The sequence below is a fragment of the Zonotrichia leucophrys genome, chromosome 9 (genome assembly GCF_028769735.1).
Source record: "Zonotrichia leucophrys gambelii isolate GWCS_2022_RI chromosome 9, RI_Zleu_2.0, whole genome shotgun sequence".
Taxonomy (NCBI): domain Eukaryota; kingdom Metazoa; phylum Chordata; class Aves; order Passeriformes; family Passerellidae; genus Zonotrichia; species Zonotrichia leucophrys.
Genome location: NC_088179.1, coordinates 12,646,929 through 12,719,017, shown reverse-complemented (window position 1 = coordinate 12,719,017; position 72,089 = coordinate 12,646,929). Strand labels below are relative to the sequence as shown.

Genomic DNA, 72,089 nt, shown 5'->3' with positions numbered 1-72,089 from the left:
ACTTCATGCAAACTTTAAGAAAACCATGTTTTTTATGCCATAGGCATGAACAAAAGCTCACTGAAGCTTCATTTATGGCAAACTATTTGTTTATTGAAAATGAAGATATTCTGTTGATTTTGAAAGAGAGCACAATGCTGCAATAACTTGGGAGAGTAGCTTGCTCTCTCACTTTCATGCTCATTAGACAAGTGGAGTGTTTCTTGTGTGAGTGTAATAACCTGACTGGAGATGACAGATTCTTATTCTTCTGATATTCACATTCTCCGGTCTCTGAGGGGTCACCTGAAGTACTCAGGAAATATGATTGCTTCAGCAGAGAGGGAGACTTCCATAAATGTGAGGAAAGGAAAGACATTTATTGTAGTTACCTATTAAATAGTTCTCTGTTGTGCATAAGATAAAGCTTTGTAAATGTAGAGAATGCATAATTTCAATACAAAATGTCCTAATTATTTTGGCATCATCAAGGTGTGTTTTATGAAGGTGGATATTGTTCCAGCTCTAAACTGTCGTTGGTTTAATTCCAGGAGACACACAGTCTGTGTCTTTTTGAATTTCAGTGTTACTTTTTCCTTTTCATAGCCAACTTTTTTTCTCTTTCTGAAATGTGTAGCTTGGAAACGAGGTCCTTTTAATGAAGCTTTTGAGTCTCACAAAATATGATTAATCTGATTAGTGGTTCAGACTCTTTTTATGCTTACATTAACTAACACAAAGAGCCCCCCTACAGGTTAAAGTTTAAATGTGGATTACCAGATAAAGCTAGTCCTGACGAGGTTTCTATGGTGCAAGGAAAAATTGAATTTGCCTTTCACCTCATTTCAGCCTTTGTCATCCTGGTTTTTGCCCTTCTCCCTCATTCACAGTGAGGATATTAATTTTGCAGTAAAATCTTTAAGCAATTATGCGGATAGCTTGGAAAAAGCAACATACAAACACACTATGAAAAGCTTAACTGAAAAATGGACCCCAGATATTCATTAAAACCAGATGGTAACATTCCTAGCAGCATAACTTTGGATGTTTGGACTAAATTTGTGTTAATGTGTTACAACCAGACAACAAACATGAACCAGTGTCATGACTGTATGTACGCTTGTATGGTGCTTTATATTTACCAAGTAGTGAGTTACGGTACCTACTCTGTGAATGTCCTCTTTGATAAACAGCTAAGAAAGGCTATCCTTTCACACACAAACATATCCATCTTTAGATAGCATTCCTCCATGGGAGGCTTGCCTTCAATTTAACAGATAATGAACTTCTTCAGATGAATCAGAAAATTGATAGTGAAATGAAGTTTAGTACTTTGCAGTGCAGCGTCTACCAATACAAGGATGTTTATAGTTTCAAAATGTGGTTTATTAAAAATACTCATTTTTAGAAAAATTTCTCATCAGTCTAGTAACCCTAGCTAATTTTTATCCCTAATCACGTTATTTTGCAGATTATTTGTGTTATTGCTCTTCCAGAAATGGCTATAAGAATTGGAGACAAACAGCACCTGCAAATAGCACTTAATTAAAAGCATGATTGTGTACAGGGGCTTTCTATATATTTCTCTGTCAACAATGAAGATGGAAAGGTGTTTTTTCTTTTCTTATATGGCATGCTCCATATGATCCAATAAAACACAACCAACATAGCACACCAGCCAGAGTAGACTACAGTTTCCCCTCAGTGCACACACATAATTCCCATTACTGCTAATGGGAGATGCATGTCCCCACACAGAGGCAAGAGGGATCTTATATGTACATGTCATACATATGAAAATATCTGGCATGAAAAGAGTTGTCTGGTCCTGACAAATTGCCAGGAGGCTTTTTTTTTTTCCTCCTGTTAATTATAGTAATTATTTATCATGCATTAAAATAGTGCCCTAAATTTGCATGGCACTATGTGCAACACAAATAAGCTGCATTCATTGCTGAAAGGAACCTACAATGGAAGGCTGACAAACGTGCACAATGTGAGGCACCGGTGCATCATCTGGAGTTGCAGGAGGTAGTGATCCCCTTCCCAGAGATGGGGATTTCAGAGGCTGGAAGGGCCTGTCTTGGGACAGGGGGCAGTGTGAGCCCAGCTGAAGGGCCCTCATTGCCACAAGCGAGGTGAGGGCTTGTGCACAGCGCAGGGAATGGGGAGGGAATGCCTGCCCTGCCGGGAGCCGTGGCTGCCGTTAGCGAGGGGATCAGAGCGGGCGCTGTGCCTGCGGTGCAGGGGGAAGGTGAGCTCAGCAGCACTGAAAGGCAGGCTCCAAGAGAAAAAGCAGCAGTATGCAAGGTAAAAGATGAAAGAGCTTTGGCTAAACCAGATCGAAAGGCAGACAAGTCCGATTAAGGGCAGCTTAGCCAGGAGCCAGAGAAAAAGGTGTTTTCTGTGACAGAGACAGGGACACTACTGATTCACTGCTTGTGTCAGTCCTTGCTTGTAACTTTGGCCTTTTCTTACTGTTGGTTTTGTCTAAACTCAAGGAAATCTAGTTTTTATCCTGTTTGTAAATATGCTTTATGCAATCACATATCTCCGTGTATATTTTATGTCTGTGTCAGTGTGTCCTAAGGGAAATGAATCTGCTGACCAGTTGCTATAGGTTTTGTGGAAATTGGTAGCAAGGGAAGATGTACATAATTTCTGTTGAGGGAAAGGTGACAGGAGTCCTTGAAGAACAGAGAATGTTCCACCTAGAGCAACACTTTCCATTGGAGACTTGCACCCCCTGAGGTCCCAGGGAATCTAACTATGAGCACAAAGCCAGGGGAGAACAGCATCTTTCCTTCTGCCGCTCATGGAAGTACTTGTATTGTAATTGAAATTTAATCTGAGTTCATGAAATGTTTATGAACCTGGAACAATTGTATAAAGTTTCAGTCAGTTGCACTGCAATTTTATTTGCATATTTGTTTTTGGAAAGGAACATGGGCCTCCAAATACTGCAAAGAAGAATTTCTTTTCCTTTTTTTTTGAATTTTGAGTTGGTCTAAGGTAGAGTACTGGAACCTCTTGAGTAACCCCCAGATTAAGAGGAGCTTCTTTGGACTCCGTTTTCTCAAAAGAAATAGCTACAAGCTTTCAGCCCTTGTGCTATCTTTGAATCAGCTGAAAAATAACTGATGGCAATAAGCAGTGGCAGGCCTCCCAAACTGTCAGCTGAGGGCTTGGTTATGTATTCTTTCCCCCAGAAGGATTACCCAGGAGAGTGCAAAGGGGAGCACAAATGTCTGAGCGCTGCTCTAGAGACGCTGGAACGTGTTTAACTCAGCAGAAGCTGAAGGCAGTTAGAATGTTACACAGTTGTTTCCATAAGGGGAAAAAAAAAGTCAGAGAAATACTATCTGAGGACTTTAGATTATGTGGCTTCTTGAGCTACTCCGGAGGTGCAGGTAGTTTAGAAAAATCTCTTGACCTTTACAGGCTTCCTCCGCCATGATGGTTCAACGTAGCAGTGTAAAATGATCGGTAGTTTACAGCCTGCCTTCCCTGGGGTGAAGCTGATTTACAACATGCTTTGTATGTAATTTGGCTGTAGAGAGACAGTTTTACACCCAGCTTCTGCGTTTTGGCTATGATGAGAACTGTAAAAATGCTGTGATCCTGGAATGTGCGTGTTCTTAAATTGTTTCTTCTTGGAGATGCAGAGCTTGCTGAGACTGGTGGTGGACTGAGGTTACCCACTGACCTAATATCTAGACCTAGACTGATTAGATAATCTTCTGAATGAATGCATATTTATTTTCCTGATTCAATGGAGTTATTGTGCCTGAGCCAGTCCTGACTTCCCCTCAATGGAAAGACTGGGCAGTTGCTTCCCTTCCTCCTCCTTCTCCTCCTTCTCCTTCCTTGAGGTCACTAATGCTTCAATTTAATCATGCATTGAGTGATCCTGAAGTAGCAGGCCACGCAGAGATCTTAATTATTTTCTGGAAAGCAGAGAGACACACATCCATATTGATGTGCATCAGCAAACCAACAGGTTTGGTGCCAGTGCTGGGAGTCCTCCCTCCCCAGCTCAGCCAGAGCAGTGGTGCTGTTGCTGCTGGGCTCCCTCTGCTTGTGCTCTGCCCTCTTGTCCCATGGCCCTCTGCTGCTCACACAGCTCGGGCAGCTGCTCACCCCCCCTGATGGCAGCACTGTCATGTTCTGGGCACTGAAGCCATGTGGTAGCTCCTGACAGCCACCTGTATCCTCTCCCCCTGTAGAACACAGTGCTGGTGCTGAGCTGACCACTTGTATTTTGGACCATTTGGTTCTCAGGGCTGGATAACATTGGGGGTAAAGTCCCACATCTCATGAGCTCAGGGCTCCAGGCAGGGGTTTGGTATTGCATGGGCTGAGTAAAGAACAGCTTGATTTGTCAGAGGGCTTGGAATAAAACACCTTCCACCATGGACCAAGAAGGCTGAATTGCTTCTCCTTTCTTCACACACACCTTCTATTCATCTAAACTTCTGAATTTCTGCCCAGAGAATTGACATGCTAGAGTCCTCTTGGACTACCCCTAAGAATCCCAGATGGCAACAGAAATTGCAGTGCATGTTATTACTGTTTAAATTTTAATATCTGTTTAAAAAAAAGGTAATGGCAAGGGTCTGCTTATTAACAGGTATTGTCAGAACAGCAAAAAGCTATCGTACTCATTTTGGAAAATAGCTCTAGCATAACATTGATGCTAATATAAGTATACTTTCAAAAGCCTAAGTTTACTACCCTATATATTAATGAAATTATTGCCTTAAAGCATAATAGGCATTTGAAGAGTAATTTATGTACTTGAAATAGAACAGAAACTGCCATATCAGCTATTTTTTCCTTTCTGTTTCACACACATATATATATTTTGCATGTGTAATGACAAAAAAATTGTATCTATACATGGAGAATGCATGAGTCTGTCTCACTGTTGCAGACAAGAAAACTGTCTGTAGGTTCATTCATCCTTTCCTGATTCTTAATTGAATAGAAAAGTCAGCTTGGCCTTTACAAAAATAATTTGCAATATAATTGTTTTTGGAGGGGATTTTTAAAATGATTTTGGAAACAAGCTGTTTAAACCTCTTTGAATCTGTCATAGTCAGTCAGGATAATTGATGTTGATATTACTTCTAATATTTTCAGTAATGTTTTATAGAAAAATGGACACATATTTTATAATTGTGACTGCATATATTTATAATTGAAGAGGTGGGGAGCAGAATTTGAACTTCTCTTCTGGTATTAGAAGTGAAAAAAATTAACTCAGCTGTGGGAAAGTTTGTCCAAACAAGCTTTACTGCTGGCAAGTAAGTGTATCTTTCCTTCCCCTCCCCCAAACTGTTGATTTTATTTTTTTCCCTGTCTTGGTTTCTTTTTCTTGTTATCAGGTTGTATATTCACATTTCTCAAGTGATGTTTCTTATTAAATTACAGTCACGTGTTGTATCAAATCATTAAATCTCTTAAATTGGAGTCCAGTTTTCTTGCATAAGAAAAATCTCTTTAGATTCTTTAGGACAAAAAGCATCATGTATTTGAGTTCTCCGAAAGCATTTAATAAAGCATGAAAAGATATGACATCAATCCCACTAAAACACAAGGGCAAATGAATGATGTTACTGTAAATCTTTACATCAATCATGCCCAGGACTTTCGAAACAATATAGTTTTGTTTGCATTTCAGAAGTGACAAACAACTCTTCTGACTGGCTTAACATAGTCACTTTCCATTAGTCAAGACCAGAAGCAAGTCAGAATTAAAATGTGGCCCTTGGTTGCCAGGCAGCCGAGTTGTCTTGACATGGTGGTTAGTTTCCTTTTCATCCAGTGACAACAGTGAAATGAAAGAAGTTTTGAAAAACTTGATAATGGTTTTCAAAGGAGGAGGATAATTGGTGGGGCTAGCTTGTGCGGCTCTGTGTGGAAACTTTCGTCTGTGCTAAGGGAAGACTGTCACTAAAAATTTAAACTCTTGTACACAAACTTGACCTGGAATCTTCTCCAGGTTTTCACTGGTTCATTTGTAGAACACTTCTCTCAGCCCAAGGGGTGCTGGGATGAAAGCGTTAGGACAGATGGGTAAAGCCCCAAAGGAAGAAAAGAATCAATAGTTGTGATTTAATCCATCAGTGAAAGGGAGGAATTAAGTAAAATCCTTAAAATGGGGAATTTGTAAAAGATCTTTTGATAGTACCTATAGCTGAAAATAATTTATCATCTGATTGCTGTTGAAAGTTAATGGCATTTGGACTTAGAAAAGCATATTTTTGACTCATTCTGCCAGATACTAACCAATTTTCCTGCTGTTATTTTTGATACTCTCTAGACAATAGATAATTTAATTCAAACAAATTTTCCCAAGATGACAAAAACCTAAAGCATAACAGGGTGATCGCAAGATAAGCTTTTGCTGCTGATGTTAATAATGCAAAAGCTAATGGGACATTAATATTAATAATAATATAAGTTGATATGAAGTAATATTTGTGTTAAACTGTTATAAAAGTCAAATGTATGCATAGCTGTCCATATCATTCATTTGTTAAAAGAAAAAGGCGGGGGGGGGGGGGAAGCTCAGCAAAATGCACCCATAATGAAAGAAGGGACCAATTAGGGTTGGATTAACATTCATGGTTATTTACAGTTGTTTTTGTACTTGTTCTTGTGCTCTGACTTCCTAAAATTTCACAACCCAAAGATTTAGAAAAATGGGGTTGTTTAGACGCGAGGTGCAATGAAGTGGCTGCAGCCATTGTGCAGACACCACCTCTCTCATTATACCCTCTCAATCAACACTCGGCACACAGGAAACCGCAATAAAGCCCATCTGCCACGGTTAATCTGCAGGCAAACCCACACCCATGTCTGTGCCCGTTACTCTCCAGCCTTATTATTCTCAGATCCAAAGCTTCATAAGGGATCAGCCAAAGTCCATTAAAGTAAATAATAGCTAGAAATGACAGGCTTAGCAAGGATTGGGAGGAAGTTGAAGACCAATCTGAGCTGTGAGCTCTGATTAATAGAGAAAAGCATTAGGAGAAAAGGGGAGAAAAATGACCTCAGCCTGCTCCAAAGAATTCCTGAACCTTGGTTGTTAGGGCAAGTGCTACCATCTGAGACGTTAGTGATCCTTGAATTTCCTTCACTTTGATGCAGCTCAAATGGGAAAATTTTGAAGGTTCAGCAAGGCCCCAGACCTCAGCTGGAAAGCCGTCTGGAGTCAACCCTGTCAAAATTCTCTTGTGGAAAAGAAAGCCTTTATTAGCTAGATTGCAACAAAAAACCCACAGCCTCTAATAAGAAGAGAATGCATGCTATAGATTGCATATACATCAATTATTAGAGGGCATTTAATTGTTCTCATCTGTATCCAAATGTGTGCAAAAGTTCTTTTAAAATACCAGTCACAGTGTATTTAAAAAAAACCAAAAAGGCACGAAACCAAAAAACAAAACCAAACAGCACCTCAGACTGTTTTCTCTTCATTCCACTTAATTTTTAATAGAAGTTGCCAAGTGAGGAGATACTCTGCTTGGGAGGACTGGTACACAAACTTGATGCTTGTGAGGATGTTGCATGTAATGTTTGCTCTCCATTATCTCAGCTGTGTGCTGTACATGAACAGAATATATAGAAACCAGCATCAAGTCAACCCTGCACAAGGGTTTCTTTTTCTAATCCTAAAGAAAATCACTGCTCTAAACACAGAAACTTGGGCACTCTTAAGAAATATTTTCTGCTGTTTCTTTACATATATTATCTACCTCTTTTCCAGCTACATCCTTGGAATATGTTTTATTTTGATTACTGGGAAGAATGAACAGATGCTTATTATTCATAATAATGTTTGTTTTTACTGCTTTTTAAAAATCCATTGTGCAGTTAAGAAAGTGTATGTGCCACTGCACTTTTGCAACTTTAGCTGAGCAAAGTGCTGACAACAAGGACTTTGTAAGTGATTTTAGATCCAGCTAAGGAGTAGTGTTGAACTGATTGATCTCAGCAACCCAAGCAGAACTATTCAGAAGCATCTGGTACAGCTGTACAGGTGTTTCTGTGTCCCTGATGATTTTTTGGGGGAAGATATTAATGATCTGAATGAGGGCTTCTTGTCAGGGCAGCTCTTATGATGATACATTCCTTCTAAAAGTTTATGTTACAGTATGTGGTTTTCATAAACAAGATGAAGAGGATGCTGCTTAAAATGATGATGCTGCTGTGAAATTGCTGATAACTTGGCTAAAGCCCTGCTCGTGTGCACGTGATGCAATTTTCATATTTTAATCCTAAACAGAACTAAAAATGACAATTATGAAAAGACAAAATAGATACCACCAACAGCTGTAATTGCTATCTACACTGCTCAAGTATGAGCAAAAGACACCGTAAATCAATATTAAGATCTCTACATATGCAGGTATCACAAGGACATCATATAACATCATTATAAGAAAATCCTAATAAAATTTGGACAGTTATTCCAAAGAATACAGGATGAACATGCAGTGTGTGTGCGCAGCTAACTAGTTCTCTGCAGTTGCAGTTGCAGCTGATGTCATAAGTGAAAAGAAACATCTGCCTTTATAAAAGAGTGTCTTTCTGTAGGAAAAAACACAAACATATTTTAGGACAAAATATTTTTTTAATTGATGAATACTAGTGATGGTTTCAACATTTTTCTGTTGGTTATATAGGAACTATAAGATTGGAAGGATGAAGTGGCACTGGCATTCTCTTCAAGTACATAAGATACAATGCCTTTGTTTTTTTTGTCCTGAAATATAGGTATGTGTTTCATTTGCAACACTAGGCCTCACTGCTGAAACTGTCTTCTCAGATAACTCCATATTAAAAAAATTAAAAATATTTCCATGATCAAGAAATTGAACGTGATTTCAGTGGAGTGGAAGCAAATAATATTACGATGCAGCTTATGCATAGGGTTTTGTAGTAATTAAAATACAATGAAATATGAAAATGTTGAATGTGAGCAAGATCTGTACACCACTAAATATTCAAGACACTAAGATTAAAAAAAAAGCAGTAAGCAAAGTGTGCATGAACAGAAAAAGCAAGCTAAATGCTGTGTGTAGTGGCTTCCTATTAAAAGGAACAAATAACCTACTTTTCTTCCTTGATTTATTCTAAATCCAGTACTGTGGTATTGCATCAAAAGCCTGCACGTAAACCCTGACTTTAGCTACAACCTTTTAGTGGTTTTATACCACTGTCAGCTTCTCTGCTTAATGTAAAGCTGAGTTAGCCTATCATCTGTCTCTTGTCATTCATGTGATGTTGTCGGAGATGTTTTCTCCTGACCATACTCAGAGCTAATAAACATTTTCTGTACTCATCTTCCCACAGCATTGAAAGCAAGAGTCACATAGTCCATCATGGGTACCTTGGTGAGTTTTCTGTACTTTGCTCCACTGACACAAACGTATTTGCACATTTATTTCTTCTCTTGTTTCCAAGGACAAGACTGGCTAATATTAATGATATGCACAGTAACTTCCTCTCAGAGCTCAGCCTCACAGTGGAGATACATTTGGTTTTGAATATAGTTCTTGTCCAAGGGACCAGGAGGAGCTGAACTGCTTACAATGATGTTTGCTGTTTGCTTAATGAAGGTACTAATAACACTACAAATCTGAGCAGGTTTTGGAATTCATTAGTTTGCACAGGAATAGAAATAATCATCTCTCAGCAACATTTGATCAAATCAATCAAAGGAGCTGTAGCCAAACACCTTTCTGTCTTTGAGGATTAAAAAACCACAGGAAAACAGATTGTGGCATTGAATCCATATTGGTCCATATTGTTTATTACACAGGAACTTCAGTTTACAGTTTCCTCTTATATTGTTGGTTAGCCTCCCTTGGATATTTTCTTGCTGGCTGTACTCTTAAATCTATCTGCAGCTCACAGATATTCCTATACATTTTGTTCATTTCACCCTAAGCTCCTTATTCCTTACTAGAAAGAATATTTTTAATGACAGATTTAGTGTAGGCTTGATGCTTATAAACATGAATTTGTGAATGCAGAAACAGATTTGCCTGATTTCAAAATATAAAGACAGTTACAACTCTTCTGTCATTTTCTATTAAATTCCCCAAAAGGCAGTGAGTTTTTTCTCTGTAGATCACCAGGAGACTGTATTTTCTATAGCCCACTCTGCAGAATGATGTCACCTCATATTTTGTTTAACACCTGGCATGTTGCACAGTCCCATATACGTTACACTGGACAGCTTTAATGAGTGATTGCCTGGGTGTGTTTCAGTGTGCTACAAAGGTACAAACTGCAGTTCTGGTTAAATTTTACTTATTTTAGTGAATTTCTGCAGAAAAAAATCCTTACTACGCTGGTAAGATGACAAGGTTGTATATTTTTAATAGAAACTGCAGTGAACAGAAATGGCAATCTATCCATTCTGATCAAAAGCTAACGACTGTAAAATTTTCTGGTCAACCTTTGGCATAATTTGGGGAAGTTAGGGCCAATTCACTCGCCATGAGGCATCTCTGGCCTTTAGGTCCCCTAGCATTTTTGACACCCATCACCTCAGGGAGCCAGTTCTCACTTTACCCTATTTACTGACTGCAAAAGCCCCATTTCTCATTCTGTTACACTGCAAGGGGTAAGTGCGAAGCCCTCCTCTTCCTCTTTTGCTCCCATTCATCCTTACATCCAACAGCAGACAGCTTGTGCAGGGCACTATTGCTAGAACCATCAGGAGCCTTTGCATCTGCTGCCTTCCTGAAATAGAAGGAAAATATAAATATTTGGCCCCGAGATAATTTATTTATATGGGAACAGAAATTCATTTCAGAGAATCCATGTCAAGGACTCCCATGAGTCTTTTAGACACCCCAGGATTACCTCCAAGAGAGCAGGGACTTCATTTCAACTGTAAACACGTTTGCAGCTCACCACAAACATGTCAATAATGGTAACAAATGGCCCCACTATGTGTCGTACATCGAGAGCCAGGGGAAGCGCGTGCGAAAGCTATTTTTAGAGATCAGGCAGGAAGACTCATTTTACTTCATGAGTAACACAAAGATTAAAACAACTGATTTTTAAAAAATTGTTCCCAGTTTGGGAGGTGATGTAACAAAAATTTTTTGGGAGTAAAGGGGGAGAAAAAGGAGCAATGAAGTGCTGTTTATCCTGCCATTATCTTACCAGCCTGTGTTTCTTTGGACAGTAATCACGGGACCCAGATGCTAAGGGTAAGTGATATTTTCCCACAAGCAGTTTCTGGCTCGTTGGCAGCTTTTGTAGGCAGTTGTGTTGGCAGCCTTGGAGCTGCCTCTGGCTCTGTTTTGTGGCTTTGCTCTTGATGGGCTGCCTGGGCTGCCCTGTGCTGCTGGATGCCATTTCCCTCTGTCAGCCCATGGGCTTTGGGCAGCTTTGCACTGCACAAATCCCCTGTGAAACGGATAAATGGGCTCTTCTAGGGCAGAGAGGGAATCTGTTCCCTGGCTGCTGTAGACATTAGGTGAATTACTGCTTCAGGTACCTGGGGAAACTTTGGCCATTTTGCAATTTTTGGTTTCCCTAAGCTGAAATATTCATCACAAAGGCAGAGGCAGGTACAGCCCCAGGTACTAGTCTTAGTCCTCGCCCCCTCCACCCCTGCTTTTTTTTTTAACTCTTTTATCTCTACTACTCTATCTGTGGTTTGTGCAAACACTTTGACTGTCCTCTCTTTATGACATATTAACAACAACACACCATCAGAAAGTCAACACAGTATCTCAAATATAACTATAAGATCAAAAAAAGATGAGTTCTGTACTTCACACAGAAATGGCAGATTATTTTTCTCCCACTTTACCTGTATTTCAACAGTGCTTTAAAATATAAAGAAGATGTATAAAATACAGTTTTAAGTAATTCTGCATATTCTGTATTGAACATGTGAATACATCTAAAAATCTCTTCAAACATTATTTCTTCTATTAGATACATATGTTGCTATGCAGCCAATATAAAATATTTCTTTTTAAAATGTTTCATTGAACAAAATTCGAAGAATTATATTTATAAAACATACTCATAAGTAAGACTTGGGCTTTTTATTCAATCAGCTAATAGTATTATATATTTTTTGCATTGTTTCCCAGTTTTTGCCTAGCTGATTTGAAAAAAAAATACATTTCTTGAGTGGTGATTAATTTCTCCTTTGTGGATTTCTAACTCCCAGTTTATTAATTCTGGATTGTATGTTATAATTAGTAAATTGCATATTTGTGAATTATTATAATAAAAAATGCAGCAAATTCGATTGCATTCTACTGCAGCTTCACCTGCAAAAGCAGATCTGTTGAGATTTTTCCCCCTGGGTGCTTCTATGCACTTTCTATTGTGCTAGTGCCCAAAAAGCTGTCAGATCACTTGTTAGATTTGACTGGAATTGTGTATCATTTTGAGATCACTTTTGTTCACAGAATTTCCTGGAAATTCATATACTGAAAATGTTTATTAATTGGTATTTCATATGCTGTTTGTTTGGATTTTTAAACAGTAATAATGAACTCAGTAGAAATAAGAAAACAAAAACCCTCTCAACCAATTTGTGTGAGCTGTTTTACACTTTGATGTCACCAAATCTGTGTAATTCTATCTCTACCAGGAAATTACCACATGCCAGAGATTCCTTGATGAAATGCTGACAGTTCATATTCCTAAAAATGTATGATTCTTAAAATTTATTTTTATTAGACTGTCATCTAAGACCACTGTGGATATCTTGGTCATTGTGAACTGATTGGCAATAATTTTATCCAACATTAATTCTGTGAGTATCTAAAGGAAAAATTGCTCCTCGTGCAATGGGGTGGTCTGGAGTTAAATTTGCCATTTTTTTCTCTGTTTTAATTCAAATGCAAGTAAAGGATATTCTCAATCTAGGCATATTTGCAATATGTTTTTCCTCCAATCCAGTTTTATCAATTTGCTTTCAGGACACTGTGACTTGTGGCAAAATCTTTGTGATGAGAAGTCCTTGCTGGGTTCCTGCTGTTTGAAGGTTTGTGCCTGTTACCTAGAGTTTGCAGAACTGCACTGCACTGCACTGCACTGTTTGCAGACAAATAGACTGTAAGCTATTTGTCCTGTAGTTTCTAAAAGTTAGGCATGAAATGCTGTGAGACCAGTGGAAATTGTCATTTCAAATGTTTCCAGCTTTTCTGCATAGGTGAGCTTACACTACAAAAAACCAAACCAAAACATGAAACAAACAAACCAAAACAAGAAACAAACGGCAAAGAAACAAATAAACCACAAAGAAACAAACAAACAAAAATAAATCCCAAACAAACAACTCCACCAAACCAAACAAATAAAACCCACTAAAAGCAGCAAAGTCTAAAGTTAGCCCTGCGCTGTGGGCACAGTTGTTGGACATACCCCTGAACTATTCCTGGAACAGCACTTTCCAAACAGAATCCCTTTCTTTAAGGAAATACCTGAAGGATAACATTAGTGTTTCACACTGTCCGTCCCCACGGCCGCTGGCTGCAGTTCTTTCCTCACTAACCCGGTTTAACTAACGGGGTTTGCTCGTGTTCCTCCCTGCAGCGCTGCGGTTCCCCGGCGCGGCCGAGGCCCGGGCCTGGCGCGGTGCCGGCGCGGCCGGGCCGGGGCGAGCGGCGCTCGGGGCCGCGGGCCCAGGAGGGGGCACTGTGGGCACTGCGGGCACTGGCGGCCCAGGAGGGGTCACTGCGGGCACTGTGGGCACCGCCCGGGCGAGCTCCAGCAGCCGGGCCCCGAACCGGCTGCCGTGACCGTCGGGGGGAGCTGCCCTGGGCTACACCTCCCTCCCTGCCCTTCCCGGCAAAGGTAACCGCCGGTAAATCAGCTGGTGCCTTGTACCCTGTTTTGGACCAATAGAAATTATACAAAATGATAGATATTCGGTGCTGGGTCCTGTGAGAAATACAAACTAATCCAGGATTGTTAAAATATTTTTTTCATTTTTCCCTCTTCTTTAGGTGTTTGTAAAAATTGTATTGGGTCAGGGAGGAATTGTCCTGCTATAACTTTTTCTTTCATTTTAATACTTTTCAAGTTGAAGGGCAGATGAATTTATTTAAATGTTAAGCATTTTGTAAATGTTTATTATAAATGTAAATTTTACTAGATAATACTCTAAAATATTTTATATTTATTAAATTGTCTTCTATTGAGGAAAAAAGTGTACTTACAGATCACACAGGGGTTGAAAATTTAACTGTAAGTATAATATAAATAACCTGTATTAATTCCTAAGAATTCCTAAGCATTTACTAGAGACTGTAGACTTAAAAAGAAAATAATAGTATTAGGAGATGCCATGGTGTGTATTCTACACAGAAAAAAATAATCTTAGTCAGTTAGCCTAAGATTTTGGAGCAGCCTACCACAATCCAAGGTAAGTAGGTTCCCTTGTAATTGTTTTTTCCATCAATATTTTGCAGTTTGTTTTTATAATCAGTGTCTTCTTTAACTTTGGAATTCATTTCACCAGATCTGTCAGTTTGCCCATTCTCCATGTGTTTTGATGTTTAGAAGTTTCCTATCTTCACAGCAATAACTTGCAACCTAGTAAATTGCATTCTCTGCCTAGTAGGTACTTTTTTATTCCCATGGTTTGTGGTTGGTGAGTAGAATTTAAAAAAAATTAAAGGAAGAAAGTCAATTTAGTTTTAAGTGTCTTCAAACTCACACAGCATATTTTTGTTTAAAGGATACAGCAGAAACTTTTATTTTCCAAACAAAAATTGCTGAGATTAGCACAAAGCACACTGACCATTGCCTGAAACATTAAATTTTACCCAAAAGGGGTTTTTAAAAGTTCTTTGTCTTTATCCTGTCACTGTGGAAAGCCCACAGAAGCAGGGATCCTCTATCATTCAATAAGTTCCTTTTCTTGTGCTCCTGATTTCATTTCTCTGAGCTTTGATGTATATTTTACTCCAGTTGTGAGGAATGCATATATAAAATGCCACATGCATATGAGAATTTCAAGTGTAAATGGATTTAAGTCCCAACTTTAAGGAGAGCCCTGTCCACAAAGAAAAATGATTACCCATTAATTTTTAGACCTATAATCTTAAAATGTTTCAAAATGTCATGGAGGCAAACACATCACAGCCAGGATAAACCTTTCTAGTCTTCTTACTTTTTTAAAACAGCAAAGTTATACCTTACATGATAGCTTCAAAAAAGCACAATTATCCTGTGTTTTGCGCCATATATTTATCAGTAATCCATTCTGTGTGCAACTTTAAGATAAAAGCTTTGCAGCTACTCCACTGCTCGCTTTTCCAAGTCACTCAAAAATGGAAAAATTGCAGCTGGAGAGGCTGGCCAGTAGAGGCCTCTCTAGATTTGCCTTATGATTAAGAACTCTGCCTGGAATCAGTCGCAGTGAGCAAAAGTACTTGAAAAGATTCTGTGGCGTGGAGGGGGAAAGATCACTTTTTAATGCCCTTTTAAGTTGTAAGATGTTGATTAATGTTGCCCTTTACATTAATGATGATTCAAGTAAAAGAAAACAAATTTAAAATGGATAAATTCTATTGAGGATGCATTAATTAAACAGAGACCTTGCCATATGCTGTGGCTGGAGTGCTTGCTGGCCTTTCTGTTGTTGTTACCTGTGTAAAATCCACCCCATCCTCTACATGAATGCCCAAGCTGAATAGCCATTTGAATGCAAGCTTTAGTTTGATTCGCCATACAAGGGGTACTGTGTCACTGTGTTTTCTTTCTAGGAGTCACTAAGTGATTTCTATATCTGTTGTCATGGTGATATAGCAAAGCAGGGGAAAATGGGGGCAACTCCAGGCTTTCTCTACACCCTCTGCACTAAGAACTAAGATGTTGTTAGCAGGCCTATAAAACATTGGGCTTTATCTGGGCCTTCTTTTTGTTCTCTGATTGTCAATAAAACTCATTTTAAGGGTAACAAGGACATCTAAATGTCATCTGTCACAGTGTTAGAGAGATTAAGTTTGTTTAGGAACTTGTGCTGGACAAAAGGCCACTATTTGTTCGGCAGATACAAAGCGGTGTTGGCCATCAGGAATTGTGATTTAGAAGGAGGCTGCGTGGAGCATCCAGGAAAGATCAGCTCAGTTGCAGGTGATAGTAAGAGGCTCCTTGACATGACAGCATTTAAAACACCACCAAAACAAATACAGTTTTGAGTTAGGAGCGGGTTTATTAGGGTTTTGTTCTCTTGGGCTGGTTTTTTTTTGTAACTCTTCAGCTTTGTAGACTACATGTTACTGGAGTAGCTGCGTAGACCTGAGGGAAGAAAACAGCCATTGACAGAGGATGGCCTGTTTAAAAACATGACACACACACCTGATAGTCCTTGAATGAATTAGAAAAGAAGAGAGAAAGGAGGTTTTTCATGGAAAATCCAACAATAATAGGTGCTGCATTAACTCCGCATTTACTTAATAATGAGGCTAAATGGAAAGTACAGATTAATGAAGACATTGGTGTTATTAAAATCAAATCCTGCGGTTCATATGCTTTTCTTAATAATGAACATTGTGGCTATTGGAGAGGAAGAACAGGATTTTTTCTATTAATTTGGCACACATCCCAGATCTTATTCAACCAGAACCTATCCTGTGCAAAATGCAACCGATGGCCTTTATGTTCCACAGTCTTGCTGTTTAATATTTTTGTTAATCCAAAAAAAAGGCTTTTCTTTTTTCAAATTAAAGAAAAGAAAAGGGTGATCTTTGAGCCTAGACAATAATTAAATAGCACAGACCAGCCATGTTGATTTTAGCAGAAAGGTTGGTTGAAAAATGACCTTAGAAGGAAGATGTAATGGTGTTTATTGCACTACAACTGCATTTGATTCTGACATTTGTGTTTTGGTAGTAATACAATGTATAATGCTGATTGAGATATTTTGTGGCTTGTTGTGTATTTAGTGAGATCTAAAAGACAATATTCAGGACCTGTATCTTGACAGGTAAAAATATTTTAGTCTCATTTGGTAAGGTTGATGTAATTCCAACACCAAAAAAGCTGGATTTGACATGCAGCTGAACAATGGAGTTGGCAGAGTTGAGTGCTCATTTTGCCATATGCTCAGTGTGAGACATTTGTTTGACGTGGAAGGAAGCTGCATAACCTGGAAGTGGGGTTTGTGCATCATGTCAGTATCCACTCCTTACTCAAGTGTTTCCCATTATTGACCCAGCCATGTTTCCTGAGGGTCTCAGAGAGAATGGAGAAGGCCAACAGCGTGGCATGTGAGAGGAGAGACAAGCCATGGAAAGTGGTCCTGGTCCTCTCAGGTAGGCCAGAAGTGATTCCAGAATGTTGCTTTTCCATGAATTAGGTCTTTCCCTCTAACAGTTACCCCAAATAAAGGCATCAGCTTGGTTCTGCATATGGATGAGAATAACTTTGGCTGAAGAAGTATGAGCTCCCAGAGCATGCTCTGTTAGCTTCTGTTTTCCTCATATCACAGGCTGCATTCATAGAGAAATTAAATGCAAACACCACATTAAATCCCTTAGGAGTAAACCTTGTCATATACGGGAAGTAAATCCCCTGCTCTGGATAAGTGACAGTAAAAATTTGATATGTGCAGCTATATAGTGAAACTCAGTGTAACATTTTCAGCCTTTGAACACTGTTTAAAACAGCCCAACCTCTAAAAGCTGTGTTGAGGTTGTGGCTGTGAAGAACAGGAGCCACCCTCACTATTTACCCATCCCTGCCGCAGAGGGCAGGCGGAGGTTGCCCGATGGCAGAAGAACAGCGTTGCTCTGTTGTCTCTTTCTATATCACTGTGTCCAGGGAATGTAAAATTGTGGCAGGGAGCCTCTCTACCACCTACAGCTCTCTCCTGTGAAAGAGGCTTTCCCATCCAAGCAATTTACATGGTTTTCTGACGTCTCTGTGACCAGGCTCTTGCAAATTACTTATTACCAGGAGGCCAGAACCCAGGCTTTAGTGTTCAGTATTGGAATCAGTTGGCAGGAAAAAAAAAACATATTGCAAGGATGTTGTGAGAAAAAAAAAAAGAGTGTTTTTTCCTTTGCAGACTTTTTTATGATCGTGACCTGCCAGTTTTCTGTTTTCTATTATTTTCGGTATGTAGTCTGCTGTTCATTCTGCTCCTCTCCACATTTTGCATTGAGCTACAAGACCAGAGTTGGTCCAGAAGTCAGGAGATCTTGTCCCTCTCCTCCCTACTCTATTTGCAATGAAGGACATTGAAAGAGTTTTTTTTTTCACTAGGGCAGTTCTAGGGTTTTTGAAATGCTCATGAGACCTTGTTGGACCCTTGTGCAAAGGGCAGTTTGATGATATGAAATGCCTTCTTACTGTGGAGCAAGCTAAGACAAAGGAATGAGTGACACATAAGACTCAGGTATTTCATCCGTGCCTAGTTATTCTATGTTTAAATTTAGTTTATACATTTTGTTTCTCTGCCTCTGCAGTGACAATTCCATGTAAGCTGTCACCTCGACATCACTGGGACAAGTGCTGTTCAGTGACAGAAAGGGCTGCAGAATTGGGCCTCATTTAGGAAGTGTTTTAGGGCCATCAAAAGCCTAGCCCCTACTCTGGCTTCAAAGAAGTTATTGCTAAGTATTATTAGAATGTTCAAACTGGGACACTCATACCAGTGCTGGGAGCAGAAAGTGCTCCAGCTTCAGTTGGTGTTTTGCGCCAGCGGGATCTCCGGAGCAAGCTGGAGGCCTTTGAGCTCCCCTCGTGCTGCTGGAGATAAGTGGGCAAAGGTGCCTGGGAGTCTTCAGGTACACAAATCTGCTCCATCAGGGTCTGGGTGCAGATTCCTTCCCTGCACTGAGAAACACCCTATGTTCTGTAATGCACTTTTTTGGTGTGAAGTAAAGCACAGACAAGTCAGTCCTGTCGCTTGGTGGGTGCCTTCAGCATCCGCTGACATGAGCAGGAGCAGAGGGTGTTTGCCCACAGTGGGCAAGCTCAGACCTTTAGTGTTAAGTAGTGAAATTGCCTGTTTGTGCAGCAATAACTTGATTGTTATGGGAATATTTTAGATGTTAGTATAGCAACTGCTTAGAAATTGAAAGGGGAATAATAAAATTACTTTGTGTTCTTACCTGACACAGATTTTAAATATGGTCATACTTGGTAAGATTATTTTTTTGGTAGTGCTTGTTTCAATGTTATTCCTGCATGTGGTTTGAATAGTGAAAGAGAAATGAATTAAATGTCTACACTGAAAGTGTGTCACCTTCTGTTGGAATAGCAGGGAGTCAGAATATATTTTATTTTTATTAGTATTATGACTAATGATTATATGGGGGATGTGACTGTTCAAATTCCCTTAGTAATGAGTTTCATGTTACATTTGCAGAACAAGTGCAATGAAAGAAATTATTGCCATGTAAAGTTAATTCTTAAAAATAATATGAAAAAATTAGCAAGACAGAAAAAAAATGAGTTTTACTATAGTTTTATAACTGCTCAGTTACTGTGAATTGCTAAGATTTGTAAAGATCTTTGAAGATGAAAAGCTCTGTGTAATATTATTATACTGGCTTTGAGAAAGTAAAAGGGAAAAACCCAGTTCATCCTGTTATAATCCTTTTAGAAATTTTAACAAATCCAATGGCTTTCAAGTAGTGGAAATATTTCAGAAAGTGTTACCACCACTACTGCTGTTGCTCCAGGCTATGTTATCATATACCATAGCGTGCATGGAAGCAAAGCTTAACTAAGGTCATTCTAATGAATTTTGAACAGTTACATGGACCTAATTTGGCTTTCTGTCCTGTATGAAAGGCAACCTCTTCATGCTACAGCACCCAGCAGAAACCCCTGAGTCGTCTTATCATCCTCATCTGCATTTTTCATCATTTGAAAGAGCTGCAAGTAACGCTCAGCCTATGAACTCAGCTCATGTGTGTTCTTTTTCCATTTTCAGCATAGGGGGCAGACAATAGGTTTTTTCAATCTCCAAAGAACTGAAAATGTATTTTATTCTGCCACTTCTGGCTCCAGTTTTATTCTTTCACTTTTGTTACCAGGTTTGAGTTCTTGGGTACTAAAGGACAGCATTTGGCCAAATTCCTTTGGTGTCAGCTCTCTCCTCCATGCCCAGGAGAGTTGCAAGGCTCCAGCATCATTCCAGGGAGCTGTTTCCCTGCTGTTGATATAAAAGACAGGTTGAAATCCTGAACTCATGGGTTCCCATCTGCACTGCATGTGCTCCGTTGGGAGCTGGTCCATTGGGCCATGAGTCCACTCAGTGCTCCTTCCAGCCCTACGTCCTTTCTCCAACAGGTGCTGTGGAGGAAACAGTTTTAGTGACAAACACAGTAAAACAGCCCAGGAACCAAGTCAGAGTGCCTGAAATTAGGGGAAGTCTCAGAGATTTAATGCTCTTTACTAAGTATTATTTCCCATTCTCTCCAATCACGGTGGATATTCTTTCCTTTTTTAATGTTCAGCTGTGGTAAATTCTTGCTCTCAAAGACATCTAGTGTTGGTGAGTGCCAAAGTAGTTGGAAATGAGAATTTCCATTTTGCAAATATAAAAAACAAAAATTGAAAGAAAAAATTCTCAAGAATTCCCATTCCCATTGTTACTGCAAAATATTAATTGTTGATCACTGAGATAATTTGCTTCAATAGCATTTGATTGTTTCTTTTTACCATTTCTCTCATATAGGATACAATGAAAGACACTGAATCAACACACTGAAGCTTAAATGTAATATATTACTTTCTTTGGAAAGTGCTTGTTATATTTATAACATTTGTAAGTATTGTTATTGATACTTTATTTCAAATGCTCCTATTTTTACTACAGTGCACCATACAACAGAAAACTGAAAAATATTTTATTCAGCTCTCTACCATAGTTCAATTAGGGAATGAAGATAATAAGTTTCTTTTTATCATTTTTGCATTTGCCATCTTTTCATTTCAGTAAATCCCTTGTTGTAAGGTGAAGTTTCTAACCTTTTCCAGCTATTCCATTTTCATACTTGGATCATGTCCTTCTTATGTGTCTCTTTTCTAATGTTAATAACCCTGTGCTTTTAACTTTTCTTCAGGTGAGAGTTGGTTTGAGTTTTTTTAAAATTCTTGACTATTCATAATTATAGAATTTTTTTATCAGGTTCCAATTTACTTTTGCATCACACTTTTTGCTCAGAAGGGATTAGAAATAATGATATATTTCTGAAAGAGCTTTGTTATTGATAAAGGAATTTAGTGATATTTTAACTTTTTTCAAATGATCTTGCTGGTTTTTTTTTCACTGCAATTCAATACTATCACTGATAATGCTTATGTCATTTGTTTTTCTGAATAGAAAATGAAAACATTTTAAGAATCACTAGAAGAAAAAAAAAAGGCTGAAAACATTTTACTCAGTTTTCTATGGAAAAACCCCATATATTTGCATGTTAAAATGTATTTATTATCATGGTAGCTCTTCACCCACCTGACTTACATCTCTCCAGGGGTGAATGATAGTCATCTTTGGCTGCTCATGGTTTGTCTAATGAAACCAGGTGTGCTCTGCATTGCTTTTGATTCTGCAGCAAGAGTAGCACACCGCTGTAATTTTGCTCAAATCCCCAGCACCAATATGCTTAAATTGCTTTGCATTCGTGTACTGGCTTTTTACATTTCACCTACCTGCATATTCTTCAAAGTGTACTGAACATTGCCAAGCTGCTGAGATGCTTAATGGATTCTTACCTAAGTGCCTCTGTCTCCTCCACAGTCTCATAGGACGTTGAAGGACTGAAGGCAGGGTGTTTGAAGGCATCTGAGTGGTTCTGCTTGGAGTGGTTCTGCTTAGCTTTAGACACCCAGCATTATCAGGAGGCTCATCTCTCTGGGTTTGCCCTCCTCCATAAGGAATGCTCAAGTGCTGCCAGTTTGTAGAGAGACAATATTGCAAATTCCTGTGAGTAAATCTCAGTGCTATGGGTATGAGCAGGTATAAATTCTCAGTCTTGGTTTGTTTCACAGAGTAATAATTTCAGTGAACTTTATCAGATATGTAGCACAAATATTGCAGGATGTTTTGGCTGCCTTGTCTGTATGACATAAAATTGAGATGCAAGATCAAGACATATTCACCTCAAGGCAGAGAAGTTGTTTCCAAGTACCAAGCATGAGTGGATACTTGATTATTTTGGTTCTTGCAGCCCTTGCTTACTCTATGTTTTTAATCCAAATTACTCAATATGGCAGTTTTTTAATTTTCATCTTCCAACAGCTACCTAAGTCAGCCTGATTTTTGCCTAAACATTCCATGGCTTTTTCTGTGTGATCCCTTTTCTCTATATAATGAACCCAAAGGGTCTGATCCTAGACTTCCCCTCTCCAGTGGCAGTTCAGGAACTTGCTTGAGATTAAATACAATGTCAGTCCAGTGTCTTAAAAGCCTACTGTTTATTACGAAGTCCTCAGATCTGTCCAAAGAATTACATGGCAGCACATACCCTCAACTCTAAATGGCAACAAATGTTGAGCAAGAAAGATTTCAGAGAGCTGAATTATCTCGTTAAATTAACTGGAACATTTTAATTTTTACTAGAGTTGAGTGAGCTTGAGTAAATATGACGAATTGGACCCTCACTTCATTTAGCAGACATCAAACACACACAGAACGTTGCCCAATTTAATTTAGCCCTGCCAAGCTGGGAAAATGCTTGTAAAACATCAGTGAAGAAGAAAAGGGCTAAAATTTACTCTTGGTTGAGATTGCATGCATAAATTCCCTACACATAAACTGGTGTTGTATATGGATGTATGTATATATACCATAAACCTTCCCTCAGGGAAAATCCTCCAAACACCTGCAACCAGAATTTGTGCTATCATGAGTTATTCCCAGTAAAGTCAATAATAACCTTCCCTTTTGGTCTAAATGGAATATGTAACTCCTGTCTTGCACCCCAAGGTTTATCTCCTTTTCCTCTGCTGTCTCTTATCAAACACATACCAGCACTGTTGTTTGTTCAGTCATGCTCTGTAGAGTGGTTGGGTTTTTTTTTGCTTTATCCCCTGAGCTTAATGGGCACATTTTGTGAAGAGTGAGCCAACCAGGTAAATAGCTGCTACTATGGAGCTTAAGAGCTACAGCTCTCAAATTAGGAGGTGCTTTTTGTCAAATAGGCCACTGTAGCTCTAATATTAGCAACAAAACAAGGGCTTTTCAGACAAGAAAAAAAATCTTTTGTCTGACTCTGTATCACACTTAACTCTGTTGCCTTGTCAAATATGTCAATGTTCATATTATACAGCAGCATTCATCTGTGGATGCAAAAGTGCTTTGCAAATATTACCTCTCGAATACTTTTAATTTATATTTAACAACCAGGTTTGTGAGATGGTACTCTAAAAGAATCAGAGTGAACTATTTTAAAAGTTAGTATAAATAAATTATAGTGATTTATTTGCTTTCCTGTTGCTCTATAGAAAGTTGTTGGCTTGAGCTCCAGGGCAAAGCTACCTAAGCCTACTTCAAACAGCTTTTTTTCTCCTTTTGTTTTAACACCATGTCCACACATCTCTACATGCTTCTTGAATTCTGGTTTCAGCTTCTCTCTTGCTGTAATTGGCAATCATCTTCTGGTAGAGCACCAGGAATGAGGTACACAGGAGACAGAATGCAGCCCTGAGTAGACGTGTTACTATCTCCAATGCATCCAACACACAAAAATAACTGTCTTTTTTTCCAGCTCTTAAACAAAATTGTATTACTTTTTTGCATGCTTCAGAAGCATTAGCTAGAAACATTACTGAAGGAGTTCCTTGCCTTCAGGCTATGCAACTTGTCCCAGTGTTTTAAGGCATTTTTACTGATTTTTTAAGCAAATTTGCTTTGAGCACAGTCTTTCATCCTGTGTTTTCTGACAACAAGGCTGCAAGCCTGTTTGCAGAAAGCAAATGTCACAGACACATGTTAAGAGTTTTAAACTGGTCTGTGAAACACTGCAATAGGATGGCTTTTACTACTACACATCTGAAACCACAACAATAGTGAGTCCTTACCTGCTTACTGAAAACACCCTGGATATTGAGCATTCCTTATCTCAATTTTTCAGCTAGCTTATTAGTTTAAAATTATTAGGTTTTGTGAGTAGTCCATGTGCTCGTTATGTCTATAAGAAATACAGACATAGTTAGTTAGTTTTATGTTAAAAGTTTTATGTTAGTTTTATGTTAAAAGAATGCATTGAGGCAAAGGGAAGTGGAGAGAAGTTGCAGACAGGCTGTCTTTGGTGCTCTGCTGCCCTATTGGTCTGTCCTAGGTCTTGAGTATCAGAGCTGGTACATACTCACAACACTGCTTTGAGTTTTCTGACAACTGCAGGTGATTTTTCCCTTTGAAAACCAGGATTTTGGTACCCAGAGTTGGGTTCCCAGACTGAAAAATTTTAAGTCTCAAGTCTTTGTTTTCATCAGAGATATGCACAGACAGTGACTGAGTGAGTGAAATGACATTTGGACTGTCTATCAAGGAATGGCTGAGCAATACGATGTTGTTGCTGTGGAGCACATTTATTCTTGATGCCAGTTTGGTGAGGATGCTCTCTGCCTGCTGAGGAATGCAGGGGTGCTGCTCATCCTTGGAGCACAAGGCTACTTAGGGCTGGTTTGTTTGCAGGTCTGTTTTAGGGTAATAATTCTGCAGACAGCTGTGTTGTGTAAGAAAGCTTCCATTCAGGTACACAGGGCTAAAATAATTAGATGTTCTCCTAGGGCAGAGACAAACATTGTCCTTCTCTTTTTTGAAAGCAGATGAACTTGCTAGGCCCACCCTAATGCTCTGGGGTTGTCTCCTGCCTGATGGACTGCCACCAAAGCTCTAAAGCCCTCTCACACAAAGGCACCACGGGACTCCCACCCTCGACATGAGCGCTCTGCCTGCCTCTGGCGCTGCCTGTCAGACCCGCTTCAGCTGGAATCAAGGTAAAGAATCAGCAGCACTAAATACTGCAGGACAAAGGCATAAACCAGCTTTGTAACCCTGGGCAACCTGGGTGTTTGCTGACTGACAGTGTGAATGACAGCCCAGTTGTCGCTCTGAAATACCGTCTTCTAATCATTCCAGATGTCACCCGACAAGATGATGGCTACTAAAAAGGGAATAATTTGGGAAAAGTCATAAAGCCTATTATCTCCTGCTGAAACAATTTCTCTTTGCCATTTCTGAAGTCTCTGCAAAATAGATCCAGAATATCCCATATGTAGCGTGCCAGTGGTTTATTAGGAGAGGGTGTCCACTTAGAACTGCACTGGGTACCCCATAACATTCCTGGAGAAAGCCACCCCTGAGCTGTGCCACTTCTTCATGTCTTGGCAGGTGACTCCAATCTGGCCATACAGTGGAGCTGAAATATTTCACCTGTTCCAAAACACGACAGGCAGCAAAAGGCTATCATAGTACACACAGCCTGACAAATCAGAGAGAGGATGGAGATGATCACAAAGCAGCAGAGTGCAGTTTCTGGGTAGAATTCTTATCATTATCTTTTCTCCTTAACAAATAAAGAAACATCTGAAAATATTGTTAGGGCCTTTTCATTTCACTTAATTTATTCAATTGCATTTTTATTTCAGTGTAAAGACAGGACTTCATTCTGAACTTCAGGCTGAATGAAGGGCTGCACATGAAGGAAATGTAACAAAAAAAAGAAAATTTCTTTTGAGAAGGGCAGCAAAACATAGCGGATGAAATGGAGGAGTGAGAGAGGACAGAAAAGACAGAAAATTATAGTATCTGAATCCTAAGCTTTAAATTTTAAAAGTATAGCTTCAACTGCTGAAGTTAGAATATATTTTGTCATCCATATAAAACTAAAAATGAACCCCTAGATTGTTTCATTACAGCAGGGTGTTTTAAGGGCAGAAACTGCAACTGGAAAACTTTAATCAATTATTCTGTCAATTCCATCCAAAATCTAGTGGAGGAGATTGCAGACTGAGCCAGAAAATTCTGTATATCATTCATGTAAAATGTCTCAATGAAATACACTGAAAAGTTGTGCAAAACTTTTGTAAAGACAGAAGTATGTTTAGGGCAACTATAAAAAACCTCTCTCCTGTCAGCTGCATTGGGCCTTATTCTGCCACTGTCACTCACACTGGCTGATAACTGACTCTAATCAATTGCAATGAAAGTAGTGGAATAATTTATGTAGTAAGGAGTTAAATTTGCATGAATTTAGGCAGAAGATTGTAGTAATTTGTCTTAATGAATAATTTCATATTGCTTGCTATCTGCCTGAGAAATTCTGTAGTGGTCAGGATGGTCACAGGGAAGCATAGAAAAAACCTAGCTTTTCTTACTGGCATTTATACTGGTGTGTCATGCAAATACAGTTTCTTCTTAACTTATTAGCTCCCCTTGCAAAATATTTAATTTTATCATATGGTAGTTGTGAAGTTTTAGCTTGTCCTAAGAGCAGCTTGAGTATAGCACCAAAGGCTTGAACTTCCAAACAGTGACTTGAATGGTTTTGTGTAACGAGTTGTGGTAAAAGATAATTCTGAATTCCCCACCCCCCCCACCATGCCACTTACATAACATTGCTTTCTGTGATATTTTTGCCATGAATTATCTTTGTCATGGAGCAACCCAGAACAACATCACAAAATATATTTATTTCAGATTTTGTAGAAAGTGATCTTGAGTCTCTCTTGAAAGTTTATCAAATTAGGTATTGGTTGTCAGTATCTGTGAATCTTAATTTTAGCATGGTTGTGTCTCACTATCTCTGTGTACTCATATGTGGGTTTGGGGTTTTTTTTGCACGTTCTGGATTCCTTTTAAATCTATAGAGTAGATATATTTTTATACAAATCTATGTGTTGTTCATTATTAGGATCCCCCTTTCTAACTGAAATACATTTTTTTTAATATAACTACTCCATGTCTTGCAAAGTTTAGCCAACTGACACAACAGTGTTCTGGTAACCAGTAACTCTTTTTTCAAGCTAAAGTTGACATACGTGCTCAAACTGTAGGAATTTAAAATCAAGGGGCTGTAAATGCTGCCCTTGCTTGGTAATCAATTCCTAATTGTTGCAGTGATTCCACGGTGGCAGGCAAAGTTAGGAGCCAGTAGGAAATAGAAATGTACAAGTGTACATCCATCTGTGCATCTCTGTGCCCATAAACACTTGTAGATTCGCTTGAATTGCAGACAATTCAAGTGAATCTACCTAGTTGTGTATATTATAGAAAAGGACTTTGATTTTCTACAAAACTGTACATGAATTTTATGTTTGTAAATAGTTTTTTCATGTAAAAAATAAAAATCCACTGAAAAATACTGGAAAACTGCTTCAAATTAATTCTTTAAATATACCAGACATAACCTGTCATTTGACAATGTTGGAGGGCAGGTTTTTTTGTTTCAGAACCTTCAATAATTTTCTGTTCTGATGACATTTTCTCTAGAATTTTGTTGTCAGTTAAAAACCTGAAAGGCACTCAAGACTTCAGTTTGTAAAATGACTTGGGCTGGAACTTAGAACAGTGTTTGCACAGTCCCTCTGAACCAATGGGTCTTATGGAGCTCTGATGTGGATGCAAAGTGTGAAAGGAAACACCAGGCCTGTAAGAAGTAATAGTGAACAGCAGATACTGAAAAAATGTCTGTGAGGAACCAAAGGCAGTCAGTTATTAAATTTATTACTGGATACTGCTAGCAGCAATTTTTTAAAAATCAACCAACTTCTCTTCCCTCTGGTATTTCAGCTATCCATTTCATATTGTTCCATTCTTTAAATTGTATCCCTAATACCACAGCTCCAGGGAAGCTCAAAAAACTTGAGGGCTGAGTTGTATTTGTTACCAATTTTCTTTTATTAAATGATAAAGAAATGATGAAAAATGCTGAGTGTTATCTTATTTTCTAGCAATGTCATGCCCTTAAATACTGTTTAATTTCTCTTTGCTGTGCTTTAGTGACTTGTTTTGAGCTACCCATTTTACATTTTACTCAGTCTTCTATGGAAATTGCATCTGCCTATGCTTCATCAAGACTAATAACTCACTAGGCATTTGGATTCAAAAAAGTAATGATAAAGGAGTGAATTTTTTAAAAAAGCTACTGACTAAAGTTTTTATGATTTGAGCTGCATTACAGTGCTTTGGCAACTGGTTGTTGGAAAAGTAGAGCCAAGCACAGGAATCTCAACATAAAGGCCTGGTTCCTCACCTCTTCCTCGAGCCTTTGCCACTGGCTGCTGTAGGAAGTAGGACTCTGCCAGAAAGACCTTTGCTCTCATCCAGTTGTTCTTTGCTTGAATTTTATGCTTTGATTTTTCTTCTCTATTTTGCAGATAGATTACTGGAGGATAAAAGGACCAGAAGAAAGTCCCTGTTTTTCTTTCACACTATTCTACTTCTCATTTTACAGTCCCTTCACTGCCTGGAAGGAGGAAAGAAAATGAAGAGGAGAACAAATATTCCTTGCTTTCCTGAGGCTGGTAATCCAGGCAGTTGCAGTCTCAACCTCTTATAGCTCAGTTTTCCCAGTAGCTTTAGGAATATTTTCTGCAGGCTTGGCTCTCCAATGTCAGAGCTGCCAGAGGACCATGGCAGATTAGTTGGTAACCAGCAATCTCTCATAATTTATTCCAGGATCTTTAAATTTCTGAGTGATTTTCCCATAAAAGACAGTTTCTCTAGAGCACGTTAGATGGAAAATATTTTGCAAGATCATTAGAAGAATTTCCATTAAAAATCTGCTTGAGGGAGCTCCTTCCTGATTCTGAAAATGAAGTTGTAAAGGAGCACTCTTTTTTTTAAGTTGTATTTGTACTGGGAATTCTCAGAAATCCCAGCCAAGAATTATTGTAGCATTGTACAAAGCTGAAATTCCCTGTAGCTCTATGTTTATCACTTGCTAAGACCCCATGACAGCATATGCTTTTGTAGTCACATATTTACTCTCTGTGACTGCAAAATTTGCTGTCTAGTTGAGTGAAATCACCTGTCTTTAGTCATTCTGGTCAAACTTGAAAAACGGAATTATTTATTATCTCTCAAATACTTCTGTTTCCTCTTGATTTTCTTAATTTTTACTTGCTCGATTAAGTACCATGTCCTCCTGTGAATCTTGGATAGAAATACGCTTGAATGTTTTGCTGATGTAAGTTCCAGGATTAGATCCATCACAACAAATTTTGGGTTCTTTTGAAAAATATGAGATTTTAATTGTTCTTAATTTTTCAGCATAGGAGTCCATCACTGTAATCCACACTTTAAGAATGACCGAATGATTTAACTGTATGGTAGTTCCCCTTGGATATATATTGTATTTAAAGGTTGAGGTAAGGCTTGATGAAAGTATTTGCCTTTAGCTGTTCATTGCTTCTTTATCTATTGCTTCAGCTGTGAAAAGCTTTTTTATTTGGTTGAGGCTTGTTTGTTTCTCACTGCTAAACTTTTCTAACATTTTAAAATTCGGCTTTACATGCAAGTTTGAATTTTCACTTCTCTTTGGAGTATTTTACATGCTAAAATTCTTTCTGTAAAACACAGCTGTAAAAAAAAAAAAAGTGAAGTAAATCTATACTTTATGTCTTCTTGAAACTTTATTCTCTTTAAAAAGGGTTTATGTAATTTTACATAATTCTTTTGGCAGGAATGTTTATTGCCCAGCTGGTTGAAATTATTAATGTACCTCTCAAGCTGCATTTTCAAAGATCAGTAATATATATATAAACTTTTTGGAGGGTCCTTGATATGTAGGATTTTTATTGGAGATCCTTGTTCCACTTCAGTAAAAGGATGACACAAGATGTTTACTTTAAAAAGTCTTTGACATCCTCCTGAGAATGTTTTGATAGAATGGCATACATTTGGTTACAATTAGTAAGCCAAACAATTTTCCATTGTTATCTCACTGTGTTTGTCTAGACCCTGTAAGGAGCTTTCAGAAAATATCCATCTCCATGTTTCAGTTAATTGATTGCATGTCCAGCAGGATTATTCTATTTTATAAAGCTCCTTTTCCTTTTGATTTTACACAAAGGCATGTGGTAGAAAGCAAAAGGGAAATACTGGCACAGTTAAGCATAAAGAGATATTGTACTTGTATCAGGTCTAATAGTCCTGTGTGTAGGAAAAAATATCTATGTGTTCCTGCTACTTCTGTGTGCAAGATGTTATACCCGAGGGCTGAAAGTAATAGTAGCTGGTGTGAAAGTATTCACCAATATCAAGTGCAGATGAAAGCCTTTGGAGCCAGCTGAAAGCTGAGTTAATAATTCTTCGGCTTAATATTTGAACTTGCACTCTGTCTGGAATAATAAATGATGGGTGACTTAATTTTATTTGAATTCTATTAGAAGTGTGATTAAAAGACTCAAATCCTTATCTGAAATCTTTGCTGTTGTGTTTTGGTTATTTGCCGTATAATCTAGAGTCTCATCTTTCCTTTTGTATGATAGCTGAAATACATCTTTCTCTTGACTGTCTTACTTTCTATTTAGAAACTGCTAAGTCTCAGCCAAAATCATTGTCTGTCTGTTTGGGCAGTAAAAACACCTTGCTACGTGCATCCCATATTGCTTGCAGTTGATTGGAGGTTACATGATTAAGCTGGCTGTAATGTGAATTAGTGTCTATGTCACAGAAATTCCCCGTGCAATTATCACCCCTCGGAAATGCTGCAGTGCCAGGTTTAGGCCTGATAACAAGAACTGGTGCTTCTGTGCCTCCTTTAATCATCCTCTTTTGTTTACACTCTTTTTGGAGAAGCCACTGATCACAACTCCTGTAACAGTAGGTACACGCTGGCAGCAGAGGAATGCAGAGCTTGTTGTGCTATTCTGCTTCATAAACCTGTGTCCTTGAAGTCTCCTGCATCCCTACCCTGTCAGACTGGTAAGGTTGTGCTGCTTTTATGAATTCTTGGTGGGAGTAGTCAATACTGAATTGAATAATTTCTTTTTGAATTATGTCTTTAACACACCAATTCTGGAAAAGGTCTGCTGGGTTTCAGATAGGTGCATGGGAAGAAAAGCCTGAGAAAGAAATTTGTCCTCCAAAGAAGGCAGAAGTGACTGAAGCACTTTCTGCCGTTGTCACCTCAGGTCCTTTGGCAGGGTGGGAAAGGACAGACTTGCCCACAGTTGTCCCTCATCCTGTGTGGCCCTCCAAGCAGCCCTGCAAGGGAAGGTCTCAGTCTGAGTCTCTGCACCACAGCACACAACTTGTGCCATGGCACCAGCATCTCTGTGCAACAAAATCACAGTGCCTGGTGTTTCCAAAGCTGGAACCAAGGGTTTGGGCCCCTCAGTGCATCTCCGCAGCAAAGTCAGCCCTTTTCATTTCCTTGTCATCAGAGCTGAGTTATGTCAGTTCATGTTCTCTAGAGCAGTTTGAATTCAATTTAGTGAGTGATTAAGTTACTTTGTGTGAATTGGATGCTGGTAGGAATGTTTGTTCAAAGGGTTAACTTAACCTTCCCCAAGGTTGTAACGGACACTGGAAGATCAAAAGCTCCTCCAGACTCTCAGAGAGAAGAAAAAAGAATTGCTTGCTTTTACAGTTTTCAGTCAATGTCTTCCTTCTGGGAAGCAAGTCTGTGTTTGACTTAAACTCGTGGTACAAACAACTCATTTTGCCTCTAATCATAAACATAATTTGTCTGGTTTCTCTGTTCTTCAGATTTATGCAGTAGCCATGTTTGTCAAAGTATTTGGCACCAATGACATCATCTCTGTTGAAATGCTGGACAGCGTGATGAGTCCCAGATGTTAATGCACGCCAAAAGTTGAGAAAGAATGAAATATAAAGATCAACTGTAACAGCTATGGAGGTAATAAAAAGTGATTCTGTTTTCTTCTAGTATTTAAAAATAATTATTTATATATTTTTGAGGTTTGTTTTGCATACATGATCAGTTAGGGACTGTGCTCACTATTTTGTGTATACATAAGGAAAGACTGAAATGTGAATTTGGATAAATGCTGAATGAAGCATGATTTAACTTCATAATTGTACTATTTCCTTTGTGTTTTTTTCTAATCTTTTACACTTTGCTTGTGCAGATTATGATATATGCAGAATATTTGTGCTAAGATCTAAATGTGACTCTTTCTTAACTGCCAGGGTTTAATTTGTCATTTGGATAAGGGTCTTGCACGGTTATGTCAGCACATCATGTTTTCTAATGAACTGTAGCATGACATGCCAATGTAACCAAGAGTAGCACCCCTTCCTAATGACATGTCATGTCTGTGAAATGTAGAAAGGATGTGACTTGCTGTGAATCAGGCTTGAATTTCTTTTTTAATTTTAAAATAAAATCCTTCTCTGTGCTCCAAAAGTAGCTTTCATAGAAGTATGGTTTAGGTTCTTAAGGAGAAAAATTATGCAGGTACCTGGGCATGGTTTCATAGTGACCACATATCTGCCCAAGTGCCCCATGCTGCTTGGTAGACGAAGCATTAACAAATAATATATCCATCCATCCAGAGCATCCTCAGATGAATAAGGCTGACCTAATATTTGCATGGAAAAATCAAGCAGAGATGATCCTTTAATTTTCTACCAATAATGAATTCTTCCTTTACATCATTCTGTTGTCTAGATATTGTTCACTATCATGAAAAATTCCCATATGCACAGTGAAAAAATTTACTTGGAAAATATGTTTCTTTAATTTATTGCAGCAATTCTCCAGACCTTATAGGTATAAAAAAAATTGTATTAAACTCACAGAGAGAAAAAAGAAATGTAGACTTTGCACACTGGGGTATTACATCCCATAAAGATGCTTAATCAGTTGGATGTGTAACACATATGTCATTGTCTTGTCTTAAAAGTCTTCATATCAGAAAAAAAAATAGAAATACATCAAAATATAACCTTGTTTTAGTTCTTCTTAACAGATTATCCTTCATCTCTTTTTTGGGAGTGAAAGTTTTGGCATTAGTCTCAATACAAGTTTTCTGAAACCTGAAAGCAGCAGTGGCAAAGTCTGTGGAGTTGGTTGTGGTGCAGTTTTCACTATGCTGCTCAGTTCTGAGCCAGCCATTTGACACTGACATCTCTGAGTATGGGAATTATTCTGAAATTATTTGGATTTTCTTACCTTTTCTTTCAGACTGCATGCTAATTTAGGAATAAGCATTAAAACCCAGATAATTTACATTGTTCTTTCTGTTTATAGGTCTGTACTCAGTTTACATCTGATGTTCATACATGAAGAATCTGGGATTTTTTCAAGGGTTCCTAAAGCTGTTGAGACTTACAGGTGAGTCTTTCAGAACCTCTTACTAAAGCAAACATGTCCACAGAATTTTGCTAGATTCTATTTTCAAAATTACTTATATTAGGGGTCTCATTCACAGTTCTGAAAGCAGCTTGGATGCTTAGTACATTAGATCTCACTGACCTTCAAAGGGACATCTAAGCATTTATGGTCAGATACTGAATGTAAGAGGAGCCTGGTAGGATTCTTTTTATAGTGTTTCATCACCTCAATCCCTTTGAAATTACTTTAAACATTTTTCTTCAATTTAAAAAATGGGGCATGGATCTAAATCATATGTGTACTTAAGAAAATATTACCTACAATTTATTTAAACCTTGTGGATACTCCAGAAAAAAGGTGTGTTGTGGATGCAGTGTGTTAGTAGGAAATGTGTGCTATGAATTTTGGGACAAATCTTGGGGTTTTGCCATTGATGTGTCATTTTTAGTCATTTCTTGCTGAGCTGTATCATTAGAAATCTGAGTCACATAGGCCATGTTTAAATTACATATCAGATGACCTAAGTGTTTAAGGGAAGCTGGTGTAATTCAGCATCACTTTAAGCAATTTATGCCACTGAAGATCAACTCCCTCAAAGTCCTGCATCTTCCTGAGTGGAATTATTTCACCTTCTCAAGTTTTTGTTTTTACATCTCATTTTAGTCAGGACCCCCTACCTTCCCATCCCTGTCTTATCTGACTGGCTTGTAGCACTGATGCAATTACTGTCTCCATATACACTCTACTGTTAGTCTTAAAAAATAGAAAAATTTCACCTGAAACACAACACCTGTTTCAGATAGTGTGTGAAAATTCTGAAGAAGAAAATCTCAGGGGACAAAACAGAACTTTGCTGAGGGGTGAGGAAAATGTTAGTCAGTTATGATAATGCAGTATCCTATAATGTAGTAAAATATCACACAATATAATGTTTTTTCTATTCTTTAATGCCATTTTTATTTGCTGAATAATTAATAGGTTTTCCAACAGATTAAGTTTTCTAACAGCTTTCCAGTTTTGCTTATTTTTTTCATACCTCCATCCATTTTCCTGCAGTCATTCCCTTTCCCTTCCATCCTTATGGCCAGAGAGCTGTGCTATGACATGCTGAAAAATGTTTACTAAGGTGATTAAAAGTCACATTCAAAGTTATTGATTACTCATGCAGCGACTTCTTGCCAGACTACTATATTTATGCCAAACTGTGTTATCAGACTCTCTGCTAGCACAGCTTTAGTGCAGTGGCTTTTCATCAGTTCTGTTTAAAATACATTGAAAAACATTTTCCAGAAGCCATGCCTGTGATGTTGAGTGCAGGCTTTGCAGCTGTCTCTGTACCTCTTAGAAGGGTGAAAAAGCAGTGACTTAACACTCTGTACCACCCAAGTCTGATTTTTTTTGTCTAAGGTCACCTTATCTTTGTAGATCTTTGAAAATGATCATGAATATTTATGATGGCATCAAAAAATCAAGCAGCTGCAAATTGTTTACAACATTTTTTAAGAATGTGAAGCCAGCTTCTACTATAAATCAAATACATCTGCTAGAACTGGATGAAAATTGAAAGCTCTTTGGTTCCATCCTATCCTCTTATGTACCTGAGAGCTGAAAAATCATCAGTAGCATGATTCCAAAACACTGATGTGGGCTATATAGATAAAAGATATAAGCTGAAGTAAAGTATCAAATTAATCATTCTAAAGATAGCACATGAAAGTATTTTAATGAAATATTGATCTGAAATAGATGCCATAAAACTTTGTGGAAACTTTCAAAATGTTGAATCAGTCTGTCTAAAATTTTATCTTGTGTGTTTTCCCTGCCTTTAGAAAAATACCTTCTTCCACCATACAGCAGTTCAGATGTGCATATTTGAAAAAAAGGGCACATTAAAAATGTACATAATATTGTCTTCAAATATTTGTTGGACTTTTCTTCTACAGAACCATGATTTACAATCTGCTACAAATTTAATAGCTAGATGGAGAAATAGGCAGAAGTAAACAATTTTAAATCTTGGCACTGCTGCCAAATTGGTATTTAGATTACATTTATTGTATGAAAACATCAAAATATTTGGTTTAGTTCAAACTGGAGGAATAATGTGTGCTTTAGATGAGGCACACTATTTGCCAAAAAATTATCTTGAATGAAAAGGAATACTCTTCAGTCCCCAGGACTATGATTTTCAAACTTGTTCTTGCCAAGTGCTGCCACCAGAGCCGTGGTGACAGCAGCCTCAGCCTGCAGCTCTGCACAGGCTCACATGTCAGGGAGCAGACCCTTGCATATCACTTGAGGTATGTGGATTGCAACTTGGGAGTGCTGTGTTGAAGCTCTTAATCCATTAAAATGCAACTGTACTAATAAGCAATCCGATTTAGGGACTACAGTGTCATTTTACCTCTCCTTGGGAGGTTTCATATTTTCTGTATTTGGTTTCTCCATTTCTCCCTACCCATTAAATGCTACTTGCTCTGTCCCTCGGTTTTTCACTGAAATTGTTTTGGCTTGAAAAGCATGTGGGATTTTCGGGTCTTCCCTGTTTCATGTTTTAAGAATAATTCAGGGACCTGTATGCTCAGAGGTGCCTGTCCACTTTGCAAGAGGATCTTTGTTGTCTGCCATAGATATAGTTCAGTCCATTCAAGAAGTGGAACAATACACTCCATTTCTTTTCCTGCTGCCCAGTGTTACAGACAGTCACAGACCCTCCATCCCTGAGCAGCATTGCATTACAATTCAAGTAAACCTCCTTCAACCAGCATGCAAGCCTTCATCAGAGGGCAGAACGCTAGTCTGAGAGGATAATAACTGAGACATTCTTTTAATAAGGACCATTTTTAAATGTTAAGAATGACTTGTTTTAATTGAAGGAGAGGAAAGGAACTCCTACCAAGAGTCAAAGAGATCCCCCAGAGCTCTCTGAAGTCTTCAAATTGTCTTGTATAGAAATGCCTGAGTATCAGAAATGAACGAAGGTTAAAAAATCTTTCAGCCATCTCACTGTAAAGTTCATCTGAGGAGGTTATTTTATTCAACTGTTAAAAATTTTGCTTTAGTTTAAAATGAGATACCTGACCACTCTATTTACTGAAGGCAAATCATGAGACTCATTTCATAGACCCAACTTTTGCTGAGTTTGTGTAAGCAGGGATGCAGAATAATTACCATTCATCCATTCTTTTCAATCTCCTATACAATATCCACCTGTTCTGTCAGACAGCAGGAATGTTTGCCACAAATACAGACTACTGCAGTGACAGCAGCAGGTGTATGGCAGCAACAACTAATCAAATCAGCTGAATTGGAGGTGTGAACCACATTGCACTTCTGTGCAGTGAAAATGAGCAGAAAGGACAGAGCTAAACGGTGGGGAATTTTTGTTTTGTTTTATTTTTAAGATCTTGCTTTTAAATTATAGGCAGTGCAACTGCTAAGTGCAAGAGGAAATAATGAGAACTTGAAAAGAAAATGACACTTCATTCTTCCTGCAAAGGACAGGGAGAGTGACATAGGTATAAGAGACACCCATTGTAATCACTCTCAAAAAGCAAGGCATGGGTTTTGATTTTCCTAAAGAAGCAAATGCAAAAGAACTCTTGTCTGTACCATATGACTCATGATGCTTCTTTACCAGGCTTAAAGAGAATTGAACTTGAGTAATAGCACCATTAGAGCTCTTTACCAGGAGCTAGTTCCTGTGGTTTCACTGGGTCCAGCTGCTGATGACTCACAGAGGAAGTGGCAGAGATTAGGTGCACAGGGAAAAAATCAGAACAGCTCAGAAATAAAGCAAATCAACCAAGCATTACCTTTTGTGTGCAACAGAACAATGGCTTAACAACTAAGGTTCAAAATGATCTGTCTTATTCCCCTCATTTGTGCTATTCCTGTTGGAAGGACCACCAGGAAACATGTGAACCGCTGTGGAATACACACTGTAATCCATGGAACATCTCAATTAATATTCCCTCTTGACTACAGCTAGAACAATACATAGCATCAAGAAGTTTAATCTCCGGCAATAATGCCTTTTGTAAGATCAAGAGGGCTTTCCATTGAATTAAGGTTTAAATGAGGATTTTGAAAATTAGTTAGATATTGTGCATAGTGTCTGGTGGTGGCTACAGGTTCCAAAGCTAGGTAAAATGCAAAGACACAGTCTGGTTTTCATTAGGAATATTGTTGTTAGTAGTTTCTCCTTTGTAAATTGACATTGGTGCCCTTGTAGAAGAGAATTACTTCCCCCAAAAGGATTTGTTACAAATACATCCAAGATTATATAAAATTTAAACATTGTCTCTGGTATTCGGTTTTGTGCTACAAAAAAGTATGTCCCCGGCAGAAAAAAGTTAAAGCATCTAACTTAAAAGGGAAGGTACAGTAGGAAATATTCTGGATCTTGTTTAAATTGCTATTGTACAGTAGTGGTGCTGCTGTTAGATCACATCACTACAGTCTCACATACTGTAAACATCTCAGGGGATGTTTTCTTCTTGGAAATTGCAAACAGTTTAAGCTCTAAACTGCTTGGGGAGGACAACTATTTTGACTAGATTTTACCAGTTCTTTAAAAAATTTTTTTGAAAATTAGTATTATGTACTAAGAGCACCCTAGCAAAAAATATTGCTGATTTTGTTAGATCAGCAATTTGTCCTTTGTTTTTAAAAATAAATTGGAATAAAAAATTTTACCCACATTCCACTTCTTATTTTCCATAAGAATTTCAGAGGCAAGATCAGTTAGTAATTATTCAGAGATGCCTTTTATAAACATTTGCTGTAGTGATTAATGTACAACAATTCACAGCCACCTAGATTATCAAGTAATGCACTTTACTTTACATGTTTACCATCAGCTGGCATTTCAAACCCCACAAGGTGACTCTGTGACATTGGTGCGTGGCCTCTGCCACACAGGGTTTTGAAAAGGCCCACGCTACCCTGAGCTTCAGGTGTGCTCCAGCTTATGCAATAAGCACTTGAAAAAATACTGCCTATAAAACAGATGCTTCTCCCGGTGTTTTCCTGCATGAAAACCAAATATGAATTCTGTCCATGGCCTCTGTTCTCCCCAGTGCCACGGCTGCATTGTGCGCAGTGAGCAATAACGGCAGCATTTGAGATAATGATGGCTGTGCTGCGCCTGGGGAGGTGCCAAGTCTGCAGCACATAGGGTGCCCGGGGGTGTGTGGGGTGCTGCTCACCTGGGGCACCAGGGGCCCTGGGGAGAGCTGCACCAGCTGTCCTGGAAGGCATGGAATTCCTCTTCCCTGAATGCAGCCACATGGCCTTCATGCACTGCAAGAGGACATGGATGGATCAGGTCAGTTCATTTACTTTTCTCTCTTATAAGTCCATTATTTCTGTTTAAATATTTTCAGTCATCTCATCCACATTGACTCTTTGGCACATAGGTGAAGATGAAAGAGATGAAACCTTATTCCTGTCAATGCCATAAATATAGATTGAAGGGGGAGGGGAAGTGAAATGGAGTTAATATGCATTAGAAATTGTTTCTTTGATACTGTTATGCTATCCCTTTAAGATATGCTAATATGAACTTCTGTCAATACAACATCACTTAGTTGGTTTTCATCTGGACCTTAGAGCACAACAAAATTATTAGTACATAAATCTCTACTAATTTACTCTAGATTATGATTCTTTCATCAACATGCACATATAAATTATATCATTAATCATAATGATTTCTTTCAGTATTCATATGTAGTTTCTTGGGAATCCCACTGTAATTCAGCATGAATTAATGTCCACTTATTGGAAAGCACTACCTACACTGATCTTTCTAGGGGAAAAAACCAACAACTGTGATGCATCTTAAACTACAGCCTAAATGACCGGGGTGCTGGTAAACAGCCACCAAAGGAGCGTCGCCGCAGGTAAAGGAAAGTTGTCTTAAAAGCAGTTTGTTCCAAAGCTCATTAGGCCAGATGGCAGCCTGTCTTCCAGGAGCACATAGAGCACTTCTGAGGGGATGGGGGGACTTCTCTCTTCTTCACCCTGCCCTGGGGAAGAGCAGCGTGAATACGCAGAGTGAGGGGAGAGCTGGAGCAGGGGGGCATTGCTGGGCGCTGGAGGAGACAGTGCAAAACCACCTGCTGCACTTTTTTGACAGGGCAGAAGCAATCATAACAACTCCATCAGTCTTACCAGGTAACACTTTCTAATTGGCCTCAACAATAAATTTTGTGGAGACAAGCAGGAGTATTCATCCACTTTTCTGCAGAGTAGATTTTAGCCATGAATTTCATGCTCTGAAGGCCAGCAATCTATGGCTGGCCCACGGATTGAAGAGGTCAAGGACCTTTGGGTGAGATGCCTTGGCCTCAGTTTCCCTCACCTAAGAAATGCAGCTGCCTCCTTGAGAAGTGCTGTGCCCTTTCTGGAGGTGAAGTAGGATACTACTTAATCTAGCTATCAAATATATAAATGGAACATACATATATACATATGCATGCTTCATAAGTGAGACAGTGAGGGGGAAAAAAAGGAACTTCTGACTATAACGAAAGATTCATTAGGAAAAATGAACTAATCAGTGCTCTCCAAGGAGAAATTCATTCTGTTTAGGAGGCCGTACCCTCTGCTGCTGCACATACTTAATATAATTTATATTATTATTTAAATCACTGCGTAAATTTTAGATACTTTTAAAAATCAAGTTAATGGACCATACTTTACTGCTTAGCATCATTTATATCAAGAATTAGTGTCTGTGGAGATAATATACGCTAACACAGAGGAGAAAACACAAACAAGCAAATATCATAAAATTCATCTGTAGCAGGGGCTTAAAATACAGCTGCAGAAATGAGCCCTTGGAAGAGTTGTGTGTTATGTGGTACAGCCTTTCCTTTGAACTGTGTACAGGATACTCTTGAACCACTTACCACCACATAGGGGCCCAGCCTTGCACCAAGCTGTCATGGCAGAATATTTATCCTACTGGGAAGTGTCTCCCTCTCCTCAATTGGGATGCAAGGAAGACAAGAATCCAGCATGGCTTTCCTGTAGCCATAAAATGAAGTGGAGATGGCAAATTAAGGAATTATTGGGGAGAGCACAGACACCTATAAAAACTGCTTAGGAGCTGAAGAGAAAGGCTGAGGCACTTTAAATAGACACAGCCTAGAAACAAAGAAAGATGGAAATAGAGGAAGATAATGGGAACCTGAAAGAGTGAGAGGATCCTGGCAGCTGAGATAAATCCAGGGCCCTCTGCTGTGGGCTCATTAAAAGACAGAATATATTCCCTAAAATATCTTACCTGTACCAGGCAATAAAACAGCTGTGCATCATTGCTTCCTTCAGGATAGCTGTGCTCTATTTCATTCTTTTTTTTTTAACAAGGAGCCCAGTTTCTCAAGCTTTGACATAAAGTCTTTCAGAGCCCTGGATCCCTGTCAATGTCATGCTGAAGCTCAAGTGACTGAAGCAATCCATCGTGCTGCCACAGGAGAGTGGTGCAGAGCTGGGACAGCCGGGGGGATGCAGGAGGCACAGGGGAGGAGAGGGACAGACCCTGGGAGGTGGGCAGCACCTGGGAGGGGGACACAGGTAGTGCTGCTGTTAGCACTTCCTATTTTATAGAATCATAATATGATTTAGTTAGAAAGAATCTTAAACACCATCTAGTTCCAACCCCTTAGCCAGGGACAGGGACACCATCCACTTCTCATGTTTTATGTTGCTTCTGACAAATAGAAACCTAGGTAAAGAGAGAGTGATATCATCCTTGGGGTGGGGAAAAAACAACCCCACAGCTGAGTCCAGGAGGTGTGAGTGAGGGAATCTTGAAGGTAAAGGGTAAAGTAGAGACATCACCTCTTGTCTCACTGGAAAAATTGTCACTTACCCATCAATGAAGCTTCCCTTTCTGTGGGGAGGGTAGAAGATTTCCACAGATTTAGGCACTACTTTCTGATTAACTTATTATGTACAATTTAATTAAATATGGTCCTCCAATAAAGAACAGTTTGGAGCTGAGAATGTTTTTCTTTTGCTCCTCATAACTCAGGCCTAAATTCATCCATATTTCATATTCCCTCATTTGCAGTCTGCTTCCTGCCTGACTTGTTACCTTTCTACTCAGTGAAAGTTGTGGGGTTTATCCATCTAGCAAATGCAGCTCAAGGCATAAATTCTTTGTTGTAGCCACAGATGAAAAAGTAAGCTTTTATTAACAGAGATTAACTTGGGCCTCTGACATCTTACAGCAGGCCCTGGCAATGTAGATGTAGTCAAAATCTAATTTTGAACACAGAGATCAAAATTCATAGGCTGCACATCATGACATTCTCTTTGCACTGGCTAGAATTATGTTCTGCCAAGGGAACAGTGAGAAAAGCTGCTTGCCATTGTGGTGATTTATTCCTACTTAAGGTTGGCTTCTTTGAGAAGTGCAAGTAATTTTTTACAAAGATGTGTATTTCCTTGCAGTTTGGAACCCCAAAAAGCCTCTTAATTCTTGAATGTGATGTTGGACAGTTTTTTTCCTTTCAAAAAATCTCCCAACAATTCTTTTGGTCAGCTCATTTAATACAGCAGTAATTGTTTAAACAAGTGCTGTACCTAAATGATGAGTTGCTGCCCCAGTGGCTTCCTGCATTTCTGGGTCACCTGGCACTTTTGTGTGAGCATTTTCATTGCCTATACACAAATAATTTTCTTTCCTGATGAATTCACAGGCTGCTGCCTCAGAGTCTCCCTATGTATCATCTGTGTGTTACCCAGTGGCTGAAGCTAAGTGGGTAGATTGCTCACAGCAGTGCATTTCATCCATGTCCTTTGGTTTGGGGTGCAGTGTGCACTTCCAGCTGTCCTGGAGCACCTCTATTACCCGGGCTCGGGGCAGAGCAAATAGCATTCTGGCCGCAGTCTTCCAGCAGTAGATTAGTGACAGCAGTAGGCAGACAACTTCTGTCCCCAGGGAATATTAGAAATCTAGAGCTAGAAATAGATGGATTAACTGAAATGCAACCCAACCTCTGATCTACATTATTGTCTCTCTTCTTTATCTCACAGGGGAAGCAGAGATAAAGAGTGATAGACACTGATAATGATGGAAGTCCGTGATAATACACTGAAGTGATAAACTTCTTTGTGGCCCTCATTGTGCCCAGTTGTCTTCAGCTGGTTATGAGCTCTAGCCTCAAGCTATTTACACCATGATCAGGCTAGTAATTAGCAAAATGTTTAATATAATATAGAAGCAATTAGGAGGTGATAACACGCAATTAAGATGTGTTTTCAGATTAAAGATTTTATAGTGCTCTCTTTCTTGAAAAGATAAAGTGCCTATCTCAAAATGTCAAACTGCAGTGATTTAATCTGAGTTATTTTCAATTAATATGCATGTATTCTTGCGATGTGTTCACCGTTGTTATTGACATTGATAAATTAAGCTCATCCCAGCAGAATTTATCCTTGAGTCGCTCTATATTTCCTGAATGTCAGTTCTTTATTCGTATTTTTTTTATGCCTACAAGCTGTGCATGATCTAACTCAAAGTCCCTTGATTCATTCCTGGGATTACAGTAATGTGTCAGTCTGAGTGGAACAATAATCTGAAAGGGCATTGTTATAAATAGTGTGTTAGAATATAATTGTTTGTCATGTCGTTTCTCCCCTTTAAATCCCTCTGAGTCCTGTTTAAGTAATTTAGACAGCTAGAATGACAAGAGTCTTGAGACTTCACTTATAGAGTTGTCCAACCAGTCTTCAGCCTACCCAGTCTTTTGAGACTGTCTCATCTGCAAAGTAGGAAGTGCAAAGAACAGATGAGTTCCGACTACACTGTGGATTTGTTATGAGATTTTGCTCAGGCCATTTATAGAACAGTGTAAATGCTACTGATACTAGTTTTTCCCTAGCTAGTCAATGAAAATTCTTAGACAATAGAAATTAGGGTGTTTCCTATCGTCATTTAGGAAGTTAAAATCCTAAGGATGCTTTTTGATGAAGTTCCTAATTATAAAAATTATCTAAAAAAAAAAACCTTGACATGGGAAAGACAGGCTTTTATTATTTTAAATGGTGACAGCTTTTTAGCAAAAGTAATAACATTTCCAAGAAAAAAATTGCTAGAAATGAGTGTCCTATTAGATCATGCTGTCCAGTTTGTGAATCATACAGGATTATTCTTTTTAGTGCATTTTTCTGCTATTTGATTGTCTCTAGATTTTTCCAGACATGCAGTGAAGCACCCAAACATCAGAGGATTTGCACACAGCATGTATCAGAAAGGTTTCTCTCAATTTAACAAGTATTTCCTTTCCTATTTCTGCTAAGTATTTTCCCCATAGCTAATGCTAACAGTTTTGACATATTTTCATTTCTGTCTCTTCTCTTGCTCTTTCTAGGGTCCACTTAATGATATTTTGTTCATATGTAGTTGCAAAAGGCAAGTTAGCTGACAGTCGTTGCAAAGCATTGGCTTTGTGTCATGCAACTGTGATTAAACTCTTTTGAGACCATGGATTTAGCAGGGTAAGATGATATAACTCATCACAGCTTATGCTGACTGGCCAGTCACTGTTATCATTTAGTGAGGGAACCCAGTTCTTCAGAGGGCTGCTGGAGCACGTTTAAATGTTGCTGTTTGATAATCCCTGACTCACTGTTGGCCAAACCAGGCATGTTTGATTCTTGCCCATAAATAAGCATCTGCAATATTCTTCATTAATTCTGAGGACCAACTTCCAGCCTCTCAGTGTCTCTCAGGTAAGTCACAGGGGATGTAAAATAAAATGCAGCTCCAAGTCTGTGAGTACCTGGGTATCCTGTCTTTCAGCTCACCTTCACAGAATTTTTAAAAGACAGGCAAAGAAACAAACAATATAATTAAAGGAAGCTGCCAAAAAGCTGTAGAGGTGTCATCTGGCACCACTGTTCATTATATAGAAAAAGTTATTGACATTTTCATATATAAATTATCTGGGGGAAAGTTATGTGAAGACTTGAAAAAAATACTTTTTATTGCCAAAAGAAAAAAAAAATTGTTAAGAGTCTCTGCTGAAATTTATGGGTGAGTAGGTAAACATCTCACTGTATTTGAGTCAATGGGGGACGATCAGCTTTTCTCAGCTGTTTGACTTGTCAGTACTATAGGCAGATGAAAAGCAGTGACAGTGTAGCTGGCAAGTCCTAAAAGCCTGGTTTTTTCCTTGGATCAGCACGAGATATATGACCAGTTATGTCCTGTCTATGCAGAGAGCCTTGAACCACAAAGAATTACAGTATTTCCTTCTCCTGGTCTATGGGTCATTCTGTGGGAGTAGCTTAGCTCAGGGGACCATGGCTGGGACTTGCTGGATGCATCATCCAGAGTGGATGCAGCAGTGTGTGGGAGGTGGAGGCTGCAACATCTGGACAGGTGTCCCAGCCTGTCCCAGCTGCGTGCTTCAGCCAGTCTGGTCCTGCAGTGGGCCACCTGCACTCCAGCATGTGAGATTTTGGGGGGGATCCTTGCAAGTTGTCCAGGCAATGCATGGGGATCAGTGGAGCAGCCACCTTTTCAAAGACCACCCCATCATGTTCATCCTGAAGCACAGGAAAGCCTCTGGTTTTCCATGCTCCCTCCCTAACCAAGTAGTAGTCCAAAGATAAGTAAGGTTGGAAAAGTACAGGCTCAGAATAAAAGTTTCTAATGTTGACTGTTTAAGACTAATACATAAACAAATATGGAAGCCACAGAAGTGTGTTAATGACATTGGGATATGCACTGATAGAGGTACTTCTGTGCTTGATTTGCCTTCAGCTACAGTTATAAGATTATTTTTACAGTATATTTTTGTTTAATAATTTTCTTTACAGGCAATCCATCAATGTCATATACAAAGCTTACCGAATTATGCCACTTCATGTTTAATAATAAATAATATTTCCAAGAGCTATTATGAATCTAAGTATGGTTATAGTAAGGATATCCAATAGCTACTTAAACTTAGATTTTTCGGACTTGCAGACTTGATTATAGTGAAACCTAGCTATGTATTAGTTTTAGCTATGCTTCGAACAAGTTCTTTTGCATTTTATTAAAAACAGTGTGCATTACAAAATATTCTGAAATTGTGTTTGTGGTCCTTATATTATTTCCTCACAGATGAGAAAGTGCCATTTAAAATAATGTTACAAATGGTGCTAAAGTGAATTTTGATTGTTGTTTTTCTGGATTAATTTCTACATTATTCAAAGATTACTACAGAGACTAATAGATTTCTGCATTACTCTGAATTCAGAATCAGGCCCAATATTCCATGCAAATGGTCTTTCCTGTGTGATGTAACAGGAAAGTGAAAAATTTTCACTAGATCAACAGTGTCAGCCAGTAAACGAAAAGGCGCTGTTCTTTTTTTCTCGTGTTTGTTTCTCTGTTTTCCCATTTATATAATACACATTTAGGAAAAAAGAGGAAAACAGATTTTAGCGGTGCTACCTTTGAACCTTAGAGTTGCTTTCCAACACTTATTGCAGTACTAACAAGCCACAGGTGTACACTACAGGAGCGGGTGAAAATGTAATTGAGGGGTATGATGACAGTTAATTGTCCATAATGTATTTATCCCAAGATGCACTTACGCATCTGTTATATATTTAGGTATTTGTTACTAGTAGCTTTGGTGATACTTAAGCAGAGGGGCATCTATATCTAAAAGACAATAAAAAAGGAAAATGCTATCTAGGGGCTCTAAAGTGGCGAGACAAAGAAAGTTCTTCTCTTTTTCACTGTCTCTGAAATGAATAGGTCTATTTATTTCAATGGGATTTTTTTTCCACATATGCCATATTAAGGTTTGAGTACAAAAATCTTGACTCCTGTTTCTGGATGTACTGCAGAACTGAATCACTTGATTACCTGTAGGCATTTTAGTAGTGATGTATTTTGATATTTGCCTTTCTAATATAGTTTCTTCTCTGTTTCAGCTTTTTGTTGTTATAAAACAGCTTTGCACAATAGGCTAAAGTAGTGTCTATTCACCCATTGACACATAGAGGATTTATGTGTGGGAGTAACCCACAAACTTCCCCTCCTTTTTATTGCCTCCCTCCATGCATGCCTTGAGAATAGATGTGATAATTAGTATCTACTTTTATCTATATTTGTATGCCATCCAGACGTTTGAGAACAAGAAGTCACTGTATTGAAGTGGTGTCCCGAATTCAAATTGCAGTGATAGAGCTTGGATGACTTTGGAAGATTATACATTTTTGGGGCCTACTTCTGCTCTCTGTCACAAGGGTCAGCAGTGAGGGGAACTGGGACACAAAAAAATGAGGTTATTCTTTTGGGGCTTTTTCAGCAGGAGTCAAATAGCTGAAATCAAACCACAGATCTTTAAAATATGGTGTAGATTAGACTAAGAACAAAATAATTTTAGGGAAGTGAATTGTATCAGGACATGCAGTGAGTAGCTGATTCTTGCAAAGGTTATGAGGTAAATGGACAAGCTGTAAGAGGGGGCAGCTTGTCCCACATCAGGCAGTGGGAGCACCGAGATCCCAACCCAAGTTTCTTAGGAAAGTTGACCTTTCAATCAGTCTGTCTTTCTTGCCATGAAACTGGCTCTGCATTTGGGTTTGTTTGCACAGGCTCCCATCAAATTTAACAGTATTTTACAAGGGGGGAACAGTAGTCCCCATAAATTGGGGCCTATATAACCACATTATCTTAAAAGACCAGAGCTCAGTTCATATCAGAAGCTGTTTGGTCATTTGAAACTGCCTAACATTAGCATCTTAGAAATATTATCTGAAGTTGCTGAAAATTGATATTAACCTGCTGCATGCTTGCAGTGTTCTGATAAAATGCAGTTGCTGTGGTAATTGTTATATTATGTTCAGAAAAGTACCAAGAATATAATTGCTTGCAAAATGACTGTGCAGTTCAGCTTCAATCTACATGGCAAAATTGTTTACTAAAATAAAAAAACCTTTCCAAGTCTTTGCATAAACGAGTATATTAGAAGTAGACTATTAAACTTTTAACACCAAAATTATGCTCACAGTTTTTTAACCAGATGCTACTTGTAACATTTCCTGTTTGTTAAAAACAAAACCAAAAAGCATAGAGCACCCAAGAAAACCCAACAAAAAACAAAACCCCCAAAACACAACAAACCCAAACCACCATAGGATGATTTCCTTAAGAATGTTCTCTCAGGTATGTCCAGAATATTAATTAGGCCCATCTATTTCTGTCGGATAATAACAATGTCCAAGAACTGAATGGAATCTGTGACCTGTAAAAGGGCCATTCATATGCTTTAGTCTGCCTTAGCGCATTCCTTAACAAGTGAACATAGACCTTTTTCATAGTCATCCTAAATGTTTCAACTGTGTGTTTCATGGTTTGGTTCTTGTGTCTCCAAAACACATAGCTTAGCTTTCCCCCCCCCCCCCCAGCCCTTTCTTTCTTTTCTTTTCTTTTCTTTTCTTTCTCTTTACTCTCACTTTTTTTTTTTTTTTTTTTTTTTGGTCTAGTGGGAAGTATTCCATGCTCTCCTCATTTAAATGCTTATGCCTTTATGGTTATTTTTACTGCCATACCTATGGGGCTTCTTACTTTATTGCCTGTAGCTGAAGGATATTTTAAAGGAATTAAATTTATTCAGTTTAAATCTTCAGGGGGATACAACAATATCTTAAACAATTAGCAATAATTAAAAAGCATCTATTCGAACTGTGCAAAAAGCAAATAGATTTAATTTAAATACAGTAGTCAGGACGAAAGGTTTTTTTCATTAAAACCAGTGAGGGTCTCACCTCCTCCCAAACGCTTCATCATTTTAGGCAACTTTTCAGCAGTTACTTTTTTTAAGTGTTTTGTCAGTTGTTGGTTCAGAGCATTTCCCAAAGCGTTTGCATCAGGCATTACCAAATTCTCTTCAGAGCTGACCTAGGCACACTGTTTCATTGCCTAAACTGAGGGTAGAGATTGAGCTTTGGAGCCTTAAGAGCCTGTTCTGTTTAATTTGCCTCTTTCTGTGTTCTCCTCACTGGCTGTACGCATTTATCTGCAGAACAGTAATCTAATGAGATCAGATCAAATATATATAATTGCTGTGTATCCTAGTAACTATAATAATTAAAATAAATAACAAAATGACACCAGAAATATTTTACAAAGAAATCTCTACTGAGTGTATGATTGATTGTTAGATTTGGTTGGATTGGCTCTAGTGACTCTCCTTTGACACAGTGATATGTGTGGGCAGAACAGAATTCACAAGTGGTGTGAGTGCCAGAAGCAGTTCCTGCTGTGGCTGCTCACCAGACGTGGTGGAAGCACCTTCAGGTGGGACTCCAGAAGCTACCTATGGTTACACCTTAGTCAGAGGTCCTTCCCAAAGCAGCCCCTTGGGAAGGGGGGCCCTTCTGCTTGGCTATAATGCATGCTTGGGAATGCAAAGTCAAATCTGGGACATTTTAATTTGCGTTGCTATGGGAGAATTAGGGTGCTCATCCCTTGCTTGTGTCTGCTCTTCTCCGTCACTCTCTGTTCAAAACTATGTTCATAAGTTTTTTGAGGGTTGTAGCACAAAAGTAAAGGATTACTGTGTGACTTAAGGACTTTTGGTAGTAGTTCTGAGTCCCTACGTGGTCACTCTTGGTCTCAAGTACAGCTCATGGATTGGAAAAAAACCACTTACTGGCACATGATGGATGCGAGTGCCTGGCAGCCAGGGAAAGGGAGCATTTCATGGGGCTGGAGCTGAGCAGCAACTGCATGTGCCGGTGGAGAATAATGTCTGCAGAACTGCACCTTCCCTGGGATGTAATCAAAATAACAGATTCAAACCAGGAAAGTTTTGTTTGCATAGTTTGTCAAGGTGCTTAAAAACACATGGAGTCAGGTCTTTTTTTTTTTTTAATTAACAAAAAATGTATATACTTAGCTAATGGGATTTGGGTTTTTTTCAGGTCAGAGTCTGGGGATATATTCATAAGGAGATGAAACGGAAGGGATAAATTCTAGATAGTGCCAAAGAAAGTGACAGCTATCTACATGAGCAAAATTTCTAACAGTCCCTCACATCCACTGGAAAATGCTTAAGAGTCCACAAATAGAAAAAGGTTAAAAACTACTGACCTAAATAATTGGTTCAATTTTCAAGACTGCTGAGCATCCAACTGTTCTCATTGATTATAAACAGATGATGATAACGAATAACAGCTCCCATAGTTGATGAAAGGCGTCTTTTCTGGGGAACTTGTCCACAGATGCTTAGAAGAAGGATACATCTAATACAAGTCTTTGATAAGGAGGAACGTTTCTCCCTTGGTTGTCTATTCTGTATGCATAGTGTACATAAATATTTTTGCTTTCACTATCTTGTGTTTCTTAGAACTCGGTTTAGAATTGAACTGTAGCTGATAAGAGGAAGCATAAGACAAGATCTTATTTTTATGTGTGGATTCTATGCTGCCTCATGCTTCACTCCTGAAACAGCTTTCATATTTACTGTATTGCTTGACCACCTTTTTAAAACTTCGTAAATTCAAAATCCTATAATACAGAGGAGTTAGAAAAAATTTATGAGAAATGTGTTATATTTTTATACCAGCTTTAGATCTTTTCTTGGTTTCTGCATCCAGTCAATTTTGTGTTTTGATTCCATATTGTTGTGGTAAAAACAGAAGAGCGATTTACTGGGAGGAAAATTACACCAAGTGGTAACAAGAGAAGATTTAAGCTTGCACTTTAATTTAAAATTCTGAGCACTCTTCTTAAAGTTTTTCTTTTTGATGTTGTGATTCATATACTTCAGATCTCTTGGGTTTTAGAGCTTTGTTTTAATTAATCTTTTGAAAGTTCTTGCAAGATTGATGTGGGCAGTGAATTTTGTCAGTCTTGTCTTGCAATACTAATGCTTGTGGCTGAGAAGAATCTAAGCTGAAAATACGTGGAGTTTTTCGATCTAGGAAGATTGGGTTAGAGAATATCTAGGCACACTTGAGATCCAAAAGCTCATGGGCCCTGATGGGCTGTACCCATCCACAGCGGGGCCACTCACAATCATCTTTGAAAGGTCTTGGCCACCATGAGAGGTGCCTGAGGGCTGGAAGAATGCAAATGTCACCCTGGAGCTTCAAAAGGGCAAGAAGGAGGCCCCAGGGAACTACTGGCCAGTCACCTTCACATCAATCCCTGGAAAGTTTATGGAATGTCTCATTCTGGAGGTCTTGTCTGTCCACATGGATGACAAGAAGGTGACTGGGAGTAGTCAACATGGATTCACTGAAGGTAAATCCTGCTTGTCCAACTTGATTGCCTTCTATGAGAGAACTTCCAGGGGGGATGAGGGGAGAGTAGAGGATGTTGTCTACCTTGACAGGACTTTGGACAATGTTTCTCACAATGTCACTGTAGGCAAACTCAGTGGAAGTGTGGACTGGATGAGTGGACAGTGAGGCAGATTAAGACTTGAGTGGCAGTTCCCAGAGGATTTTAATCACTGCCACAGGGTCTAGTTGGATGCCTGGCAACAGTGGTGTCCTCCAAGGTTCAATACTGCACCCAGTACTGTTTACCTTATCCATCAATGACTTGGATGAAGGGCCAGATGCCTTCTCAGCAAGTTTGCTGGTGACACAAAGCTTGGAGGAGTGGCCAATGCCCCAGAGGGCTGTGTAGCCCTTCAGAGGGAGCTTGAGAGGTTGAGGAGATGGGCAGAGAGGAAGCATCTGAAACTCACCAAATGCAAATGCAGGGTCCTGCAAATGCACCTGGAGAATATTAACCCCAGGCACCAGGACAGGCTGGGTCCTTGTGCCCAGCAAGGGAATTAAGCCATACAAGAGGTGGAGGCAGTGACAGCTGTGCAGGTACTGCAGTGGCTCTTCTCACATACTGCTCCTTTTTGTGACACCCAAATGCACTTAAAACCATCAGCTTCACATTGTGACTTAAAGAGAACTTCTTTAATACGTACTTAAGATCATCCTCTCCATTCAGAAGAGGGAGCCAGAAAAACAAACCCAGGGAATCCTGAGTGCTGTGGAAACAGGAAGGCTGCTGAGAACACACACATGCAAATGGCAAATTTGATTACAACGATGGGCTGTCTGCTTTGCAGCTCCTGGAAGCCCACCCTCAGCCATAAAAATGCAAAAATAGTGCAACAGGCAATGTGGCAGAACAGGGCTCTCTGTATTCATTCACAATTAGGTGTTCTATTCTGTTGTCACCAGATGCTGCCACGCACATTACACAACAGAAATGGGATTAGCAGGAATAACAAAAACCTGTCAAAGCACAAAACCATGGCCTAGTAGTCCTGACAAATTAAACAGCCTACAATGAGTGCCAGAGCATGAAAATCACTCACCCTTCCTCTACTATCTCTGAGAGGTAGGCAGTAAATGCTTTCTTAAAGGCCGGCCACCATGCAGCCAACACTAGTTGTAGAGGAAAAAAGGCGTTTTCAATTCTGATAGAGCGTAAATTAAGGACAAACCACCTTAACATAGTAGCAAATATCTGAAAGATAGATATTCTGTTAAATGCAGAATAATTCACATGGTCCTGCCATGTCTTAAGTGGCCCATGTTACAAACCCTGTTATAACAATCCATTTCCACACGTAGGAGCTTCCATGGAGTGCTGTTAGTTTTATTTGTTTTGTGTAATGCAAGATAAAGTAGGCCCAATAGCTACGTAAAACTCGTGTTTTGCTAACCGTGCTCGTGCTGGTGGGTCATCAACAGGGGATGTTGGAAGATTCAGAGGATGAGACAAGACTCTGTACAGAAACTAACTCCAAGGGAAACCAAATGATGAGTTGTATTACTCTGGAATGGCTGCAGTGTTCATAGGTTTTTAAGATAAAAACAGAAAGTTCATGTCTGTTATAGCCTGGTTTACCTATTTTGAGTTTAATAATGGTGTCATTAAACTGAGCAGCCAATTGTGCTTGAAATTTTTCTAGAGATATATGACAAGTTGCTTTTTGTAGCACATTGTCCATCCTGCATCAAGCTCATGTCAAAAGCAGTGACTTATAACAAGCTTCTTCACATGCTTTTTTCAAGGTTTCTTTTAGTTTTGAGAGTTGCCTGTCACTCATCCTGCTTTAATATTCCCTGTAGATGGTGATCATTGTCTATTTCTGTTGCTGGATGTTTTTCTCTGAGCCACTTTCAGACATTATTTGCTTGTCCTAAACTTGGTGAACTTTTATTCTTGCCATAATCTCAGCTGTACAGTTCTTCATTTTTGCTATGTGTGATCTCTAAAAGCAGAAGGGATATCCACATCTGCTATAGGGAAATAGGAGCTAAGTGGCTGAAAAATCAGAATCTTTAGGCAGTATTTTACATGCCACTTTCACAGTGGGCTTCCCCCCACTCTATACTTCTTTAGTCTCACTTTCTTCCTCCCTCAGGGGTGGCAGATAAGTCACTCAGCTGTAGTGTTACTGTAAGTTTAGATGACCAATTCAGCAAGGGTGACAAATGCTACTTTCTTGCCTCTTTCCTGACCCCATAAGATTTCCAAGATTTCTTCTGGGAATTACTTACAGAAGATGTATTTCTTCATCTGTGGCACAAAACCCATTTTTCCCCTTTATTTCCGCCCTCTGAGAAAGTCCTTGGAGTAATAGGTAAAATGTCAAAAATAATTAAGAAAAATACTGATATACACTGTGGCAGAGAATTATACCTTTTGAGATGGTTGTTGCCATCATCTGTAATCAGTCCCCTGACAGATATAAATACCAGCTTTATCACCTTGTTTTAGATGATGATGTGTTGAATCAATGTTGATGAAGACTGTATTTTGGCAACTTCAGTTAAAGGGAAAGAATAGTTTCAATTGTGAAGCAGAGAACATAAGTTCAAAGTAAGTACCTGACACAGAATACAGACATTTCTTTGTATAACATCTATTTAATCCTGTTCATAAAAAATCTTTCTCATATGAGAGAAAAGGACTGACAATAGCACAGTTCTGTCCCAAAAAAATCCTAGGTGCTTGCTTTATTGCCTGGCATGGAGACCAGTGAGTATCCAGTGAGTACCCATGCCCAGGAGCAGTTTCTACTTTCTGGGCTAAGTGGATTCCTTACTTGGATTATTAAGTGTTTATGTCCTTAAGAAAGAACCTTTTTGTCCTGCATCTTAAAAGAAAAGATCATATTTATTTTCAGGGGAAATGTATCATGACTAGATTTATAGTACCATGTGTTCAAAGATCAAATTGAATGACTGCAAGCATTTATATTTTTATTTATAGGAAATAATATAAAGGAGCAGGAGGCTTACATGCAGCTTAAGTGTTTGGCATTTATCTTTTTCAAAATGCATTAGAAAGGCAAATGGACTTGGAATGCCAGTTAAAAAGCTAGAATCACTCACTGTAATTTATTACTTTTTACATTTAGGTAGATTCAAAGTACAAGTTATGGTGCCCGCAGTTCAACTGCTCTACTATATTTTATGAAGTACAAGGTAGCAATTGGTTGCATAAGGGACTAAAGATTTGGTGCTAAATCCTCTTCAACTTTTAAGTGATACATCTGTATTCTTTGATTTTTTTTAAAAAAACAGCTTTAACAGCTATGTCTACATAGTAAGGGTGTACCTTAACCTGGTTTGGAATGGATCTCCATATAAAAAGCCTTGCTTCCACATGCAAACCTCTGTAGACCCCTCAGAATTTCTCCAGACTTTGGGAATTCCAGGATATTGGGACAGTGCTCAGGGCCAGAGTTCTCATGGTCTACATTACACTTGAAAATTAGCTGGGTCCAAAATCCTAAACAGAGGCATGCTGTGTTCACATGATGAACAATCCCTCAAGCTAAATGAGTGTAAACAAACTAAATGCTCCTTCAGATCTTTTCTATAAAAGTTATATTCTTCCAGAAATTTTTCCTGAATTTTGCTGGTATGTTTCCACCTCTCTCTTCCTTTAAATATCTTTTCTCCTTGTCTATCTATTCAAAGCAGAACTAACAAAGGAGCAATTATCCAACAATTATTATTATTTGCATCACAGATGCAGCAGGTCTCTGATGACAAGCAATGTCTCAGTGTTCATTTTTATTACACAGGCACAAAAATCCATTGAAGCAACTTGGGAAGTCTACACATTGCTGCATTCACAGAATTCTGCATGCTGGAAGCATGGAAAACTCCCTGACACTTGAGATGTGCATGGACTCTCATGGAACATGATATGTGACTATAATCTAATACGTGTATCAGGGAGCTGAGGGGTACATTGTCTTTTCATGTCAATGTATCAGCAAAGTCCCCAGAACTAATTTCTGGAAGCAGTAAGGAAAGCTGACAGAGCATAGCAAAGCTGGAGACTTTTTCTTGTTGCTCAGCAGACTGAGTGGCTGGGCTCAGCAGAGCACCGCACACAGTCAGGCAGTAAAAATTGTTGGCATCACCAGAAGATTACTGTCATCTCTGGAGGACTGCCTGTCATGTGGATAGCTTTCATGCACAATATGATGTGTGGTATGAAGCAAGTTCTGTGTGTTTTCAGCAAGAGCGCAAACCCAAGAGCTGCAGAGCATATCTTTGCAAAAATGGCTAAGGGCTAAAAAAAAATTGCCTCCTGGTGCCCCAAAACCTGGTTCCACTGGAGCTTCTGCAAGTACCCCTTATCCTCACTTCACTACGGGCTCCACACTGCTTTGAATCAGGCTGTATCCAGTGGGCATTGCAAAGGCTAAGTGCACCTTTGAATTTTAGCTTGGATCAGATGGGTACTTCTAAAGTAGGTCTTGGGATCATTTCCATTGTTTATGCTTTTGCTTGTGTTAAGGAACTGTCTCAAGTGCATGAACTGGAATTTATTTTGGATAAAAAATGAACCAGCTACATCTGATACACTCCAGAGAGAGATAGGTACGTGTTCTGTGGAGTTAAACGAAAGATCCTCCAAGGTAAAAAAGAAAATTAAAACTAAAATTTCTTGTAATGCAGCTTTCTGGTCCTCACTGTCAATTGTTTTGCTCTAAAAATCTTCCTCTGGTCCGCACTGTTTGCCAGTGGGGATGTAGCCTTAAGGCTCAGCTGAGCTTCTTTTCCCAGTGTAGAAAGATCTTTCTGATGGTTTCAGAAATTGTTCAGTCTATCTGTGGTTCGTGTTCCTAAAGTGTGAAATAGGGAAGATAATACTTAGCCATCTTTATCAAACTGTACACATCTCAGATGAATGCCCAAACAAGTCCAAAGTGTAGTAATATTTTACCTACATCTCCTCCTACAATTTTCTGTACTATATACATATATTTTAAAGTTACTAATCTGAACTGTAAAAATACACCCAAGTTGATGGCAGTGCACATAACCAAGTTCTCTTAATATAAGCTCATGTTGGTTTCCCATATGATTTTTAATGCCTGGTTAATTGTTTATGGATCAGTTTCCACTGAAATGCTGTTTATGTGTGTATTTTGAAAGGTGAAGGAGAACAGCAGCCTCTATTGGGGTAGCAGGCAACTGCTAAATAAATCTCTACTAGGTAGGTACACTGTCACCCCAAATGAAGCATAAATAATGAATCAAATTTTAGGAATTATGACCTTAACTAGGCCAGTTTGGTGCTGTGAATGTTTAGTGAGGAAACAAAAACATGAAAACAAAAACGTGCAGTGTTTTGTTTCAGCTGTTTTAATAATGCTCAATTTTTTTTCGGTGACAATTTCAGGTCAGTTGGATTGTTTTCATTGTAATTAAAAAATAAAGTACTCCTATCCAAATGAAAATAGATTTAGGTTGTTTTTTCCCTCGTTTTGAAAAAACAGAGGTACTTAGTAGACAACATAGGAGTTGCTTAATACACTGGGATATCAAGTCATTTTTGTGGAATTGCAAGAAAACATGATAAAACACAATTTGCTCTTACTGTTGTTGGCACTACTTTGAACTGGTTGAAGATGCATTCCTTATTATTCAGATGTATTTTGCTTTCTGTGTTAATATATGACAAATATACAACTAGTGTTGTAAGTCTTTGAACTATTTGAGATTTCCTTCAGTATTTTAAAATTAAGTTTGAGCCATCCTAATTTCCAGCGTGTGTTCTCATTGGCAGCATGATGTTAATAAATCATCAGAGCCCCATTGATCAACTGGCTTATTTAACACTGTACAAACAGCAAGAACAGCCCCACTCTTTGCAGTTAGGAAAGTTAATTATTTCACACTGACAGGTTATTAAGTTCTCTCTAGCCCCAGAGCTAAAACAAAAAATATTCAGAAGAGGTTTTTGGGCAAAGAACAAGTTTGGTCAGTCTGATCCCAGACTGAGCAGATCTGTTCCAGGTGAGGCCATCACTGCCAGCTCTGCTCAGAGCTTCAGCTTCTACACCTGAAAATGGGGGAGATTATCTTGGCCCTTACAATGTGGATACAGATTGACTGGGTCCCATTCATTTCAAGCCATTTTCTACTCCTGCCATAGGATAGCAATTCCCAAGTGCTGCAATCTTTAAGCAATTATCTTAGACTTCAGTCTGACTTGGCTCATTACATGTTTCTCTGCTCTCCATTCCCTGCTCATCTTTCTTTGATGTTGCATTTTTTACATTACTTTTCCCACATGCACTTGTAGGATTCAGCCTGTATATTTGCCTTATTAAAACTTTTACTATCTTCATAATGAACTGGCTCCATTTTCTCATTTCATGTAATGAAAAGAAACCACTGTCAAATAGTTAACATTAATGGCACAAATGTCTGCATCTCACTAAACAGAAACACTTAGATCTCCACCTGATAAATTTAGTGTAATTTGATCTAACTCTGTCTCCTTCAAAACACCAGCCTGATACCTAAATTAGGTCTTAGATTAGAACTGTCATCAAGACTCTTTCCTCTAGGGGAAAACAGAAATATTTGGAAAATAATTCAGTCCACACAAGGCAGATCACTAAATACAAGATGAAGGTATGTGAAAACTCTCCATGGAGTCCTGACTTCACATCCTTTGCAGAAGGAACATCCATAAATGTCATATTCTTCAGTGTGCCAAAAAGGTAATGCTGAGAAGATAAGAGAAAGGGTCTGAAGATCATGACTGCCATAGAGATGAACAAGTGCCCATTATTTATTTTCTGAGACCAGAAGTGTGGGGATTAAATGCAGGCAGCATGCACAGCCCCAGAAGGATCCAGAATGGTTCTACACAGTGTGAGGCTGCCTGCTGTGATTATTGATCCTTTATGGGGCAGGGCAGGAGGCAACTGGAAAAGTTCATGGAAGAGAAATCCACCAAGGTCTGCTAGCGGGAAGCCTCTAAACTGCAAATTTCTGGCAAAGTTTTATGGCTGAGTATCACTAAATGTTTGTTCCTTGCTTGTATCAATTCCCAGGCAACCCTGTGGTTACTGTTAAGGCCAACAGAGCTGTACACATCTTGCAGAAGCTGGTAAGACCTATTTTATAATATTCAGTACCTCAGCTAGCTGCCTTCACTTGGTGGAGGGAATCTGTCTCAGTTCACAAAGTGTGGTTAGGGGGTCTCTGTGGGGACCTACTCCTGGGCCTGCTCTGGCAGCCAAGTTGCACCTATGCAGTGGCTTTTGTTAAAGTAATGTTTCTAATACAGCATTAAATTGCATTTGAAATGAATGAGCTGATAGAAATGCTATCCCAATGATCACATTTCAGTTCAGCAAGACTGGATTTCTTTTCATTTGAGGGAGCTCTGATCTAATTTTGTGTCTTCCCAGCAGATTTTTATTTCTCCTAGTTGGCAGTGTACTGGGCTACATTCTGGTAAAACACACAAATATTTTCTAACTGCAAACCGTCGTGTTTCAGTGGTCTCAGCTTTTCAGATTGTTATCTGCAACTGTTATCTGTTATGCTATTGTAACTACCACTTTTTTCCAGATTGAATGTGCTGCTGTTGAACTCTGATCCCATGGATAGATTGTGAGCATCACCTTTAGTAGGATGGCAAATGTTCTCTGCTAAGCCATGGCCATAAAATGAGCATTGTTTCTTTGTATACATTGACAAGTGAAAAAAAGAAACTAAACTCTGCCTTTTTATTAATGGATGAATGATGTGAATTAAAATATTTGACCATTTTAAAGCATGGAGTGTGGATGTGCTAAGTTGTTTGTGGGATTGAATTTCTAATAACTGTTTTAATTGGAGGTTGAATTCAAGTCCAAATAGGCAGATCTAAATAGCCATTTAAACCAGTAATCACACCACTAGGCAGATCTTGATGTGTCTTCAATAATTAATCTGGGCAGATATCCTTAAATAATTCAGTGATTTTTAATTAAAGAAAATAGGGTATTTAGTTGATTTTTTTAGTCTGGGGAATATTTATCAACATGATTCCATGCCTTTCCTTTTTTTCTAATATTTTTTCTTTCCCTGCTTGGTATTTTACGACTTTTAGATTCTTTCTTAGCTAAATATTTTCCTAAGAGCAGAGACTTTGATTTGTAAATGTGAATGTGATCAATAAAAACTTATGGCTTCAAAGTGTCCTTATTTATATTTCAATCCTCCCTCTCACCTGCTGTTTGTTGCTTTTTAGTTATGTCACCAATCCCACTGGAGCTCAAAAAATTTAGCTGGTCCTCTCTAAACTCCCAGTCATGTTCTTTTCCCATGTACTCTTCCGTCCCTGCAGCTTCTGATGTAAAACAGATTTAAGTTTGTGTAGAGCAGAGGTCAACATGAAAGCCTAAAACACAACAAAAAAAAAAGCTGGCATTCAACTTTTAGCTCTGGTTCTTATTATAACTCAAAGCTCTATTTTAGTAATTTAAAAATGGTAGTATTGTTCTACATCCATAACCTACCTTTCACCGAGTTTCTTAATGACTGTGATGCCCAGTTGAGATAAACTTCTAGAGTGGCTGATGAGCATTTGGAAGAACTGCAGGCAGTTGTGCCACGATGGTAAAAAAGACAATTATTTTGCAAAATTATCTCTGTGAATTTTACATTTATTTTGCTTTAGAATACGCCCAGAAGCAAAGCTTTGAACCCATTTCTCCTATTCCTAAGCAGTTATTTGCAAAATCATGGCTTTGGTTGACCTTGGTATGGGTAGTGGGAGCAGTAGCTATATGAGATCCCTTCAGTGACAGATTTCCTAAAAAGTTTATTACCAAGTGCTTCAAACATTTATTAATTTTTTTTAAGCAGACCAAGTTTTCAGTTCTGTATTTTGCAGTATCACATCCCTTTCTGAAAGGCTCTGTAAATAATCCTGAGTTAAGTGTTGAATGAGGATTAAATGCTGCATGTTATGGCTCAATGTGCTAGTCCATTTACCAGTGTTGTGTGTATGTACCCAGCCTTCTGCATTTTTCAGTGTTAATCAGATGGAAATAGCAATTGAAGGTGTAATTCAGTGTTGTTCTTAAGGTCATTAAACCCTGTGGTAATGGGTAAATCCAGAGCCTGCTGTGGCCTTATCAGGCAATCTGGCAAAGAAGCCAGTGCTGTGTCGCTGAGACACTGTGAGCTGGACAGTGGCTGCATCCCTGCTAAGGGACAAAGCCCCACTGTATCAATTTGCTGTATTTTAACCTTAGAACATGTCTAACGTGAGGAGGATCTAACCTGGGTGCCCACCAGCCTCTCCTCTCCCAGGGACAGGAGTGTACCCAGAACAGCCCTAGAGCTGCTCCTCAGTGAGCACCAAGAGTGTTTGTCCTGCTCTTCAGTCCAACAGCTGTCTTGGGAGTAAATTTCTATGGTAAAACTGCTTTTTTTTTTTTTCCCCACAGGAGTTTCTTTCATGAGAAATGAATCCTGAGATGTGAGAGAAAGTAAAGTAAGGTATTCATGGTAGTAATTAATTATAAATCAAAATAGAAAAGAAATATTGTAAAAGTTAAAGCTTCATCCTGCAGTGGGTTTGAAATCAGACTGAAGTTAGGAGGACACAAGAGGTATGAGCCCCTTCGTGGGAGCTAAGTAAAGGCTATAGTCTGCACTCTGCAAAGGCTAAGACTAGGTCTCAGCTGTGAATTTGGTGTTGATTTAGCACCTCTTTTGCATTCTTCCTTCAATGGTAATTTATTGCCCCTGTGGTGGAGAGGGCTTCTTTGTGGAGGTAGACGATAGGGTAGAATGTGGAGAGAAGATAAAAAAGGCACTGGTGAAACAGAGTCCTCTGAAAAAGTGGATGGAGGTGTTTTTATGCCTGATAGCTAAAAAAAAATGATGGCCCTAGGCCCTCCAAATGTGTTTGATTCTTTTGTGTGCAATAAGGAATTTGAGCTCTTTGAGCTTTTTGGGGAAGGTCAGGTGGTTAATTTTGAAGTGTTTGCCACAGCTGTGTAAATGTTGGAGAATCCCGTGAGGCCTTGAACGCGAATTATAAACTCAGGAGCTGTGAGGTGGGCGTTGGAGGAGGCAGGACTTTATCACAAGGAAACTGTTGATGGAAGGGGAGAGTCATTTACAGATGATTCTGAGATGAAAGGAAGGGCAGAATATAATGTAATTTGGATCCTTGATGCCATGGGGTATTCAAGTAACATACATTCTTTATAATGCACTGAATGCTAAACAATCGAATATTTGGAGAGTTTCAACAAATGTTATTGTTAACCCCAAAGTGCTTAAAAGTCATGAATTCCATTACAAAAAAAGCTCTGGAAATTTAAAATACTAGAAACAATACATGGAATGCATGTTTGGGATAATGTGGCACATTTTCAAGCAGTCTCTGATATTAAGGGTTATGTACCTTTTCTTTTTATTGTTAGACTTAATATATTGTATATCCTCCATTGTAACGGAAAAAGACTAAATAACTGAGACTTAGATATAGTCTTAAGACTGCAATCTTGTCCAGAAGGCAGTAATTTTCCTTCAAATCTGATAATTAATTTTCACTCTTGTTTCCATACTAATTACTCATGCACATTGCTGTATGCTGATTGAAGTCAGAGCACAAGAGTTTCCTGGTCCTCTTTCCACCCTTTTGCATTGCAATATTGAAACATGGCTGCTCATAATCTTGAGGATGTTTTAATTTTCTTTTTTTTCTGATGAAATCACCAAAAAGAAATTTTAATATTCTCTAGTAAAAGTAGAAGGTGATCACATCCAGCCTTGTGTATGATCAGTGAATTTGTATGGGCAATGTGGCAGGTTACAGTGTAGGAATGAGTTAAGATGAAGAATGTGGTAAAAGATTTTTAAATTATTTTGGGGTTTATACATAGGGAAACAAGATTTAAAAAAATCCTGCCTTTGCTGACGATACCATTGTTTTGGGGCATATTCTGTACAACTCCAAAAGTTAAGTTTTGCATTTCAATGGACTTGCAATTCTTCCTTTGGAAATACAACATTCAGCCCCAAAATTATTACAGCTCTTCATCTTAGATCACATCCTGTTGAAAGAAACATTGGCACATTTTTGCCATCATCAACGGCTCAGATAAGAGTTCTGTGCTTTTGGACTCCTCATATTAATTATAATAAGAAATTATTGCATAGAAATATGGCAATGTGTTGCATTTCGTTTGCTGGAGACTCAGATTCTGTGCCCTTTATTGTTCTTCCATAATCGCTTCACAGAGGTTCAGCAAAATAAATATGGGTATTCACAGAGAACTGGCTGTCTCCGCTCACAAGCAGGACAAACAACACACTATTATTTTCATGAAAATTCTTTTTAAATCTAAAAAAAGCTGCATTATAATTACTTAAACCTTATTTTTCTCTTCCTTTTTTTTCTCCCTTGCAGTTGGAGCTAAGTAAGTGAAAATTCTGTCTTCAGAATCTCAAGTTTCAAAAGAAACATAACTCTGGATTTTGGATGGTCTGACTTCCTTTTCCAGGGATGTGTCAAGTCCAGTATTTCAGTTTGAAACACTGATGTGACAGACTGCCATAATGCAATGTGTTTAAGCACCTCAGTGATGCATCAAGTGAAAGGAGTTCCCAAAGATTCAGTTCACACATGCACACACACACACAAAAATGAGGGATAAACAGTATGGGAAGCGGAACATAAATCTTTTTCACATAGTTTGGCACAAATTCAATTATAATTTGTAAATGTTCAATCAATTAGACCACTCAGTTGTTTAACTTATAACTTTGAAGGCAGATTATCTTTTCCAAGGGGAAAGCGTCTCTCAACCAAGACCTTTTATGTGAACTGCTCCAGAAGGAAAATGCTACATTTGCGATGGAACATGAAGAGATTTGGGAGAAAAGTGTGTAATACCAGGACGTCTTTGGCTGAATGTCAAGATTTTGATAGGAATAGGCTAGCTAAATCTTTAAACTGCCAAATGACACACAAACACTCTCCACCCAGGGGAAAAAAATGGGGTTTTTTCCCCCCTTAAATTAGAAATAGTAATCTAGTGTCTTTATAATGTTTAATACTTGTAGTGATAATTCAGTATTAGCTGCTGGTACATTTGGAAGAAACTGCATGAAAGCCCATTACATTGTCCTTCATTTTCAAATGCTTTCAAGTGTCTTATTTACACACCAATTTTACTTGTGGCTTCTTTTATTTCAAAACCTGTCAATTCCCATACAAGATATCACAGTCTTCGTACCTTATCAATAGTCACTTCCAAACACTGGGGACTGCAGTTGGCACCTGGGTGCCATGGAGGGGAGACTTGTAAATATGGAGATACAGAAAGCTAAGGATGAGAGGGGAGGGAGGTCAATACCAACACAATATGCACTGTTGTGTTTTTTGAGTTACAACTTTGTCATCAGGGCTGGGAAAACCCTTGTGTTAAACACTTTTTCCTGCTGCAGATGCAGAGCTTGCCTGTCAGAGAGCAGGAACACTGGTGGGTTTGGCAGTCCCATGATAGCACCAGAAGCAACAGTGACACACAGGAGCTGGAGGTGTGCCCCTTCTGCCAACTTGCAGTGTGAGTTCATTGAATACACTTTATGTGGACAAACCAGAGCTGTCTGCAGTCTGGGACCAAATTGGAGCAGTTCATGACTGGCTGTGGTCCACTGACAAAACAACTGAAATATTGTTCAAACTGAAAACATTGCATTTACTCTCTCTTCTATTGAAGGCAGTTTCTGTGTTGTGTTGGCTGCCCAAGAATTTTGACTGAGCATTGAACATGTAGACCAAAACTAAATCACAACCAGATTCTGTCTGAAGTCTTGTCTGCCAAGAAGCACAACAGAAATGATGTCTGTCCAAGCACTGCTGCTGCTGGGTTAAGACATAAGGCTGAGCTGCCTCACCAGCTCTGGCTGAGTGCAGGAGCCTTGGCTGCCTGCTTTTGACTGCATGTAACCTTTCCAAAAGCACCCAAATATCTTACAAGCCTGAATCTCACTGAAAGGCAGATAGCTGAGGGGTGACTAACATCAACAACGCCCTAAATGCAATGAAATTGCCTGGGATGGTCTGATAAACCTCAGAGCTCTCCTCCTGCCCGAGTTTGGGTAGTTGTGGAAGCTGCAGAGTTACCAGCTGATTGTTAAGCAGTGTTTAGTTGGCCAAAGCTGGCTGATTTTTGGAAAAGTGAGTGGCTGCTAATTTTTTTCCACCTCCCATTACCCATGCCTGTAGATCTGGTGTGGGGCTTTGCAATGGCCACGAGATATTGGTCTGTAGGTGCCACCCAAGGCGGTGCTCAGTGTGGAGTGCTCCCACAAAACCTGTGGCATGCCAGCTTTAATTCAGTAAGGACTGGAAGATTTTTTCCCTGTGGATCTTTTACATTCAAGTCAGGCTTCACATAGCCCACAGTCTAAAAAAAAAAAAAGGAAAAAAATCTTTCACTACAGAGACAAATAGCAACATGTGGCTGGAAGATAACAGAAACGTACATGCAAGTGCAAAAATTAAATATGGAAATATGAAAATGAGGTTGGGGTTTTTTCTAAGCAAAAGAACTGATCCACTTTTCATTGCTGGAAATTGCATGGGGTTTTATTTCCTCAGCAGCTGATCTCAGAAAAACAAAAATGGAAAAAAAAATCCATAGATAAGACGTACCACCACTGTACCCTGACTTTTTGGTTTGCTTTGGAAGTGAGAGTCTTTTGCAAAACTTTTGCAGCTGGCCTGAAAAACAGCAACAAGAAAGATAAAGGCAAAATGGTACATTAGAACTAAATAAATGTGCAGAATGCAGATGTGCAGCCTTTCTACCTTCCCTTCTCTGCCTTCAGTCTTCCTGCAGTGTCATACCTTTCCAAGGAACACTGGACTTCTTTTAAAAGACTGTTTCTTCATTTTTCACTGTCATTTTCCACATCTCCTCCCTCCCTCTGTATCCCTTCTCCCTGTCTGCAGCCCACATCTTTGCCAGATAGTTAATGTAAAAATGATTACCTCAGCTCCTCGCAGGCTCTGCCCCCGCTCTGTGGTGGTTTGAACAAGCTGCCTGGTTGCTGAAAAAAATCACAGTGCTCAGCAACGGGGCTGGTTGTCTGTGAGCCACATCATCCTGGAGGTGGCTGGTAAGAGCTGCCTCCAGGAGCAGCAGAGAGAGAGATGCAGACTCCAGTGTTAAAGAGGCAGACTGTGGGGATCACTCTCTTCCTTCTCCTGTTAATGACTCAGTCTGTATTTACAGAGGAACAAAGTAAAAGAAACACCCACCCGTGGTCCTGTAATTTTCATTAGTCCCCAACAAATGGAATTATTTAAGTGTTCTTTGGAAGGGATGAAAATGAGTTATCTAGTTGTCTCTTCCTATGCAAGGATTTTGTATGATTTTTGCCCATATTGCATTTTAAAGTGCATGGTTCTGGGATGTCCCTCACCAGGGGCCTTTGCTGTGTCAGGTACAATTAGAAACCGAGGCTAATTGGGGTCAATATTCCATTATATGAAGAAAAGTGATAGGGAAATGAGCTTTCATTTGAAGGTAACTGGTTCTGGTGTGTCTGTGCAGGCAGTCCCGAATGGAAAGAAACAGAGGCCCATTTTGCTCTTACAGACACCAAATTTTTGGGGTGCAAAATTAGCAGTGATTTACTGAGATATTCTATCAGAATACATCTCAAAAACTGCCAGTGCTCCAAGTCTGACATGCATTTTTTGCCCTGTAAAACACCAGAAAACAGTTTCTGTTAAAAAAAAATTAAAACACAGGGTTTGATAATTAATTAGCTTCAACATTATCTACAAAGACAGCTTGACAGCTTTCCATCAACCAAGCAATAAATAATCTAAAATAGGGGTGGTTTATCAGTGCCATGCTATACAACATGAGCCACATGACAGCCCACCCCTGTTTGAGGAATGCTGGGCTCTGCAGTATACCAGGAAAGGCCATTAAAAATAATTAGGGAATCTGGTCCCTTCTCTTTCCCATCTGACTAATAACAAGTTGTGCTTCAGAGCATGCTGTTCTAAAGATTGGAGAAGGCAGGACCAAAGTTAAGCCTGGAGGTGTACACACCAGGCACACAGGGAAAAGAAAGGGAAAAAGAGTTTGGTCCTTTCCGTGGGTGTGTTGTGATATGCAGACTCCAAAGCAGAACTGAGACAGCCTCAGCATCCTTGCAGACAGTCCTTTCTAGCATTCCCCTTGCTTGGCTGTTATTGCTGTCATTTTCCTTGGGTTTTTTTGATGGAATCTCAAGGACTCCCAGCCTCTAGGATGGTGTGGGTGCAGCAGATGCATCCAGCAGAGGCTTGTGCTCAGCAGATCTGTGTCTGATGGCCTTCAGTGGTGATGTCTCCTGGTTAACAAAGTGCTCAGGACCCTGAGCAATGGGTATATGAACACAGAAGGGAGTAATCAGAGAGAAAATTACATGGGTTTTATAGTTCATATAAGCCTAAAGAAATTAGGGCTTTTTCTTTTCTTTTTTTTTTTTTTTTTGACAGTGTAATATCATTATCCAGATGAGGCAGGCATCCTTTTATTGCCCTCCATTCACTTTTCATTGCCACCCATGCACCCTGTTCCCACAATCTGTGTTTTAGTTTCCACAGGTATTTAATATTCTCAAATTGTTTCCACTGCTTTGAGATCTGATTTTATCTGTTTCCTTCTCTTTATGTTTACTTTTTCCTTACAATGCTTCTCATTAAACTTTTTCTTCCACTTGACAAACTCCTTTCCAATTGTTTTCACTCTCTAGAGAGCACCTATAATTTTCCTGGGCTAGTACCAAGCTTCTGATTGACCACTCCTCAGTTTTGGTGAGTATCTTTCACTGTCTCAGATGTACAAGTTGTGTAGCCTAATTTGTCTTCATCTCCATCTTCTTCCGCCATACAGTACAGTGCCTTTGATCACTCTTCCTTGTTTCCTCAGGTCAACTGTTCATGTTCAGAGGTTCTGGAAGGGTATCCTGCCCTGAAGACTCATGGTGCCTGCTCCTTTCCAGAATGGGAAACTGAAGATTTTCATCTCCTCACTACCACTGATAACTCCAGGTATTTATTCAGTATTAAGTATTGTAATCAGAAGGATATGATGAGATAGACTGCTTCTTGTGTTTAAAAGGTACACAAAATGGTAAAAGCTTTTCATTTTGCTTACTCCTGATTGGCTCCAAGGAGATGGGGAAATGGAGATACAGACAGTTCCATGCCTACTTGGAAGGTTTCAGTAATGAGAGAGGATTGCTCGGGCCTTTCTTCACCTCTCCATGATGCACTGAGGGCAGTGAACATCTGAGTTACTGTGAGCACTGGAGCAGATTTCCTTCCCTGCCTTGTCAAGGGCTTGGTGGGACCAAGTTAAAGTACTGTGCACACTTTCACACACTTTTTTATCACGTTCTAGAAGAAGCTGTGCTATTGTTTTATACAATGCCAGTGGTACCACAGCACTTCAAACAGGTCTGTGAAATGCAGTTCCTTCTATCCCTGCTGTTATAATTTTCCAGGATATTAGAAAATATCCTAAGCCCAAAAATTTGGATTAAGATCTCCACTTCTCCAACAGCTGAGTTTGCTGTTTTCTGTCCTTGGGTTTGCAGTTCTTGGTCAGTCTGGGAGAGATTACAAACAGTCTCCCCTGTTCTAACAAGCAGGCAGGTCCAGAGGCAGCTGTTTTTGCTGTTGTGCCATAATGAGTGAATGACTGAGCCCTAAAGAAGGAGATTTCTTTTCTGAATTCAAAACTTTCTGCAGTTTTAAGAAGTCTTCCTTCAGTGTCAGGGGGTTTTCCTTAGTAAACTGTGCACCTGATACTACTCAGAGCCTAATTACTGTAAGTCAGGCCTTTATTTCTTTCCAGGAGAAACCCTTTTGTATTATTAAAATACAAAAATGCCTAACTGACTGACTTCCATATAAAGGGGGAGGGGAAGGAGCCACACATAACTTGAGTTACTCGAGCATAAGCTATTTTTATTCAATTGAGCCCTTTAGTTCAGATTAGGATCATAGCTTCCTTTGAATGTACGAGTTACTTTGAGTTCTTAGTTCAGTGTTGAAAAACTAACACTTAGGAACTTCTGAATATAAACCTCACTGAAAAGCTGAACTTACAAAAGTGCCTGTCTGCATTGTATATGAATCTTTACAGGAAAATAAGGGAACAAGCTAAGGTAGCAGGGGAAAAGTCTTGTTTGTGTTTTGCATCTTAATATTGGGAGAAGAAGCCCTGTAGGTTGTAACAACAAATTTGTGATGGGTTCTGAGAAAACAGTGGAGAGGTTGTGATGACGGAGAGTGGTATGTGCATTTTTTCTTCTTATATTTCTGTGTAGTAAGAGGCAATCACAGCAGTGTCAGATTCTCTTAGCAGACTATTGGTTGGTTTATTTAATTATTTGTCATATATGACAAGTGAAATATATTTTGTTATAGGCTAGTATTCATATTATAATAATAAAATACACCATTTTTATGCTATAACTCCACTGTCTTAATAAAGAAGGCCACTGTTTTAACAGATGGAAAAGTCAGAACTGACCAGGAAGAAAAAAAAAGCCAAAACTCTTCTCTAAAACTACTACATCTGAAGGAGGTCGTAATTATTTCCTTCTCTGTAAGTTACAGCAACATATTGAAAGTTAATAAAGATAAATGTAACATTTACTGGGTAATAAGAGATTGTGGAAGGAAATAAACAAATGTAGGATATAGTGCATCTAAGTAAACACAAAGGTTGTAAAACCTTCAAACTCAAATATCAAGAGCACTGCAAATTAATGCTACACACAATAGACCCTTTGGAAGCTAACTTAATCCACCCCCATGTATCTACATGAGGGCCATGCATAACAATGCATGAGCTGGATTTCCATTAGAGTTTCCTCTGCAGGCTGTCAGTTGTTTGAAGAAATAACAATTTCCTAGGCATGAAAGCTTTTTCAGAATGTTCCCACTGATGTGTAATAAAAGTGACTTTACTTTTTTTCCTTCCCTGCTCTCCTTCAGCCCCTCCCCCTGAGATGTGACTTCTGGGGAAAGAAGAGGATGGACTTAGACCCTCGGCCCCCTACCAGTTTACCTTGCCAGGATTATCAGTGCAGGTGTTAAAATAATTGAAGGTGTGGTAGGAGATACAACCCCTAATAGCTTTTCCTATATGGAGATTACCTAGGTAGAGAATGCCAGAGTACCTGAAGAATAGGCAAGTGAGTACCTTATTAACATAGCACCATTCAGCGGCAGCTGCATATCTGGAAAAAAAAAACCTTTAAAGAGCCTATTCATCTATGTTAATGGGCCCATTGCACAGTACATTGTGTGGGAAATTAAGTCTCTGGCTGTGAACTTCCTGTGCTGTGCAAGCTGCCTTGACTCTTTTTTATTGCTTCAGTGTTATTATCTCCTCCTGGAAATAAAAACAATCATGTTCTCACATTTGAGAAGCCAAAACATTCCCAGATAACAAACTGGTTGAAAGTTTCTTTTGTTTCCCTTATTAAGTGAAAAAATATGTTTTGAAATTAAAGTAAACCCTAAATTAACATCAAAGCCCATCAAATTAGCTGAGCTGTCATACGCATGACAATGTTGGGTTTTCTTTTTTTTTCCCCCTCCCCTGTAAAATACACAATTTAAATTGCTTTCGTATTTATTGTTCCTTCCTTGGAATTAATTTTTGCCACAAAATATGTTAATTTATTCAAATGAGACATGATTTTTGAATGTTTGACTGGCAAAAGAACTGCTTTCCTGCTGAAAGACTGAGGTAGAAAATAACAATTTTCTTTTAAAGCATTTCTCAAAAATATAGTCTCTTTCCATTTTAGCAAAGAGTGGACATTTCTTTAAAAGCAGGTCAAGGAACGTATATTAAAAAATTGCTTATTCAACTTTTTTTTTTCAAGCTTGTCATGAATTTCAGAGTAATATATAATGTTTTGCAGTCTGTCTCACCTGCAAGAAAGAATTATTATCAAATATTTAAACAATTTTCCATCCTCTCTTTATGATCCAAGTGCTGTACATTGCATCATCGTCATCATTATCATCATTATCTTCATCATGCTGATAAAAGGACTAATGATCAATACTAACTGATTACAACTCAATTAAGGAGGATCCTCTCAGTGTAAATTTTTTTTTAATCTTGCCTCTTCTAGTCCTTCTGCATTTTCAAGTTAACCTAATATGTTCCACTATTTAACATGTTTAATGAGCATACTGGAATATAAGTAAAATTGTTATTTAATGTGCTGTATTGCTTCCACGGTATGTACTCAACTTCCCTTGGGCAACAGGAGTATATAAAGAGTAGCCAAAAAAACCCCAAAAATTCACAGTTAGAAAATGGAAGTTCTTGGTATTGACTGCAACAGAATTTATCTCTTCAGACAAGCAGCTGTCTAGAAGCGTTGTAGAGATAGAGATGGGCAGGAGAAGCTCTGAGGAAGTCACCACGCAACAGAGAATGTGAAGAAGCCAGTGTGGGAACAGCCTCCCGGTGCAAATCATCATTTCATCCAGTCTGTTTGCACAGACATCCCTTGCAACCATCCTATTATTTTTCATCAAAATGTTATCTGCAAGCTCTTTGGGTAAGGATGGCTCGGCACACATGGCACCTTGCTCTGTTTTCTGTGCTTGATAGTGCTCGACAGTGTTATCATAATGCAAATTATTGTTGTTCCTGGTAGGGACTGCACTGAGTGCTCTTCGCTTATCTGCAAGTCTGACAAGTGATAATCCAGTAACATCAGAGAGGAAATCAATATTTCATATTAGTTAATGATTTAATTATGGAAATTCTTCCCTTAATGCCATTTGTTAACTAAAGTTACCATAAATTGTGTTCTCTTCAGCTCATCTTTCAGTGGCACTCTGAATTACACCTTCCTGACATTTAGATATTGGAATATTAAACAGATTTCTCTTTCCAGTCCGGTCCAACACTTTGTTCGCAATGCAGGCCATCTGGGAATGTGTACCCATTAATGATCTGGGAGGCACTGTTAAGAGTTTGCATATTTTAAAAAGTCAGAGAAAATTAGAACTGCAGGAACACCAACATATCACATTCGCATTACATAAGTAGATCTGTCATCTACATTATTACTTTTTTCCAGTGATATCTTGCATTGCATTTTTTTCCTCTTTGCTCGTGTTTATTTTTAAAACAACATGCAACTTTTTTTTTCTTTTCATTAAGGCTGGAATTGCATGTTTTATAGTGTGCTGTTGAGAGTTTAAAAAATGCAGAGTGAAGTCCCAGGCTAGTGATTCCCATTTAGTTGCTTTTACACAGCAATATTGTTTTTATATAGGAAGTCTGCTGTTGGCATTTCAAGAATCACAGAGGTGCCAGTAATTTGGGTGCAAGCAAAATTTTTGAAACAGTTCCTGTAAAGATAATTCAGATTAATGGGCCATTTACAGTCTTGCTAACTTACTAACTGGCTGTGTGCTCTAGGTAATCAGGGTGACATTACTGCCGGCACAAAAATGACATCTCGTCATCAGAAATTTTCTTCATTGGCATGGAAAATGCCAGGCACATCACCTCTGACTGTGTGGCCACCACATCTATTAACCTTATTGATTTGGAGTCATGCTGTGCCACACTGGAAAACTACTCCCTGCTGAAAGACTCAAGTGGATCAATCCTGAACCATGAACAAAAACTCAATAACTAAATGTAGTAGGCACCTTTCTCCATTAAGTATTCCTCAAAGTAAATCACATTAGAGAACATCACTGTGAGGAACTTACCTTGGGATTCTGTGATCTCCCAGAAACCAACAGGGAAAATAGCAAAATAGGAAGGCAAGAGATTGCACATTGCTGAATATACTTTATATCTCTTGATCTTGTTCTCAAATATCTATGTTTATGTCATGATATTTTATTCTACAACTCTGTTCCCCTTTCTAAACATTAAAAGTTTTTCTTTAATGTTTGTTTTTCATTATGATTGTCCCTGGTAAGTCATCCAATGACAGATGATTATGAAAAAGAAAGTTTTCTATCCTTTGTGAACCCTTCAGCATTTTCATGTATTTATAAGCATTCATTTTTGAGACCCTCATTGTGACGGGGTTTGAAAATGAAACAAGCCAACTCCTTTCAGCCTCATACAGTTAACAAAGAAGGCAACAAAAGGACTTCCAGAGCTTCATATTTCCTGACAAAAGATAGAGGGCGGCAGCAAGCCCCATTCATATTTAAATGTTCCTGGCTTTGGAATTAAAAGTCCATCTTTCATGTTACCATTTCCGTTCCTCACTTTTTGTTGGTGTTTGCTGGCAATGAAAACTCTGTCCCAAACATTAATGTGACTCTTCAGTTCAGTCTGCACAACTTCTGCTCTTAGAAAATATTCCTTGTCACAGGCAGCTGAAGATTTCTTAAACAGCACTTGCAAATCATTGTAGCTTATAATTGTCTTGCAAAACTGATTTAGGATAAGAAAAGTGTGGGTGCAACCACTCTGTGCACACGTGAGCAAGGAC

General features: G+C 38.8%; 1 long non-coding RNA gene across 1 annotated transcript; it reads left to right on the top strand.

Annotated features, from left to right (window-relative positions):
- Positions 1-30,785: 30,785 nt before the first annotated feature.
- Positions 30,786-57,670, top strand: LOC135451751 (uncharacterized). Its single transcript, XR_010441425.1, has 4 exons — positions 30,786-30,874; positions 31,661-31,811; positions 33,168-33,251; positions 57,614-57,670. It is a non-coding gene; the product is annotated as an uncharacterized LOC135451751 (long non-coding RNA).
- Positions 57,671-72,089: the final 14,419 nt, after the last annotated feature.